At 41.2% G+C, this 71,625-nt stretch overlaps 3 protein-coding genes across 4 annotated transcripts; 2 read left to right on the forward strand and 1 right to left on the reverse strand.

The window, feature by feature from the left end:
• Positions 1-1,376: 1,376 nt before the first annotated feature.
• On the reverse strand, positions 1,377-12,796 carry SBDS (SBDS ribosome maturation factor). The gene is made up of 5 exons (XM_070932114.1): positions 12,616-12,796; positions 9,050-9,179; positions 7,654-7,854; positions 5,668-5,832; positions 1,377-2,882 (listed from the first exon to the last, which is right to left on the reverse strand). Exons 1-5 carry the CDS (start codon positions 12,741-12,743, stop codon positions 2,754-2,756), a joined length of 753 nt encoding a protein of 250 aa, XP_070788215.1. The 5' UTR covers positions 12,744-12,796; the 3' UTR covers positions 1,377-2,753.
• Positions 12,797-13,917: 1,121 nt separating this feature from the next.
• LOC139308532 (S-adenosyl-L-methionine-dependent tRNA 4-demethylwyosine synthase TYW1-like) lies at positions 13,918-44,924 on the forward strand. 2 transcript variants are annotated; one of them, XM_070932115.1, is made up of 16 exons: positions 13,918-14,121; positions 15,581-15,720; positions 16,385-16,519; positions 17,846-17,947; positions 20,333-20,527; positions 21,773-22,048; positions 23,501-23,623; positions 25,257-25,374; positions 28,807-28,859; positions 31,399-31,517; positions 32,586-32,695; positions 34,877-35,054; positions 36,440-36,575; positions 37,056-37,166; positions 39,259-39,426; positions 43,397-44,924. In XM_070932115.1, exons 1-16 carry the CDS (start codon positions 14,118-14,120, stop codon positions 43,616-43,618), a joined length of 2,190 nt encoding a protein of 729 aa, XP_070788216.1. In that variant the 5' UTR covers positions 13,918-14,117; the 3' UTR covers positions 43,619-44,924. The 2 variants fall into 2 exon arrangements, with proteins under 2 accessions (XP_070788216.1, XP_070788217.1); XM_070932116.1 differs by lacking the exon at positions 17,846-17,947.
• An 11,039-nt stretch (positions 44,925-55,963) lies between these two features.
• On the forward strand, positions 55,964-69,464 carry PIMREG (PICALM interacting mitotic regulator). The gene is made up of 4 exons (XM_070946294.1): positions 55,964-56,245; positions 56,898-57,196; positions 63,901-63,996; positions 69,007-69,464. The coding sequence occupies exons 1-4, from the start codon at positions 55,964-55,966 to the stop codon at positions 69,155-69,157; spliced, it is 828 nt and encodes a 275-aa protein (XP_070802395.1). The 3' UTR covers positions 69,158-69,464.
• The last annotated feature ends 2,161 nt before the right edge of the window (positions 69,465-71,625 follow it).

Below are 71,625 nucleotides of genomic sequence, written 5' to 3' on the forward strand. Positions count from 1 at the left end.
GAACACAAATTTAGGACTGTGCTGTTATGTAACTTGTATCTCATCCTACCATGAATGAGGTTTTTTTTTTTTACAAAAATAAATACAGAAATAAGTAAAGGTAATAAGCTTATTTTAATGTCAGTATCTAAATAAAAAGTCTGTGTTTTATGTTTCTTAAAATTCAAAGCAACATAAATCAAAAAAATTTATTCTCTTTCTGTGAGAAATGAAACAGCAGGAATATAAGCCTAGAATGAATAAGGGATAGAAATAGGTTTAGTTTCCCTTACAAGCTAGCCCAAAACAGAAGACTGCCATTGAAGGTGTTCTTCAATTACTTGATTCCAGTTGATGTGTCAACTGGCTGTTCCCGATCACAGCTGGCTCATGTCCTTTTTCTCACAGCAGCCATGCTTTCTTGCAATATTGCGCACATACAAGCTTCAAATGGCTAGACAGAAAACCAGCCATTTGATATTCAACACAGCTGCCATTTCTACTATGGAAGTTTGCAGCGCCTGACCCAGGAGAATAAAGCCAACTTCTAAACAGAACGCATTTGGTACATGCCTTGTGAGCTGTCCCATTGAAATGGCACCTGGCCTATACTTTTTCAATTCATCCTCTGTTCCTAGGTTAGGTGAGAGGAGGGTTATCTTACTGGGAGCATATTAGCAGCTGTCAGGCAATCTTATATCATTTACCCCAATACTCAGAATTACAGCATTGTGGTTATCTGTGGTTATCTTTAGTGTCACTTTAAAAAAATAAGACCGCGGAAGTCAATTTCTGAATTATGGAGGTAATGTGGGAATAGTAACAGTGATGACACTGGAAAAAAGTTGATGCCTGGATGAGTTTTTAAAAAAGGAAAATATTTGTCCCTTTTGCTTAGTTTCTCATATTCTGCTTTAACAAAGTTAAAAGCCAGTTGCAGAACCGAGTTAGGTCCTACCACAACGACTAAAACTGCTTTCATCGATCTGAAGACTCTCTGAATTGGTAGATAGCTTCTCCCAGCATTGATAACCTTGACCATGCTGGCTATTAAATTCTAGGTAATGCAGATACTTGGAAGGGCACTTGGGCTGGAAAAATGGACTAAAATATATGGATAAAGCAGTAAGGCCTCCTGAATTTGAGCCCATACTACTTGATGGGAAGCCAAAAAATTATGAGGTTCTGGAAGAGAACTCAGTTCTTTGCTTCTCATCTTTAAGTAAGATAGGAGAAATACAACTCAAAGATGATCCTGCTACATAATGTCTTTCTTCTCCCTTACCATTTGCTAACATATAGCAGAGTCATCAAGAAACATAACTTTACATATCCGTGCCACAAAAGTGAGGCTACAGGAAATTAGAGTGCTTATTGCTAAAAAAAAAAGTCTGGAAGAAGAGAAAGCAGTAAAGTTTATTCATATAAGGACAAACTTTGTGAGTAGAATACTTTGGAGTTCTTGTTAGTCATATAGTTGAAAAATTAAATCACTGACACAAAAACTACTAAGCTTTGTGGGCTGGAGATTAGGATAATAGCTGGAAGGTGCATAAAAAAAAAAAGGAAAGGCATCGTGCAACCATCCTCAAACCTATGCTTTGGTATCTTCCTTGGCATATTATTGAGAGTTTACAGACTGTAATTGGTTTAAATTATTCATTAGAGAACTCATTTTAAAAATCTAAATTTCCAAACTGAAATTTGACATTCTATAATAGAAATTATTGTGATGTTGTACATCAGTGTTTATAATATATATCTTTAAAGTGTCTGAGGAGGTAAAAAGTGCAGCTTTCCTCAAAGAATCCTCTTATAATTTGCACTATGAATTCCAAGGATTGTAAGAAAGTGACAAATATCAGGCAATGCATGTTTTGTTCTTTTTGACAGCAGTCCTATTAGTTTACTCATAAGAAATCAAACTCACTTTAGAGTTTTGTGTTGACAATGAACTGTTCTTTTGGCTCATGCTTAAAAATATTAAATTAGTATAACAAATCATGCTAAAATATCACTGGAGCCAAACTAGTTCTTTTACTTGGATTTAAAGGTTGCCTAGTTATAACAAATGTTTTCTAAATTAAGTTATTGTATTTTTTTTTCCAAAATAAACTTTCTGAACAACTTTTGGTTTCAGTGTCAAGTCAGTATTTTTACAATTACGCCTGGAGTAAAGAATTGGATCAAACTCAATAAATTCCAAGACTGACTCTGGAAAGACAGCCATTAAACTCTTCTGATGGTCTGTAAACCACCAGAATTGAGCTATTCTATAATTAGGACAATACTATTATTGTGCAGTCACTTCATTCAAAGCAACCAATGGCTGTCTATCTCATAGTTTACAAATCCTGCTGGTAAATCCAGACATTACTGTGCTTGTTTTGAGGGAAACCTGAGTTATTAACTCAGGATGCTAATTCTGCAGTCAATCCCTTCCTTGAAGCCTTTTGCTTTTAAGGAAAGGCATTTTGGCACTTAACATTAAATTGTCACTTTGCAGGTACACTCAAAACAATCAACATAGGAGTAAACTCTGTAAAGTCCCTTCGTTATCAGGTAAGCTAAGGGCTAAGTGGGTTTATTAGGTACCTTTAGTTGATACCAATCATCAAAGTTTGGGGAAGGAGCAGAGGGTAACTTTATAAACCCTCAAATGGAAATAACTACATAAACCCTCAAATGGAAAAGAGCAAAGATCAATCCTCAATGAGGCAACTCTAGGATGCCTTTTAATACAGTCTTTGCGAAGCGACACCACAGGCACCCAATTATTCCAGGCGTTCATCACCTTCTTCCACATCTTTCAGGCTGAGAACTTCAAGGGTTCCTTTGCCTTTGGTTTCACACCGGATCAATTCATCGATCTCCCGGAAGCAGCCTGGATCCACAAGGCACACCTGCAACATTAGCACTGTATTAAGACTGGAAAGGCCATATCTTACATAGAACTGCCCTGCTGAATAAGACCAAGGTGGACCCATCATCTTTCTTCCCAAAGTAACTTACAGGTAGTCCTTGACTTATGACAGCAATTGGGACTGGACTTTCTGTTGCTAAGTGATACGGTCATAAAGCTTGGTTGCATCGCTTGGCAATAATAATCCTTGCCATCCCAATTGTTGTCGTTCCCATGGTCATAAGGAAAGGGAACTTCCTTTAAGTAACCAAGTCACTGGGAAAACTGGCAGGAAGTTGCAAGTCTTAAGTGGCTTGCAAGTAGGTTGGTAGGCAGGTAAGTGGTTGCTCTTGAGTGGGGAAAGTCACGAGGAAAGCTTGGAGATGCTGCACAAAGGTGTGAGGGAAGCGCAGGGAGGGTGTGAGAAGGAGGCGTGGCAGAAATCAGGCAGGGGATGTGGGAGGGGAAGATTTATCCCAATGACTTGTGACTTTCCCTACCAGCTTTCCTATTGACTTTTTTTTTTTTTTTTTTAAATTTGATTTATATGCCACCCTTCTCCGAAGACTCAGGGCGGCTTACAAAGTGCTCAGCAAGACTTTCTGGAAAACCTGGTGTTCTGACTTTGGCTTCCCCAAAAAGCACGAAGCAGAATCCTGGTCCCGACAAAACCCCTTTTATTAATGGAATGTGAATTCCTCTTATTCACATTCAGCAAAGGCCTCGCAACCAGTCTTTCAAAGGTGAATTTATGACCACAGACCTTATCTAGCTTGGAAAGCTGCCATGTAAATATTTTCCAAACGCAGTGCTTTGCAAGGAAAGACTTGGCATGGAGTCTCTGAGATTCACAGACAGATCTTCACACTCTTGCACTGACTGACCGACCGAATTGTTTCCTGCAAAAGCCCACTCCACTTTTGCTCCTCTTTTATTTGCTATGGGAGGGGCCATTCATTGTCCACCTGTGGCCTTACTTCCAAGTCGACCCTTGTTCTTTAACTGTTCCCTCCATCTGGCAACTCTGCGCATGCGCACACTGGGAACAGGCTCCAGCTGTTCGTCTGCTTCACTGACTCTAAAGGCAGCTGATAGCTGGCATATGGCCCTGGCCCCCTCTGCGCCTCTGACACAGAGCCCTCATCAGAGCCTTCCCTAGACTCCAGGATTGGCCCATGTTCCTCCCCAACCTCCTCACTTTCAGAATCTGCTGCCAGTTCCACTGGCCATTGGCAGGCCACAACAGCTGGCAGAGAAGGTCACAAATGGCAATCATACATTCATGGGGTGCTGCAACTGCTTGAAAGGGCAAGCCCAATGCTAAGCAGTCAGATTGCGATCACATGACTGCTGAGGTTCCGGAATGTTCAGACCGGTCCTTAAGGACCGGTCATAACCACCATTTGTTCAGCACTGTCATAACTTCAGAACAGTTGCTGAACAAATGGTCATAAGTCAAGGAATACCTGTAGCTAGATGCTTGCAAGAACGAGGGTATAAAAATGATAGTCATCCCTCTATTTATTCCTATTACCTCCCTGACCATCCCTCTGCTTTTACTCTCACTACTGTAGTTCGGTGATGTTTGGCTCTAATGGGGCAAAGCCATTTAACAATCTCCCTTTTCTATGGGTATGCTAGATCTCTTCTTAAATCTTCTAAATCACTTGTATGGTGATATGGTAGCAAGTTATACAAGTAGCCCTTGTTTAGCAACCATTTGCTGTTACAACACTGATGAAAAAGTAATTTTATGGCCAGTCCTTGCACGTATAAGAGCTGTGGTGGGCAGTGGTTAGAATGCAGTATATACTGCAAGCTACTTATGCTGATTGCTGGCTGCTAGCAGTTCAACTCTCACCAGCTCAAGGTTGACTCAGCCTTCCATCCTTCTGAGGTCAGTAAAATAAGGACCCAGATTGCTGGGGGCAATATGTTGACTCTGTAAACCGCTTAGAGAGGGCTGTAAAGCACTGTGAAGTGGTATATAAGTCTAAGAGCTATTGCTATAACATTTGCAGGTCTGTAAAGCAAAAGGAAGCTGCAGTAAGATCATAAGCACAGTTGCGGTTTTGCTTAGTGATTGCTCCACTCAACAACTAAATGGTTGCTGGTTCTATCTGTGGTCACTAAACAAGAACTACTTGCATATTATATAAATTTCCTTGTTTTGAATTTCTTGCTAGTTTCATGTCACTCCAAATTTTTGCAATGTGATAATTAGACCATCTCTCACTGTTTTCACCATTCCATGGTTAATTTCATAAAGCTGTTCTGCCCCCCACAAAAAAGTGTTATAATCCTGTGGGTATTCTGATTTGCCCCTTTTAGAGGTTTTACCAAGGTATTTTTTAAATGGAATGGAGAAAGAACATTAAATTGGACTGGAATATCTATATATTGCACTTCTACCCAACTACATTAAAAACCCAGATTGCAATTCACTGAAAGTTGCCAAATTCTTTTGAATTAGAAGAAAAGGGAAGTGCAGATGGTGTCACAATGAAATCTTTGCAGCATCCCTGTCTTTTGCTGAGGTCTTAAATGCTCATATACCGAACTGCCTTATGGCTGCATACTTATCCCAATGCATTTTAAAACATCTTCTGCAAGAACTAGTGAGGTTTCCTTCATGAGCAATCATGAAAATAACTGCAGTGTAAAGATCAGTCCTTATTTCTACCCTCCAACACATCAAGTATAAACCTTCTTGTATAAAACCAAAGGGACAGTAATAGTTTTTTCCCCAAACAAAAAGACCAGGGAAAGGACACTGGGATGCTTACAATTTCCAGCTGTTCATCAAAATCCTCACTTTCGATTACTTTGATCAGTGGCTTCAACTTCTCTTTCAATCTCTTGCCTTCTTTCCGAGGGAGGATGAAGCGTAGCCTCATGTGTGCCCGCTCAATCTGCATCGTCTCCTTCAGCTGCTTGATGACTTCCAAAGCCTGCAGAGGAATCCAAACCAAAGCACTGATTTTTACATTGTTATCCTGCTCCCCTTGGGGAAAAAAACCTGGAAAAACATAGTCTCTTCACTTCTGATTTCATACTTTTAGCCATATATGACATTTGTTTGGCTGAGAATTGTTCTCCTGAGCATACTTTTTATATCCAAAACTAACCAGCAGGGCAATCTTCCATTCAGTCAAATGGAGCTGGTGAGAAAACTTTTGCTTTTTCAGAAGTAAGAATTGCATTGCAAGCACGAGAAGTACAGCAGTACTTAATACAGCACCTAAGCATTGCTATAATTCATTCTACATGGGGCTGCCCTTTAAGATCATCCAGAAAGTTAAAGTGGTCCAAAATGCTGTGGTTTGCTTGTTTGCTTAACAACTGTGGTACAGCCACATTAGACGGTTGTTAGTGGAGCTGCACTGGTTACCAGTTTATTTCCAAGTGCAATTCAAACTGCTGGACATTCTCTATAAAGCTCTATAGGCCTGCAGCCTACATCTGCTATTCTTAGATTCTGCCTAGTGAAAGCAGATGACCAGCTGAACATCCCCTCCAATTGTGAGATGGGAAGCATTCTTCCTTTGCACCAACCTGACTTGTGAGGCAAGAGTAGATTCTACTCTTATGTCCTTCTAAAAGCTAGGGAGAACTTGCCTTTTTAAAAAAGAAATATGGAGATCGAATTGTTGGTGGAATCATTGGTGCCAGAATATTACGGTATTTTATAGTACTTGGTCACGTTGTAGAATAATTTTAGATTATGCCTCCAAATGAGAGTCCACTTGGCCTTAATCCCTATTGTGAGACAGGCAAAACAAGTTGGAAATAGATAATGATCTTTCTTGCAATGATTTCAACTTTATGAAACTCTCTTCCCGTTGACACCCACTTACTATCTTGACAGCCATATCTGACAAAGGATAGCAATACAGTTTTGATTTTTAGATGTTGCAGGACTGTTACTGTTTTCTGTGCAGTTTCTCCACTATACCCAAGTGGTTTTACTTTCTCATAAGTAAAGGCTTAGTTTGTATGATGGAAATTTTAATATTTTCCAGAATTAATATCTTCAGGATTTAAAAACGCTGAGTTTGAAAATATGCAGACATACAATGATTGGCACAGTACTGCGTTAAAAAGAGACATTGCAAGAAATTCTACAAAATGGAATGCACAATTAATGTTACCAATCTATGGGTTTAAGCATCCTTCAGGTATCTGCAGAAGAGAAAAAGAAGCAACTTTAAAAAAACAAACAAACATCTTGCCTGTTTATTTGGTGACAAGTCAACTCAAGCCAGATGATCAGGTACCGTGTTTTCCCGAAAATAAGACCCTATTTTATATTTTTTTGAACCCTGAAATAAGCAATTGGCCTTATTGCCATGCGCTCAAAAGCCCGGTTGGGCTTATTATCAGGGGATGTCTTATTTTGGGGGAAACAGGGTATTCCCTATTACTTCAAATTAGTACAGGTAGCCCTCAACGTATGATTGCAATTGGGACTGGATTTCAGGGCATAAGTCATCATGGTCCTAAAATTATGTACCCATCTAACCTGGTGTCAAGTGCTTGAAATGTGATTGCATGACCATGTATTGAGTGTTGGGCACATTTTATGATGGCCAGAAGTATTTTAGAGGCAGTAAAACACCCATTCCAAACATGTCCTAATTTTCAACTATTGTTTGAACTGCCATTAAGTGACTAATCATAAGTTGAGGACTACCTGTAAAGAGAAAAGCTACAGTGTCTCTTCATGCTTAGAATTTGTAGGCACAAAGTGGCCTCCTTCGGAGATTATCTACCTGCTGCTTGGTACTTTTCCCAGGCTTGACTGAATAATGTATATCCTTCATAGCTCTTTCAATAAGGATGACTGTGTAGGGTCTCTTGGTTTCTGGATTGACACATTTGTCTGCAACAATGGTTGCAATGTCACGAAACATCTGCTCCAGCTGAGTGTGGCGTTCTTTATCAGAGACCTGCAATTCCCCTTTGGTTAGGATCTGAAACGAAGAAAAGTTTATTAGGACTCGGCCTTTTCCAAATTCAGAAGATGTTTTATGCATTGTCATCAGAATTCTGATTCAGCTTTCTAGACTGTTTATAAACCTTAGAAGAACGGCTGTCCTAAAGAATCTCTGCAAATTACAAAGTAGAAATACTGAGTTCCTCATATTAAGTTTCACTCTTGGTTATTACATGGAGATGTCTGTATAGTTTTGGGAGCAGTAATACAGACTGTCTTGGGCCAGTCACTTTCTTTCAGCCCTATGAAGGAGGCAATGGCAAACCACTTTTGAAAAGCCTTGTCAAGAAAACGGCAGGGGCTTTTCCAGGCTTGTCATTCTTTCAGGATTTTGTCTTCCCACCCTACTGTACAATCTGAAACCTCCTAATACTCTCCCATCCAAGTACTAAGCAGCATTTGCCCTGTTAATGTTTGGCAATGATCCAAGGCTGAGTAAGCACTGCTATTAACAATAAATGTAAAATGAGCATTGACTGTTAACCATAAGAGCTGCTTTGCAGATGGGAGGCAAACAATTTAATTAATAATAATATCAACAAGGCTATGGAAGACCGAATCTTTAAATCAGAGAATAAGCTGCATAACATTTTAACCTTCTCACAGAACAAGCAATATGGGATGAAGCCATGAAAGAAATGTTTTTTTTTTTTGCTTGAGTTCAATTTTCGAAATATTTAAAAAAGAGTCAGTGTACTATAACATTGGACTAGGACTGAAGAGCCAGTTAAAGCCCATTCTCAGCCATAAAAACTCCCAGGCTGATTTTGGGTGAGATCTTATTATATTTCAGTCCAAATCACTTTAAATAGTGATCTCAAGTACCCTAAACCAGTGGCCCCCAACCTTTTAAAGGGCACCAGGGACTGGTTCTGTAGAGAAAGGTTTTCCACGGACCGGAGGGGGCATTGTTTTATGTGCTGCCTGCATTCCACAGATGGGGCTTCGCTTGTTTCTGTGGCCCAGTTGCTGGCATGCCGCGGCCTAGTGCTGGTCCACAGACCAGGGGTTGGGGACCCCTGCCCTGAACACTGATCCAAGGCTGACCTAAACACATAAAGGGATTATACTTCTACTATCTATTTTTTCTGATATATTGTTTGAATTGCCTTTAAAAAGTTGAAGATAAAATTAGACAAAAAACATTACTTTCGCACAATTTCAATACCTACTGTTTTGCAGATTTCCGTCTGATCATCTGTGCCAAAAGCTTTGACAAGGTCTTCCTTCTTTGCCACTTGACCTTTGGAGACATTCACAAACACTGAATGTGTCTGCAATACTTCATCAAGGTCCTTTTCACTAGAAAATTAATTTTACTTGTTAAGCACATCCTAAATCATGCATACAAACAACCAAAATATTTAGATAAGTCTTGTTTAACCTATATTGATTACTGCTCTTTAAAACTACCTTTGATTCTATTATAATGGCAGGGGAATCAAATTAAACTGCTACATTCCATAAGCAGGATACTGTAGTGAATAATTGCAGAGTTCTATCTGGCAATGACATATTGTCAAGCAACAGTTGTAATCAGCTAAAAATATTAGTTAAAGAAAGCAATACTAGTCCAAAGGCTAAGTCCTATCTGCTATTTACCAGTAAACAGGTAGCCATCCTGAGCTGAGCCATATTAACTCAGTAATTACTTAGTGGGGTTGGGCCTCCATTGAAAGAGATGATTGTAATTTGCAGCTCCTGTTCAAGCAGCAGGTTGAAGATATGGTTTTAGTAGCTTCACCCAAATTTGGTTAAGTGCTGCAGCTTCAACACTACTTAAACCAAGATGCCCTGAAGGCAGTATCTCATGTACTGATCGTTGGGCTATGTGGGAATGAATTCAAAGTTACATGTTGTGAGACTACCTTGTCAGTATACCATTCTGTACTGGTTGCTAGTTTCCATTTTAACCACTGCATTCTAACCACTGAGCTGCAGTGGTGCAGTGGTTAGAATGCAATATTGCAGACTAACCCTGCCGACTGCCGGCAGTTTGATCCTGATTGGCTCAAGGTTGACTCAGCCTTTCATCCTTCATGGTAAGTAAAACGAGGACCCAAATTGTTGGGGGACAATATGGTGACTCTGCAAACTGTTTAGAGAGGGCTATAAAGCACTGTGAATGGGTATATAAGTTTAAATCCAGACCTAATTCAAAATGTTGATTATTTCCTTCAAAGCCATATGTCTTTTCAAAACCAAATCTACCCATTAAGTTTTCCAAAGAGGACCTCTTGAAAATTCTTGCCCTGGAAGAAGTGTAGGGGGACGGGCTAGATGTTACAAGGCAATAAATACATTGCACAGATTTATATTTTTTGGTTTGCAGTGCAAACAGGGGAATAGAAACCTACATTATTTAAACAAAAGTTTACATTATTTTTTACTTGGGAGTGAGTTCTATGTCATAAAATTCTTTATCATAACTGTCAGAAGGATGACAATTTTGAAAAGGGTACATTCACATAACTAAGGCAAATTATTTAAAGAGTTACGTATTGTATAAAACTAGAACAAAACATGGTTAAGACAAAGCACCTTCATCATATTTTGTTCCCTATGTTAATCATTTATTTACTTTGTCCTGCATTCCATGTATCATCCAGCTTTGAAAGAAGCTACTTTGAAATTGTCATTTTTCCCAGTTTCTAGCACATATATGGGGATGTGGGTAAAACATGGGGCAGTTCCAGCTGCTTTGTTCTCTCACACTCATGGTACATGTGACTGTATGGTGAAACAAGATCAGAAAGGAAGTGCAGAAGGCTTAAATTTGCCTATACCTTTTGCAGTGGCTCAGTAGTGTTTTATTCTTTACTTTATTTTTATAACACAATTAAATGAGCAGGATATTTTCACCACTTACTAATAAACAGGAGGCAGTGTATGAACACTTTCTTGTTTGCTGGCAAGTTGTAAAACTCCCAAGAATACATATAATAAATTCTGCCCATTTTCAGCTGAAGGGAGGTTCATGAAACTTCTCTATTGAGCTAATGATATGTAACAACTTGTCTCTCTAGTCTGAGAGCTCAAAATAAGGAAGGTTTATGTGACTGCTTAGTGACTGAAATCTGTTCTGAAAGATGACTCCATTTACTGTAACTGGGGCAGCCCTTGGTCAGTGCCAAAAGAAATAGGATATCAATTTATCTCAAGCCTTAGAAGCATTTTTTTCATGTCACTGATGGGCAGCTATATAAATTGAAATAAAACATTCATTTTATTCTATACTATGTATAGTGTGTATACACACACACACACACACACATATATACATATATACTATGTTTCCCTGAAAATAAGACCCTGTCTTATATTTTTTTGAACCCTGAAATAAGCGCTTGGCCTTATTGCCATGCGCTCAAAAGCCCAATTGGGCTTATTATCAGGGGATGTATAGTACATTCTATACTAAGCCCTTCTGATCTATTTCCTTATTCTTTATCATACTACTCTGTGTTAATGTTGTTCCAGGAACTGCAGTTAGCAGACACTACTTAAATAAATAAGATGAATACGATCAACCCAGGGATCTCTCCGTGATGTCTAAGTGCCTGGAGACGGTATAGGTCTGGATGGGTAGCAACAGGCTCAGACTCAACCCCTCCAAGACTGAGTGGCTGTGGCTGTGGCTACCGGCATCTCGTGATCTAGTATCCCCATCACTTCGGATGGGGAGGGAGTTGCTTACTCCCTTTGAAAGGGTTCGTAATCTTGGCGTCCTCCTTGACTCACGGCTGTCCTTAGTGGATCATCTGACAGCCGTGACAAGGGGGGACTGGTGTGCTGGTTACGCCCTTTCCTAAACAGGGATGCCCTCCGCACAGTCACTCATGCTCTCATCATTTTTCGGTTGGATTACTGCAATGCCCTCTACATGGGGCTGCCCTTGGGGTGCACCCAGAGGCTCCAGCTGGTCCAGAATGTGGCTGCACAGGTTGTTACAGGAGCCTCCCGCTACTCCCGTGTAACACCTCTCCTGCGTGAGCTGCACTGGCTGCCGGTGGCCCTTCGGATCTGCTTCAAGGTGCTGGTACTTACCTATAAAGCCCTTCATGGCATGGGCCCGGGGTACCTGCAGGACCATCTCCCACCGCCCAGTGCGCTCACATAGGACTGCCCTCCTCTGGGTGCCGTCAACCAGACAATGTCGGCTGGCGGCCCCCAGGATGAGGGCGTTCTCTGTGGCCGCACTGACTCTCTGGAATGGGTTACCCACCGGGCTCCGGATGGCCCCTGACCTCCGCAATTTCCGCGCCGAGCTGAAGACATGTCTTTTTCAGCAAATTCCCTGATCTGCCACGAGGTTTTTTAATTGTCTGGGGTTTTTAATTGACTAATTTTAGCACTTAGATTGTTGTGTTGTTTTTATTTTGTGAGCCGCCCCGAGTCCTACGGGAGAAGGGCGGCATATAAATTTGAAAAATAAATAAATAAATACGGAAGTGTAAATACTGTAGTTGATTTATAACAGAAACGTGGTTAGAGTTTAAGCCCTGCAATTTGCACATGCTTAAAAGTAAATATTTTTAGCCAAGCTGCTAATTTAGAGGAGTTGCAAAATTTGGGGTGGGGTGGGGGGGGAGGAAGGAACCAACCCTGGATTTATTGACTGATTATTTATTTAAGCTAGTCTCGCACTGTGTAAACGAGGGAACTCTGGCTTTGTCAAATGTCAGCGGACACGACGGGAGTTTGCTGTTCCTCTCCCTGCGGCCCCAGCCCCACTCACGCGCCGCTCCGCCAGCCCATGACTTTGTTCCGATAACAGGCAATCTCAAAACGCTTCCCCGCCCGCCGGATCCGCACGACGGCCACATTGGTGAGGCGAATCTGGTTGGTCGGCGTGAAGATCGCCATGACACTCCAAGTATCGGCCGCCGCTGGACAGGATAGAAGCCAACAGCTGAGTCTCTGCCGCAAGCTCCGTTGTGACGACACACGTGCCCAAAATCTCGCGAGAACCGACTCTCCAAAAGTCCGTCCTTAACTCAGTCGGGTGGGAAACCAATCCCGAGGAATAATGATTCCTCGTTGAAAAGTGTCCTCTCTGGGCTTACCAAGAGGGACCGCACAAAAAAACCGAGGTTTACAAATCTGACTTCTTTTTTGCGGAGGTTTGATCAAAAAATGCAAGTAGCACAGATTGTTTTTAGTTTTTTTAACAAAAAACAACCCCCCCCCCCAAAAAAAAAAATAGCCAGCACCGTTGCTTGGGAAGAACTGTCTTCAAATCCTTGAACTGATGATCTTGGACTTGTCGCTGTGCACATTTATACAATCGTATTTAAACATAGTTTTGTTTAAATTGTGCCGGATCTGAGTCGGTCACCGGGACTAGAGGTTTACTTTTCTTGCCAGAGGCCCACACTCTGCTATAGAGAAATTCCCTGAGGAGGGGCTCCAGCGTGAGTCCGAAACCTTGGAAAACTAAACCTCTGGTCCGGGTGATCGACCCAGATCGGATCCTGCAACATTATCCTGGGGAAACGTACACTCGCCTTCATTCGAGTTTATATTGTTTCAATGTACTAGTCAGTTGCGGTTTGTTCATACCCCCCAGACCCAGAAGGCTATAGAATAGAATAAAATAGAATAGGAATGGAATAGAATGGAATGGAATAGAATAGAATAGAATAGAATAGAATAGAATAGAATAGAATAGAATAGAATAGAATAGAATAGAAGAGGAAGAGGAAGAGGAAGAGGAAGAGGAAGAGGAAGAGGAAGAGGAAGAGGAGGAATAGAAAGGAATAGGAATAGAATTAGGAACAGAACAGAACAGAACAGAACAGAATAGAATTCTTTAAAACCATCCATGGCTCAATGTCTCCCCTCCCCCCCCCCCCATTCCAACGTGAAGCATTTAGGATCCGTGTTATTTTTAAATGCATGGATTTTCGAATCTCCTCTCAAACTCTCCGATACACTCGATTCTGGAAGCGGAAGATGCTTCTTTATTTCTTGATTTAAAAACACGCACGCTTCGGAGGGAGAGAATTTTGCAGCGATCACCGGTGCTGGAGGAGGGGGGACTTTCTTTTCAGCCACTGAGAGGTTAATGTCCTCTTCCCAGCATGCCGGGGGTGGAAGGGTGCAAAATGGCTGCGCCTGGGAGCTCGTGGGGCGAGTGATGGGGCTGCTTGGGAATAATCCCCCCTCCCCAAGCGATCCCGAGAGAACCAGAAAAACATTGTTCGGTAGGATCGGGAATTGCTGCTTGGAAGGGAAGACATGGGTAAGTCCTCGGAGGCGAAAAAACTTCCTTAATTGTGAAGGGAGCCTTATTGGGCTTAGATGCGGTTTATTCTCCAGAAAGCATGCAAAGGTTTTTGACAAGCGACGGATCCTTAAACCTTTAGCGTATTTTATTCACACGGAAGTCCTGGAGCGCGCTGAAGATTCAGGATCTAAAAAGTCACGAGTTTCTATCATTTCCATAGAAAATGAACACGGTTTACTTGGAAGTCTGGTTGGGCAAGGGCCGCGGTGGAAAGTTTCCTGTGAAAATAAATAGGACGATTTTGCAAGGTTTACTTAAACATTGCGTGAAATTTAAGAAAAAGTACTTGTGACATTTTCGCACAAGTATTCACTCGTGACCTTGTATTCCCCCTGTCAAAATGTATTGACTCTTCCTTAATTAGGAAATATTAATTTATAAAAATTATATTTTTCTTATTCCTGTAATGGCTCTGGATGGCTTACAAAAGTACAGTAAAAATAATAGTACAAGTGTAACTAAAAATATAAAACACAAGAAAACCAAACAGTATGGTCAAACCTAAATACATTATGACAGAGCTCTAGTGGCACTTTATTTCATATTTATTTATTCAATTTATATGGCTGCTTATCTCAAATATATAAAAATATTATAATAAACCAATCAGCACAGCATGGATCCTATCCCCCTAAAAGCTGTTGATGTCAAATATCTAGCAGGGCCCACAATGGATGCTCTACTGATAATTACTTAGGAAACAAAAATGAAAAACTCAAGCGGCAGTATGATTGAAGCCCCAATCTTTTGTATGTGCATTTGACATCAGTACACTTATAAAAATAGTGTGGTTTTGACAAAGCTGCAATCATCGTGCTTCTTTTTGATCTCACTGAGGATATGACTTACAGATGATACCAGATGATGGAAAAATATCTGGGTATAGTAATTGATTGCAAATGGAATATGAGCAAGCAACTTGAGGTTGCTGACAAGGAGGCACATGCAATTTTAGGACTGCATCAACAGAAACTGAATTTCTAAATCATATTAAATAATTGTTCCATTCTTTTCTGCTATGGTCAGATCATTGCTCTAAAATACTGTAAAAGGCTGTGTAAAAGGATACCCAAAGTGGGTATCACACTTTGAGAAGGATTCAGAGAACTTTGAGCAGGTTCAGAGAAAGTCAAGAAAAATGATCAGGAGACTAGAAATTAAGTCCTGTAAAGAAAGGTTGAAGGAATGGCAATTGATGTTTTAGTAACATGTATCTGAGATACTTTAATTTTGGCTCCTGAGTTGAACAACTTGTTGGATTTGATGTCCCTGCCAAGCAGTACAGTTCTAAGATTGTTACAATGATTCTGCCACTTTTAATTTGGTCTGAAGCATGTTTACCAGAGAGCAAATTTCCATTAATCCTGATATCTGGCTTTTATAAACAATAGCATTTTATTCTGTTGTGTTTCAGATACTCCTGCAGAAACCTGGGACAATCTCCATGCTCACTTAACTTTCCTTTGGCTGAACCGATTTTACCTCTATTCATGTGCAGCTTTTGGAATCAGCCTTTGGTTTTGCTTCCAGTTCCTCAACAAAGCCAAAGAGCAGGTAATTTTATTCTCATTGTGTCTAATATTTTTAATTCTGGTAACTTCAGCCTTGATGGAAAGACGATGGAATCTCTGTGGTTGTGGCCTCCTGAGTGCTCAAGCAGTTGAGAGATTAAGAAACATTCAGTAGCAAAAAATCCAGAAAGTATTTGCATCCCAAAGGGGGCAAATTCTTCCCATCAAAAATGTACTACTATCTTCTGCAGGTTTATTCAGAAATTAAACTTTTTGAGGCAAACTACACAAGTATACGGTAGTTGTAGTTTATTGTTTTTTTTCTCTCCAGGGAATGAAATTTATTTATAGAATAGTATATATATGGTAAATTATCTGGTACATAGAATATCTGGAATGACATGATTTTGGCAAACATAGAGCCAGGATTAGGGTAAAATACAAATGTTCTGAGGATGTTCAGTAATGACAAATTGATATGTTATCCTCTCAGTATTATTGGATGATATTTCTTGCCCGGCTATTTAATTTCTCTTGTTCAGGTACAGGATGTATTCCTCTGAAAGAGAAAACTTTCTTAGATAATGCTGTCTTTCTAACTTGTATATCAACTGCATTGAGGGGTAAAGTGACTATTTAATGGCACCAGGAAAAAAAGAGACTAAGTTTATTTCTGGGACTCTGTTGTTTAAATATTTCCTTTGTAGAACAAAAACCGCCTTGCAGAATTAAACCTTCCTAAAATCACAGCTGCTGAAAAAGAACAGCAGGATCCAAGCCTTGACAAAGTCCATGTAGCCGGAGTGAAGGTATTCTATGGTTCCCAGACTGGAACAGCAAAGGTAAATAGTTCATTAATCCAGCAAGAGATGAATTAATTTATCTTGCAACCATATCTTTTTTTCTCCTTTCATTGAATAGAGGTAGTTGACCATTTTCAGGAGAAAAAAAGCACACTCAGAGATGTTTTTGGTTAATTCGTATCTCCAGAGCTTGGCCCTTTTTTATCCTAATTTGAGAGCTGAAAACCTGTTACTTATAAAGAAATAATTTGAATATGAGATTGTTTTGGGGTGCAGTAAAGTGGTAGTAATAGTGGAGAAAAGACAAGAAAGGAAATTTAAGTCCAATGTTTCCTTAAGTGGTGAGTAGTTATACTCAACAACTGGATCAAAATGAAAGGCTTCTTGGCTGCTACAACCAATGCTTGAAGTTGCAAGTATCATGTAGCATTTCCAGTATTAGATTTGCAGTACAGAGATTACAGTTCAAATCCTCATTCAACACTGTCCAAATAATTTTCAGCTAATAACTCCTTTTTCATCCAAGCTCACTGGGATTTTAATTGAGGAATAAAGTACCCTTTTGGGCATATGTAGCAGTTGTCCTGTATCAGACCACAGAACAGTATCCTGAACTATTCAGCAAACCAACATGGTGGTGCACAGAGTTTTCAAGGTCCTGTTGGAGAGCCACATTTCTGTCTCTTTCTAGCAAGAATAAGAGGAAAAGGGCCACAGTATAAGATTGATAAGCAAAGTGTGTGTGGCTGATCATAGATAGCATAGAGAGTAATGGAATTTTAGGGTTGTGGAGAGAGTTGTGTTTTCTTTTCATTGTGGTAAGCCTATTTTTAGAGGATACACTGTAATCTTAGAATTTTTCCATTTGAAAGACATTATTGTTGATTTTTGATAAGGAATTGCGTCCAAAGATTTGAGAGGTTGCGTGTGGCAGGTTGCCCATCTCTGCTTTTGTGAGCTCCCACTCCAAGTCCTTCCGAGTCCAGTTCAGAGTGGAGATTTTTCCTTCCAGTTTAGATACATTAATGTTTATGTATGGGCATCTTCAATCACAAGAGCTGCTGGAGTCCACCCATTTCAGTGCTTTCCCACTGTCAAATACTGGAAGCAGCCTCTAAGGTTTTGGTCTTCTTGGGTTTCTCCTGATGTCTGCAGTTCTTAAATAGTGGTGGGGATTATGTGTTAGACCAAGCTGCTGTTTCAGTGGTAAACCCTGAAATCTCCCTGCTTTGCACCCACAAACCTCTAAAAAAATTGCAAGAGATAAGACTGAAGCAATTTCTCCTTCATAGATCAATCAACAAATCACCTAGTGTGGCTTTCTTGTATGAAACAGATCTTCACTGTTTTTTTCTTTGTCTCTAGCGGTTTGCACTGGTACTTACTGAAGCTGTTGTCTCCATTAATTTGCCAGCAGAAATTATTGATATGCAAGATTATGATCCAGATGATTCTCTCATAGATGAGGTTTGTACTTCATCTCTTCTAGCCAGAATGTCATCTGTGGGTCCTCATGGTTTGATGGCTTCTGCTTTAAGAGCAAGTAAAAACTGTGGCCAGGGGAGCTGTGGGTGGTGCCTTGCTTGGAACTGGATGAACTGAGGATGGTGGTTTATGCCTTTATCATCTTTTTTTTTTTTTTGTCTTCAAGTCAGTTTTGACTCCTGGCAATTGCCTAGACAAATCCATGCAGTTTTCTTGGCAATTTTTTTCAGAAATAGTTTCCATTGCTTTCTTCTTAGGGTTGAAAAAAAAATGACCAATCCAAAGTCATCCCACTGAGTTTGTGCCTAAGGCAGAATTAGAACTCTGAATCTCTTAATTTTTAGCCCAGTGCCTTTAACCAAACTGAGCCTCTCTATTAGATTACTGCAATTTGATCTATGTGAGGCTGCCTTGAAACCACACCAAAATTTCATGTGATCCAGAAGGCATCAGTATACATACTTAATTACCATATTTTCCAGCGTATAAGACGACTTTTTAACACATGAAAATCTTCTCAAAAGTTGGGGGTCGTCTTATACGCTGGGTGTCGTTCTCCTGTAACCAGGCAGACCAGTCCGAAAGGCTCTGACGAGCCAAGCTCTGACGATCCCAGCTGAGTTGCCTGGTAATCAGGCAACTCAGCTTGGATCGCCAGAGCCATGTAAAAGGAGAAAAGTTTTCCCCCTCCAGCTTGCTTACCTTAGCTGCTAGTCGCAACACTTGCCTTGCTTCGCTTGCCTGCAATCCATTCCATCAGCAAGCCTGCAATCAAGCAGGCAGGGAGTTGTGGACTTCAACTCCCAGAATTCCTCAGCCAGCAAAGCAAAGCTGGCTGAGGAATTCTGGGAGTTGAAGTCTACAAGTCTTAAAATTGCCAAGGTTGGAGACCCCTGTTCTATTGGGTAAGTTTTTTCCCCTTTGGGAGCTTTAAAAAAAATAGTTAATTGGGGTTTTTTTTAGTTGTTCTTTTTTAGACCTCGCCATTTAAAGTTTAGGAAGTTTTAAATTTAGCTTTCATATAAAAATAAAAATAAAATAAAATAATATTTGTGCAGCTTTCTGAGATTTAGTGTGTTTCTGTAGTGTTTCACTCTAACTACAGAAACACACAAAATCTCACAAAGCTGTATGTGGAATTTTGTGTGTGTAAAGTGTGAAAGTTGGGTTGTGGGGCTTTTTGTGGCTGTGTGAGGTCCCTGCTTGTTGCAGGGGCCATTTTGGGTCTAGCACAGTTGCTTTTACATTGTGGGTGAGCCAGTTGATGTTTTTTAATTTTTATTTGGTGTGCGTTGGAAGAGGGGTAGTCTTATATGGCGAGTATAGCCCAAACCCTATATTTTAACAGGAAAAGTAGGGGGTCGTCTTATACACCCAGTCATCTTATATGCCGGAAAATACAGTACATTATTGGTATATTATACCTCTGCTTCGGGAGCTGTACCATTACCAGTAGATTTCCAAATGCAATTTAAAGTGCTAGTCACTAAAGCCATATATGACTCTCAGCTTGGGGACTGTTTTTCCATATTAGTTTCTGTCCATACTACCTAGACATCAAGGGAAGCCTGTTAAAAATCCCCATCTCCCAAGAAGTATCGTGGTGGGCAATAGTGACATTTTCTATAGCAGTATCCTACCTTTGATATAACATGGCCCTGAAACAGCAATTACCTCCAGCCTTATGGTCTTCCAGATACAGGAGAAAAAATAGCTGTTTTAGAGGAACTTTTTGATTAACTATATACAGTAGAGCCATTTTCCATAGTTCTATAAATGTAGCCTTTTATCTCTAGCTGTTGTTTTAATTTTATTCTAAACCTATATTCTGTTTTTACTATGTAAATTTTGTAAATTGCCTAAAGTATGGTTGATTTCAGATGGACAGATTAGACAGAGACAGATGACAGAATCAATGTCCTAATGGTTAACAGCAATAACAAAATAACATTTTAATTGTTTGAATATATCCTCAAGTAAGTATCAACTCTTAGTGACCTGATAGACCTTCTCCAGAATGGTCTATCTTCCATCAAAAGAGAATAATATTCCAAATAGTGAAGTTATTTGGGAGAATTTGAAGAGAAAAAGGCTACAAAACGTCTCCTTTGCATGAAAAATGTCATACTAATAATATATTGAACAGTTAATAGTTTCATATCCTTTAGTGGCATGCAGAATCTGAGAAGGAATGAGTGAGAAGAATTCCTTTCATCTGATGTTAGAGCCAAGCTCTTCAAAGATGAGATACTTTGAATGAAATTTTGGCATTTCTTTTTTTTTTTACTATGAATAGTAAAGAACTGTGGTTGATTTAAATGTTATGATAGACAAAAAAAAAAAAACTGTTTTCCTTTAACTGTTCAGATAAGCAGCCAGAATATCTGCGTATTCTTAGTTGCCACTTACACTGACGGCAGACCAACGGAAAATGCTGCATGGTTCTGCAAGTGGCTGGAAGAGGCGGCCAATGACTTCAGAGTTGGCAAGGCATACCTGAAGGGCTTGCGATATGCTGTCTTCGGTTTGGGAAATTCAGTGTATGCTGATCACTTCAACACTGTGAGTATGGCTTTCCCTTTTTTAAAAAAAAACCCAACACATCTGTGCATGTTATTGATACAGTTTTTTCTCAAGTTACGACCACTGTGGAGCTCAAAATTGTAGTTGTCATTGTGGTCATAAGTCAAAACACTATAGGACTATAGTGTCAGTTTTACAACCATTTCTACAATGGTTGTAAAGCAAATCAGGTGATATTTCAGTATCTTCTCCTTTTCAACAAGTGACAAATATAAAAAATTATATGGAGTCAGTGGAAAGCCATGAAATATAATAGTGGAGCATGAACATTATTTTCACTTTAAAGAACATGTGGTGAAATTGCAGGTTAGAAGGATAGCTGGAAAAAAAGTTATGTAGACAGAAGAGTATTTTTTCACTACTTTGTCACTCTGACTATGAGATATCCAGTAGTGACTGTCTTAGATCAGGGGTGTCAAGCTCAATTTCATTGAGGGCCGCATCAGGGTTGTGTTTGACCTCGTGTGGGCCGGGTGTGTGTGGCCAGCTTGATGTCACTCGTGTTGGGGTGCCTGTGGTGGCCCAAGGGCTCTGTCAGCAAAAACGGGCTCCCGAGCTCTGTTTTCAGCTGCAATGGCCTACTGCAACCCTCTGCCGGTGAAAATGGAGCTGGGGGAGGGGCTGTGCGTGGCCCTCAAAAACTCAATTTTCAGCTGGCCTGGCCTCCTGAAACCCTCTGCTAACGAAAATGGAGCTTGGGGGATCTGCGCATAGCCCTTGCAAGCTCCATTTTCGGCTGGGCTGACCTCCTGCAACCCTCTGCCAGGGAAAATGGAGCTCAGGAGGGACACATACGGCCCTCCCGAGCTCCGTTTTCTCTGGCAGAGGCACCACGGCCTGGTCCTTTGCTGTTTTTAGGGCAGCCTGGCGGGTCAGATCTAAGCATCAGGCAGGCTGGATCCGGCCCCTGGGCCTTGAGTTTGACACCCCTGTCTTAGATGTTGGATTAGTGGCATCTTTACATTTGACAGATAGAAAAATGTGTGTATTCTGTTTGATTCTCTAGTTACTTCCTCTAATACTTCTCCCGAGTCTGCTATTTAATATGGTGGCTCTTCTTATGGGTTTAGAGACAAAAGGGGTGATGGAAGTGATACAGGAAGAAGGAAGGAGGTGGGACAGATTCCTCTGAACTTGAAGCTTTCCAAATATGCCCATTATGATTAGCATCTCTTGCCTTTTATGACCCAAACATTGCCTCTCTGCCTCTTTTTTTCCCTACAGGTGAGCAGGAACGTTGACAAGTGGCTATGGATGCTGGGTGCTCGACGCATTCTGTCATGCGCTCGAGGGGACGGCAATGTGGTGAAAAGCCAACATGGAAGCATTGAGGCTGATTTTGAGGTTTGGAAAGTCAAGTTGCTCACGAGGCTTCAAGCTCTTGCCAAAGGGGAACAGAAGGCCTGTAGTGGGAAATGCAAAAAAGGGCCATGTAGATCCAAATCAAAAGTGAGCCAAGAAGCAAAAGAACAAGAGACCTCAAATCATGTGGAGAAAGACGTAAGTGGAGAGGACTGATAGAACTCTATGATTTTGACTCTGTTGCTGCTTTTATGTGATGAACCTCATATCTATCTATATGTATTACAGAACAAACTAGGATCTTTTTTTACCCTTCTTTTGGGCAGCACAATGGTTCCATAAGTCTGAGAATTTTCTCCATCTTTTTTTTTTTTTTTGCTATTCACGTTTCCTCCATTTCCTTTGTGCTCCAGTATTTATCTTCTTCCTTCACTTGTTCCAGTGAACAAGTTTCTTATTTTTTCCTCTTTTTTACTGCGGTAGAATCAAACTTCCCAAAAAACGGATTATTTAGGTGCTGATTCCAATCCTGCTCAATACAGGAATCCTGCTTAAAGAGTCTCTAACACACATGTGTCAAACTTAATCGTCTCATGTGACATATCACAACGTTTTTTTGCCTTTGCGGAGCAGGGGTGGGCTTGGCCTGTGTGTGATGCATCTGGCCCACGGACTGCCAGCTTGACACCCCTGCTCTAACAGATATCTGATGTTCTTCATACTCATTTTACCATCCTTCAGTCTCTCTCCATGCCTTTGTTCCTGTCCCACAATTTCTTTTACTCTCTAATGTTTTTCCTGCCAGTCAAACTGATAGTTTGCTTCACTCAAGAAATTGTTCGGTAGTGGGAACCTTCGTAAATGCTTCATTGTAGCTGGGTTTACTACATACTATACACTTTGCATGCTAAATCAGAGTTGGTTGGGCTCGTATCAGTGGTGAAATCCATTTTTTTGTACTACCGGTTCTATGGGCGTGGCTTGGTGGGCATGGCAGGGGAAGGATACTGCAAAATCTCCATTCCCACCCCACTTCAGGGGAAGGATACTGCAAAATCTCCATTCCCACCCCACTCCAGGGGAAGGATACTGCAAAATCCCCATTCCCTCCCCACTTCTGGGGGAAGGATATTGTGAAATCTCCATTCCCACCCCACTCTGGGGCCAGCCAGAGGTGGTATTTGCTGGTTCTCCGAACTACTCAAAATTTCCGCTATCGGTTCTCCGAACTGCTCAAAATTTCCACTACCAGTTCTCCAGAACCTGTCAGAACCTGCTGAATTTCACCCCTGGCTCCTGTTCATACTAAGACAGAAATCATTGTATAGCAACCATTATGATTGATTCATATAGTTTTCTAATCCAAAAATCAGACAAACCACATTGTACCTTAGAGATCCTTCAAGATTTATTTTAAATTTTCTGAGTTTTATGACCCATGGAACAGGTAGATTTTGAATTTGTCTCCTCCAGGCCTATGTCTTTATGAGGTGTATTATACTGGTTGTTGCTAGACAGACTTCTGACCACTTTCTGGGGAAGGCATCAAAGAGTGTCAGTGCTGGACATAAGGACAACTCAGTTGATAACTCATTAACTAGAGAATGGAAACATGGCTTGTGCTTTCTCTTTCCTTGTTTTGCATGTCAGGAGGAGGATTTCTTTGAAACCACAAGCGAGGAGGAATCTGATATAGAGAATGGTAGAGGTGCAGATCAGGTTGTGGATGTTGAAGATTTGGGCAAAGTGATGGGCCAAATGAAGAAATCTCAGGTAAGGAGAATTTTGCCCTTGATCCAAATACCTTTCTGTTTGCACATGTATTTCTTGACTTTTGACCATTCAGTCCCCCATTCAAAGTTACAACAGCGTTGAATGCATAATGGTTATGACTGGTCCTTGGAACTCCACATGAGCGTGATCTGGGTGCTTGGCAACCAGCTTGCGATTACAACCAGTTACAGTGCCCCATGATCGTGTAATTGTCATTTGCAACTTTTCCTTCTGGCTTCCCCAGAAAGTCAATGGGGAAACCAGCAGGGAAGTTTGGAAGTTGCTGGGCGAAGTCTCCCCCAGTTGTGCACCCTCTCCCAGCTCCTTTGCTCTTGCGCTACACAAGCCATTTGTATCCACCCCAACCTTCGTCAGGCCTCTCTCTCACCCTCCCCAACCCTTCCCATGCTACCCATACAGCCTCTCCATCGCTCTCTCACAGCCTCGTGTTGTGACCTAGGCTCACTTATTAGTCACAATTAGTCCCAAACAAACCTATTTTATTATAACATCTGAGAATTACTTCATTCCCAGCTTAGTCCAAATTAATTGCAAACCAAGTCTTTCAGAATAAGTCCTTCGGGCTTATCACAAATCTTTATCTTCTTTGGCACCCTGCCAAAGACCTTTTTTGGCAAAGCCCCACAAAGTTCAGAAATAAGAGACTCTGACTGGAAACAGATTTAGCAATGTTTCTTTCCTACAAAGAACCCAAGAGCCTTTGCTGCTCTTTTAAGCCTTATGGGAGAGGCCAATCATCTCCTGGCTTTACTCCCGAGTCGTCCCTTTTGCTTTAGCTGCTCTTGCCTTCTGGCAGCTCTGTGCATGCGTACATTAGGAACAGGCTCTTCCTGTTCCTCTGCCTCTCTGCTGTCCGACTCTGGAGGCTCCGGGGTTCGCGCATCACTCCCAGATGGCCCTGGCCCCATCTCTGCCTCTGATGCAGAGCCCTGGTTCGGGCCTTCCCCAGACTCCAGGACTGGCCCATGTTCCTCCCCAGCCTCCTCACTGTCCGACTTCGCTGCCAGCTCCGCAGGCTGCTGGTGGATCACAACATCATGGACCCCTTCATGCCCTCCCCAAATTAGCAACAGTCACTTGCCTTTTGGCCGGTTTGTAACCCAGTTGGGCTTGCAACTTCCTGGTGGCTTTCCCATTGACTTGGTTGTGGGGAGCTGGCAGGAAATTGTCTTGCCTAATGACAATGGGATTTGGTTAACAAAGGCCACTGGGCCTGCAGGAATTTCCATTGCTAAGCAGTAGGGTTATGCTTTACAACTCATCACTTAGCAACTGAACTCACAGTTGCTTTTGTAAATTGAGTACTATTTGTATTTCTAGGGCCAGAACAAAAATATGCTGCTAGATGCCACTTCTACCACTGCCCAACCTGCCCTATTGTTGCGCTGGTGTCTCCTGGCAGCGATAGCAGTAGAAGTCACACTTCCTTCTGCCACTGAAAGTCTCAGTTGCTAGTACAATCCTAATTGTCAGCCAGTCCATTGTAAAAAGGCCATCTTATGAAGCTGGCCAAAGCTGTAGCAGTTTCATAGCATTTTAATGGAAGGATTTCTCTAACTGTAGAACAAATCAGCTTCCTTTTTTTAAAAAAAAAAATGTTGTTCTTGCACAGAAAGAGCATCAGATTGACAGAGAGGTTCCCATTGGAGTTGGAACTCAACATAGCAGAAAGGAGGATGAGAGAAGGGAGATGATCACTCCTGCTCTTCGAGATGCACTCACAAAGCAAGGTGATGGGGTTGCAGTGCAGGGGCAACTATGTTGATTATCATTATACAGTAGTGGCCAAAACTGTGGAAACCTTTTGGGAAAAGTGTATTTTTGAGGTTTGATGGCTAATAACACCACTTTTTTGGGGGGAGTTTCAAGATAATTATGTTCCACTGCTGGAATGGCTTGGGAATAGCCCAGACCTTAACCCAATTGAAAATCTATGGAGTCGACTAAAGAAACTTGTTAGTCAGAAGCAACCCAGCAATAAAACCCAGTTAATAGAAGCAATCATTCAATCTTGGTTTCACATTATAACAGCTGCAGAACTAAAAGACTTGGTTCACTCCATGGGAAGACATTGTAAAGCTGTAATTCATGCTAAAGGTTACCCAACTAAGTATTCACTGACATGGTCATAATTTTTGTATATCTCGATTTTTCTGTGTTTCGCTTTTCTTCTTTATACTGTAACTGCTATTCTAATAGCAAATCCTTCATAAAAGTTATTGCATTATGTTCTTGATTAAATTATCTTTCCATTGATATATAATTTTATAGTACTACTCCAAAAAAAGTGATGTTATTAACTAGTTTTAGAAAATATACTTTTCCCAAAAGGTTTTCACAATTTTGACCACTACTGTAATTAGTGTATTGTAGCTATTATTGGTGTTTTAAATGCAGTCAATCAATTTTATTTACAGCCAAAAGGCCAGAGACAAGTTACATAATCATAATCTAAACTTGGCATTAGATCAAATGGATATAACAAGTAGAATATTTAATAAATATTACATAGTAGACTTAAGACGCCAGCCCAAAGCCTTGTTTTTATGGTCATAGTTAAATATCTGGCTGTTGCCACTGGAATGCTTAGGATTTATTTTTTTTTAATTTGATTTATATTTTCATTTGCAAGCGAAAATTTGCATATTCAGAAGAAGGTCTTCCTGGTTTAGCTTTTCAAATAGCCCAGATAATTTCCTTCCAAAACTTTTATAAAATTCGCAATGCAGTAAAAATATGGTTTAGGGTTCCATTAAGGGACAAAATCTTTTGAGAGATGGGATTTTTAAAAAATCTATCATATAACATATTTGATGACAACCCATTTAATCTGGCTTTCAAAAAGGCTATTTTGTATTCAAATATTTAGGTAGTTGAAACGTATAATTCCCAATGTTGCAGGTAGACACAATTTAAATGTTTTATATTATTGTTAGCCACTCAAGTTGTATGTTGTTGTTTTTTTTAAATTTGATTTATATGCCGCCCTTCTCCAGAGACTCAGGGCGGCTTACAATGTGCTCAGCAATGTTGAAATGGGTGGCCATGTAAGTCTTTTTAAAGGTTAACAGACAGACCCAAATGTAATCAGGGAAAAGGCGCATAACATTTGCAGCCATATTTCATAATGAAATGTCTTTGAATATTAGTAGCTCGGGTTTGTAGTTATGTTGTTGGTTTGAGCTCCGAGCTTGGCGATTTGGTTGCAAACGTTTCGTCCAGATTCGAGGAGACATCTTCAGTGCACTTTGGATTGTGCTTGTCTGGAGGAGCACTGAAATCAGACCAGGACCAGATATTTAAAGGCCAGTGCTCCCCCAGACAAGCACAATCCAAAGCACACTGAAGATGTCTCTTTGAATGGGGACAAAATGTTTGCAACCAAATCACCAAGCTCGGAGCGCAAACCAACAAATTTCATAATATTGTCCAGACTGTCGGGGTCCCAACAGATGCCCTAATTAACTCAGGAGCCTTGAGCCAAGTTTCAAAAGAAATCCAGTTATTTATTAGGAGCAATATGTCAGCAACCTCCCGGGTGAAGTCAACTCTGCCGCACGTAATTTACGGCTCAACTCTGACCCTGTTTCCCCCCTCCTCTCAGTCTGTGTCATAAATCACATTCTCCAACGAGGCACTTTCGTGGGCTGTAGAAACCACGCCTCACATGCTGGCTCTGGTAATCTGAGATCCAACCTTGAAGAAGTTATGCATGGAATATGCTTTAGAACATGGCTGCTGAACTGCTCCGTCAGTCCTCCCCACTTTCCTGCCCATGGCAACTCGAGAGCAGACCAGGAATGCTTTGCGAGTTGACACAGACTTCTTTTCAAGCTAGCGTTTATTTCTTTGTTCAGAAATTGAGCAGCTATAGGAACACATGCTTGGCTATTGCAAGAATTTTGGGAATTGGTGTAGTGGTGTAGTTAGATCTTGTTATAAGGAAAGCTGAGGCTCAGGCTCCCACTTTCTATGAAGCTCATTGAATAGCTTCGACTCTGAGACTATTCTTCAGTGGGGAACCACAACTGGCTGGACAAACCTGCATATAATTAGGGAGCAGACCCCCACACTGAATCGCACTGAGGATGTTACCTAGTCAGGTAATGACTCTGAGCTTGTTTTCTGCAAGCAAACCAAAAGCTCAGACACAATAAAGGCCTCCACTGTTGAGCCCTGAACTATATATATGTCCTATTGGAACTGTTCTTTTTCCTGGTCTATTTTGCAGGGCTGTTGTGTGGATAAAATGGTTGGGAGGACCATGTAGTTTGTTGAGACCCATTTCTACTAGTGAAACTAAATTAAAAACTCATTTTATTGCAGTGTTTCCCAACTTTGTAAATTTTAAGGTGTGCGGACTTCAACTCCCAGAATTCCCCAGCCAGCATCAACACATTTTAAAGTTGCCAAGGTTATTGTAAGAGTAGTCAGTTGGAGACAGACCAATTAAATGGCTAGGTTTATATTCTTTTGTTTGTTTGTTTTGCGTGTTCATTTTTGTCTTCAAGTCAACCTTGACTCTTGACAACTATTTGGACAAGTCCCTGCAGTTTACTTGGCAGCCCGCTTTGAAGTATCCTGTTTCCCCCAAAATAAGATATCCCCTGATAATAAGCCCAATTGGGCTTTTGAGCGCATGGCAATAAGGCCATGTGCTTATTTCAGGGTTCATAAAAATATAAGACAGGGTCTTATTTTCGGGAAAACATGGTAATTGCCCTTTCCTTCTTCTTAGGGCCGAGAGAGACTGACTGATCCAAGGTTACTTAGCTGATTTTGTGCCTAAGGCTGGATTAGAATTCACTCTCCGATTTTCAAACCCAGTGCCTTCACCTCTACATCAAAATGGCTCTCTTATATATCATTCTAAGCCATAATTTACTTTTGACCATAGTTTATTGAATAAGACATGTACTGAGACATAAAACATGGTTTTCACAGTATTGAAAACAATATAATCATTTAAAATAGTCAAAACCAAATAAACCACCTTGTACTTTACATTGTTTTGAGAATCCAGATACTTACAGGAGCTGATTTGGAACAAAAGTGTTTGCTTGTGTTAAAGTGCTTATATTTGATAGCCCATAAGGATCTTTATGACCATTTCTTTCTGCTATATTGTTCAAAGTAAAACAAAAACTTCTTTTTCCGTTCAGGTTATAGATTAATTGGGAGCCATTCTGGAGTGAAGCTTTGCCGTTGGACAAAGGTACTACTTTTCTAATCAATTTTTAAATTTATTTATAAAATTTATTGGCCGCCCATCTTACCATAGGGTAACTGGGCAGCTTACAGTCATAAAAATATATCTATATCTATATCTATATCTATATCTATATCTATATCTATATCTATATCTATATCTATATCTATATCTATACAATTAAAACATAAATAATTAAATATAAAACATAAATAATTAAAACCTAAGAATGGGGGAGGACAGGGGTGGAGTGGGGGGAGGTAGGATCTGTAGTTACTAGATCAACCACCTCTGCTGTGCTGCTCCCCCGCTGGGGCCCCAAGCCAACTATCAGAGCCATGTTTTAGGCCCTTAACAAAAGGATAGGAGGGTTGGGGCCAATCTCACATTGGGGGCAGGGGTGAAATCTAAAATTGTTACTACTGGTTCTGTGGGTGTGGCTTGGTGGTGGGGGTAATGTGACGGTGGGCGTGGCCAACTTTTTTTTTTTTTTTTTTACTTTTAAAAGCATTTTTTCTACAACCTTAAGAGGTTGCAGAAAAAAATGCTTTTAGAAGCTTCTTACTATCAGGCAAGTCAGCTGGGATCGCCAGAGGCTTTTATAGGCATTTTTTTTCTACAGCCTCTTTGGCTGAAGCCTCCTTTTAGAAGCCTCTGATGATCAGGCAAGTCAGCTGGGATCACCAGAGGCTTTTAAAGGCATTTTTTCCCTACAACCTCTTCAGCCGAAGGGGTTGCAGAAAAAAATGCTTTGAAAAGCCTCTGACGATCCCAGCTGAGCTGCGTGATCATCAGAGCCTTTTTTTAAAAGCGTTTTTTAAAAGCATTTTTTCGGCCGAAGAGGTTGTAGCAAAAATGCTTTTAAAAGTAAAAAAACCAGCCTCTGATGATCGCATGGCTCAGCTGGGCATTGGGGGTGGGGGCAAAGATTTTTGCTACCGGTTCTCCGAACCACCCACCGCCATCGCTACCGGATCAGGCGATCCGGTCCGAACCGGGAGCATTTCACCCCTGATTGGGGGGCGGCAAGATGTCCCAAAGGGCTGGATCAACAGCAGAGAAGGTCCTCCTGGATCCCGCCAGCAGGAATAATTGGGCTCACAGGACCACAGCATGCCTCCTCTCCCGGCTTGAGTGGGACGGGCCAATCCCAGGGGGATGAGATGGTGGTTCCTCAAGTAATCTAATCATGATGGTAATAACAATAGTGTCTAATACAAAAACTAATACATAGTATAGGACTATGTATAATAAAAGGTCTTCCCCAATCTCATGATCTCCAGATGAATTTGGAGGACAACTAAAATAAATGAATCTGGCTCATCAGAAGCTCCACTTCCCTGTGGTGGGTTTTACATTCATCACAGTGCAACAGAGGAAAAGCTGAAAATGCTTTAAATAAATGAATGGTAATAAAAAGAAAATGCAGAAATAAATCTGTTAATTATCGCAATGTTCTCTCCTTTATGGTATTAAGATAATTGTAGATTTTTAGTTCAGTTGAATTTATTAGATTTGTTAATGTCTTCCCACTCCTGGGTGACTTCATGATTTTATTTCACCCAGTCATTTCTAATTAAGTGTTATTTGATGTTCATTGCGATGCAATATCTATTGTTATTTTGCATATTTTAATGCGTTTCAGCCCACCCATTGTCTTTTGATCAGGATGGGCCAATAAAAGCTGTAAAATCATCATCATCATCATCATCCAGTCACTCGTATTTGTGACATATTTTTAATTGTTCAGTTGACTGAGTTTCATGTTTAATGAATAAAAGAGATAATAATAATTAAATAATAGCTGCAGAAAGCCACCTTCCTGGGATCTGCTCGCATAATCCGCCGATACATCACATAGTCCTAAACATTTGGGAAGTGTTTGACTAGTGATTTGAGATACGAAATCCAGCATGGTTATTTTGTTTGCTGTGTATACTGTCAAGTTTGTGTATAATAATAATAATATATGTAGGTCTTTGGTTATTCGGGTCTTCTCCCACGTAAAATTGGAAGTGTCTTGGCGACGTTTCGACGAAGTCTCATTCGTCATCTTCAGGCTGGTGTTCTCGGCTTCGTGCTTCCAGGAGCAATGTGAGATCGCAGCTGTCTCTTCCTTTTAACTGCTAGTGGAGGTGTGAGCCTCCACTAGCAGTTAATATTATATATATATAATAATAACAACATTATTATTATTATTATTTGATGAGATGACTTTTGAGGTTAGGAGGAGCTGCACTCAGCTTCAGTGGGTTCCCTTCACTTTATTTAGTGATGGCCCCATATTACAGAATACTTTTTTTATCCAGTAGAGAACATACCGTTTAACATTTAGTGCCAGCAAGAATTTATTATTATTTAAAAATTTGGTTTATATTCTGCCTTTCTTCTCATTCCAAGATGGTATGTAATATATTATAGTTTAAGAATAATTTAGAATAATTGGTTAAAAAATAAGATATGATTGTATAAGGTAAATGCTTGTAATAGCAGCACCTTCTTGAGGCTACCGTTATTCATTTTGTTGTTCACATTTGTCTGACAGTCGATGCTTCGTGGGAGAGGAGGCTGTTACAAGCACACTTTTTACGGCATTGAAAGCCACCGCTGTATGGAGACCACACCGAGCTTGGCTTGTGCTAATAAATGTGTCTTCTGTTGGAGGTAAAGTTCTGGGACTGATTTTTTTTTTTTTAGCAAACATGTTCTGTTAGGATATGGTTTGAGCCTAACAAGTTGTCCAGGCAATATATGTGCTCTGTGACTTTAATATGAATATGTATTGTGTGACTTTAAAGTTTTACTGCTGATTCATTTTAATGCTGAGTCATGCTGTAATTAGATAATCACTGGTTGTGAATGTATTTAAGAAAGGTACTGTAATGGATTCAGTTAATGATAAGCTACCATTGTGTGTGGAGTTGCAACCATTGTGCTATCATTGATTGGATGGATCTGCTACCATTGTGGTTTATGAAGCAGAGTGAGTTTGTTATTCTAACCAACTACTGTTTGTGTGGTAAGAAGAGTTTTTGTATTACTGGACTGATTTAACTGGCAAAGACTTGGATTGATTTAAACACTATGAGATTGTTTTTTCACTATAAAGTAAACTTTTGATAAACCAGTTTGCACATCTCTTATTCATTGCTCTCAGCAACGTTTCTCTGTGCTCTACACTCTGCTGGTTGGTAACACAACAACAATATCCTTAACATGTTCAAATGTTTGTGCCTCCAAGTCAGAGTAGAACTCTGATGGCTGCCTGGACAAGTCCCTGCAGTTTTTTTGGCAAGATTTTGGAAGTGGGTTGCCATTGCCTGCTTCCTAGGGCTGAGGAGCTTGACTGGACCAAGGTCACCCAACGGGCTTCATGCCTAAGGCAGGACTACAAGTCACAATCTCTCGGATTCTAGCCTTGATGCCTTAATTATTCATCAGACTTGCTGTCTGGGATCGATTCTACCAAGGGACAAATGATCAGAAAAGCGCTGCTTTCATTTTGATAGTCCTAAACCAGGGGTGTCAAATTCATGTCGTCACGGTGGCGTCACGTGACGTATCGTGACTTTTTTCCCCTTTGCTAGCATGGGCATGGGCATGGGTATGGGTATGGCCAGCGCGTGATGCATCTGGCCCCAGGGGCTGCGAGTTTGACAGCCTGTCCTAAAATGTCAGATTAATTCTCAGGTACATAGCATTGTTTCTTAACAATACATTTCTATTTTTCAGACACCACACAAATCCTGTTGGCACAGAGTGGCGATGGAAGATGGACCAGCCAGAGATGATCTTGAAGGAGGCCATTGAGAACCATCAGAATTTGATCAAACAGTTTAAAGGTAGTTGAGGATCCTATACATGTGGGTTTTTTTAAGAAATTGGATCTTGAATATAGAAATCTCTTAGTGACTGACACACAAGGGAAGAGAGCCTCTTTTAAATATGCTTCTATTACGTCAGAACTTCAAGTTTTTCATCCTAGGCAGTAATGAAATCCTATTTTTTTTTTTACTACCGGTTCTGTGGGTATGGTGTGGTTTGGTGGGCATTGCAGGAGAAGGATACTGCAAAATCTCCATTCCCACCTCACTCAAGGGGAAGGATACTGCAAACTCCCCATTCCCTCCCCACTCCTGGGGGAAGGATATTGCAAAATCTCCATTCCCAACCCACTCTGGGGCCAGCCAGAGGTGGTATTTGTCAGTTCTCCAAACTACTCAAAATTTCCACTACCGGTTCTCCAGAACCTGTCAGAAGCTGCTGGATTTCACCCCTGATCCTAGGTATACATGATTAAATTGGACCCTAGGCTGTTTTGTTTCTGGAAATTATAGTACATCTTGAGAATTCTTGGACGTCCTCTTCTTCAGTATATGAATTTTAGTTGGGTTAACAAGGTTTGTTTATGGAAGCTGTTCTGGGAAGAGAAGAAATATTTTAGTTTTAAACTAGATTTAGTTATATACAGATAGTCCTCGACTTTAGACTGCAGTGGAGTCCGGAATTTCCATTGTATGTCATGACGGTTGTAAGTTGAGGCAACCACATGTCGGATCCAATTTTACATTGTTTGCAGCAGTGTAAAGCGAGTGCCATGGTCATTAAGCAAATATTGTAACCATTGCTTTCAATGGGCGGTCTTTTAGGAAACCAGACGTAAAAGCCAATTTCTATCAAAAATGTTGTAAATCATGGTGATACGACTGTGGGATGCTGCAAACAGCTATAAATGCGCTGAGCATCTAAAGTGTTTGTCAGAATTAACAGGAAATCTGTAATGCGTTTTAAAATCACGTTATGACATACACCTTTAGATTAATTCTTTTAAATCTTTCTTCTTTAATTCCAATTTATTTATTTTTTAAAAAAATACTATTTCTACTTCAATGAAAAGAAATGTACTTATTTAGTGTAACTAATTGATTTCCTAATACTCCTTTATGTATTCTTGGAGGTGGGCCTCACTTTCATCAACGGAGATTAGAATATTATATGATCATAACATTGTGATATATATACGTAAGCTGGTAAACTAGGAATGAACGTCTTGCAGCCAGAAATTGCTGTTGTAACATATCTTGACTTCCAAGAGCCACAGAAAGTGTAGCTCATGGGAAGAACTAAATGTTTGGGCCGGTTTGGTTCCTTAATCATCTGAAAAGCTTAAGGCATTTAGATTATCCTTTAACTGCCAAACATCACCATAGAGAGGATTAAAAATATTGTTCTACAGGTAGTCCTCGATTTATAACAATTCATTTAGTGATCATTCGAAGTTACAACGGTACTGAAAAAAGTGACTTACGATCGTTTTTCACACGACCATTGCCACATCCCCACGGTCACATGACCAAAATTCAGGCTCTTGACAACTGGTTCATATTTACGACGATTGCAGTGTCCCAGGGTCACATGATCACCTTTTGTGACCTTCTGACAAGCAAAGTTAATACGGAAGCCAAATTCACTTAACAATCATGCTACTAACAACAGCGGCAGTTATTTACTTAACAACAGTGGCAAGAAAGGTCATAACAATGGGGCAAAATTCACTGAACAACTGTTTTACTTAGCTACAGAAATTTTGGGCTCAATTGTGGTTGTAAGTCGAGGACTACATGTGCTTCAGGAACTCTGGAGTCACAAAAGGAGTACAGAGAGGGGGAGATGGGTTGCCTGCAGTCTTCTGGTCCTGAATTGTTCCTCTGCTGCAAACTATTCTCACCAGTCTGGTTGGAAATGACTTTATGGAAATGACTTTATTATTTAGAGCCTCGGTGGCACAGTGGTTAGAGTGCAGTATTGCAGGCTACTTCTGCTGACTGCCGGCTGACTGCAATTTGGCAATTCAAATCCCACCAGGCTCAAGGTTGATTCAGCCTTCCATCCTTCCGAGGTGGGTAAAATGAGGACCCAAATTGTTGGGGGCAATATGCTGACTCTGTACACCGCTTAGAGAGGGCTGTAAAGCACTGTAAAGCGGTATATAAGTGCTAGTGCTATTGCTATTCTGTTTTTAGGAGTCCCTGGCGTGAGAGATGATCGCTTCAGAGAAGGGATGGAGGCCAAGCATTGTGCACTGTCTCTTGTTGGGGAGCCAATCATGTACCCCCAGATCAACCAGTTCCTAAAGCTGCTGCATCATCGCAACATTTCAAGTTTTTTGGTTACAAATGCGCAGTTTCCAGAGGAAATTAGGTGATAATCCTAAGAAATTGTACCTCTTCCTTCCCATTTGTTGGTGCTGCAGAGACTGGATAGCCATTTGTCTGAAATCATATTGGGTTTACAACCTTTTGGACCTCAGGGACCACTAAATTCATAATTTTAAATCCCACGGGCAACTAATATGATCTGCCTAATGACCGGCTGGGTGGGCGTGGCAAGGTGGTCATGTGACTGGGTGGGCGTGGCCAACATGTCAATCACATCGAGGGGTGCCTCGCCAGCATCTACTCGCCCCTCCCCTCCCAGCCACTCCTCCCCACCCAGGCTCCTTAGACCCCAACAGGAAGCAGTTGTTGGAACTATGCAGCCACCACGAGAAAGAGTTGGCAAAACAGCTGGCTCAGTTCAAATTGGATCTGACCGAGAAGGAGGCTCAGCAAAAACACCTCACTGAGGACTATGAGCATAGGCTTTCCAAGCAGAGGGAAGACTTGCGGGAGTGCAAGGCCAGGTACCAGCATATGGAGGCTCAGTGGGCTCAGATGGTCAGCCAGTTCCAAGCCATGATGCAGTCCCACTGGAACAAGGCCCTCTGGCTCTTTGTCACCAGTGGCACTTCCCTCCAGCCTTCACCCAAAGCCCTCCACCAGGAGGCCGAAGTTGGAATTTCTGCCCCCCTCCGAACCACACAAAAAGACCCCAAAGGGGGAGACTCTCTGCAGCAACACAAGCGGTCATTGCACATATCTGGCCAGGGGATGTAGTTTGAGAATCCCTGATTTAGTGCAAGATAAAAATTGCAAATAATTTTTTACGGACCACCAAAATTTTCTTGCGGACCACCAGTGGTCCACGGATCACCAGGTAGTGACCGCTGGACGAGAAGAGACCTCCAAGGTCCCTTTTACCTCTGTCATTCTGTTACTTCAGCCTACAATTTGGATAGTGTGCTGGGAGATTCATTGTGAGAAGTAGGCAGGCCAGAGATTCAGTAAGGGCTGGAGCTTAGATAATAATTGACTTTGAGTGAACTTAAAATTAAATCAATTAAATACAGTTGTATGATTATTTCCTTAATTAATAATTTTGCCCATCTGTCTCTCTGAAAATTGTATATTTAGTTATGTTTGGAGAGACCGAGAAGCACAAGAAAGATTTTGGAGGGTACATGTGTCCTCAAGGTTTACATTTTTAATTTATTCTCTATTATGCTAGATGCCTGAAATTAGATAAGAACAGCTTTGTATAGCCACACTGCCCCGCTTTGGACCTCAATGTCACACATGCTCTTGGAAATAATCTGGAATCCAGAGCAGCTGTCATCGAAGATATATATTGAATTTTAACTTCTTTTTCCTAAAAAACTTTAATAGCAACATTCTATTTCAGAGCTTTCACTGTTGCCTCACACACAGGAATCTCCAGCCTGTCACACAGCTGTATGTCAGTGTGGATGCCAGCACCAAAGATAGTCTGAAGAAGATTGATCGACCTCTCTTTAAAGACTTTTGGCAGCGGTTTCTAGATAGCTTGCAAGCCTTAGCTGAAAAGGTATGGCACTCAAGTTATGTTTGGTTCCCCCTTGACACTGAAATAATTGTGGATCTTTTATAGGATTCATAACATCATCAAAAACTTCATGAATTTCAAATATACATACATTTTGAGTCAAAAGTTCAGATTACAGTGAACATCCTAGCTAAAATAAATCTGTATTCAGATTGATTGGCTTAGTGCTCTTTTCAGTTGAAAACTTGATGCTAAATTCAGCACCAATTATGTGATTTCTGTCTCACACTGTGCATCCAGATGTACAGTCCTACTCATATCCTTTTATTTATATTTACTACCATGTTTCCCCAAAAATAAGACCCTGTCTTATATTTTTTTGAACCCTGAAATAAGCGCTTGGCCTTATTGCCATGTGCTCAAAAGCCCGATTGAGCTTATTATCAGGGGATGTCTTATTTTGGAGGAAACAGCGTATTGCATGTTGTAATTGAAAACTGCTCTCTCCCAACTTCTTTTTAGCATCAGCGCACCGTATACAGGTTAACCCTGGTGAAAGCTTGGAATGTGGAGGAGCTGAAAGCTTATTCAGACTTGGTGTCTCTTGGCAAGCCAGATTTCATAGAGGTTAAGGTGAGCTGTTGATTGTTAGGGTGGGCCTTTCTTCCTCTCACGCTTGACCTTTCGTGTGAGTTCATTGTTTTTCAGGCAAATGTTTTATGTATGATAAATGGCAAGTTTGACTAGGCCTGGTTCCAACTACTTCCTAATAATTTTAGGGCACATTTTGCTTTTCAGTCTATACCCTGCCCCCTTAATCTACATTCTGCATGACTCAGTCTGTAGCCTTTCCCTTGTTCTACCTTCTACATGACTAACTCTGAATTAAAAGAGGCTTTGCCGAGTAGCCTATGAATTCATAGTGGAAAGAACGTTAGTCATCATGATAGAGTTCATGTTCAGAGGCAAAGAGACTACTTGCTGAGGGAAGACAACGTGAAGGCTTTCATGCCCTTCTTGTAAGGTTCTTGGGACTATCTCCTTGGACCTTTCGAGGGTTCCAGCTGAATCTATGGAGACCAGGTAGAAAAAGAACAGGGCCAACCTGCACTTTCATTTTCTGTCCAATTTGAAGTCCTTCCCATGTTGAGCTGAACAATCATTCTTAGGTCAGCATAATATCAAAGATGTGATATTTTGATACAGGTAGTCTTCAACTTAACAACTATAATTGTGCCCCCAATTATGGTCACAAATTGTGAAGGTCTTTAAATGAGTCACCATTTGACTCTGCCCAGTTTTATGACCTTTTATTTTTTGTGGTGGTTGTTAAGTGAACGTGGCAGTCGTAAAGCAAACTCATTGTTCACTATGGGGTGTGTTTGGGTTTTTTTGCTGGAAACCAGAAGTAAATGCCTCTTTACCGCATAAATCGTAGTCACGTGACTGGGAGCCACTGCAAATGCCAATCAATGTGGGCCAGTTGCTGATTCCTAAAATGTAGTCACATGACTGCAGGAGGGCCTGGCCTGCAGAATTTTGACTCTAGATCAGGGGTCTCCAACCTTGGCAACTTTAAGCCTGGTGGACTTCAACTTCCAGCAAACCCCCAGCTTTACTGGCTGGGGAATTCTGGGAGTTGAAGTCTGCTAGGCTTAGAGTTGCCAAGATTGGAGACCCCTGATCTAGATCATAAGTAGCTTTTTTTGGAAACTGTCGTAACTTCAGTCCCATAAATCAAGGATTACCCTCATTGCTGTTTTGCTATGAAAATCCTTCTCTTTGAGTAATTTGTAACGTTACTCAGCGGTGGGTTTCACATTTTGTTACCACCAGTTTGCCGTGTGCGTGCATGCTCGTTTCATGTACGCGCCTTCCGTGCATGCGCTTTGCTCTCACGCGTCCTCCCATGCATGCGCCCGACCTCAAAAATGTGCCTAAATAGGACGGCTCTATTTCTGTTATTGGTTTGCCCGAACCGGCTGAATTCCACCTCTGACATTACTGCACTAGCGTTTCTTAGCTCTACGCCAATATATTCTTTTGGAAAAAAAAATAATCCAAAAATTGAATGTGAGAGAAGTCTAGGGCTCTGTTGTGGCTCCGTTACCTGAGCCTGTGTTATCGGAGGAAGAAGGCTCTGAACATGAAGGAGAGGAGTTGGCCAGGCCTCCCTCTCCAGGACCCTGCTCTCTGGCAATGCCTCAGGTGTCTCCTGAAGGAGAAGAGATTGGCCAGGAGCCAGGTATCTCCTCACAGTCGGACAGTGATGGAGATAAGTCTTGGCTGGATCCACGCCAGCATCGGAGAGACAGGCGCGCGCAGCTGAAGAGGAGGCGTGCCAGAGATTAGGCTGAGTCACTGGACCATACCCCACAGGGGATAAAAGGGGGTGAGGTGGCCATTCAGACTCTGTGACGGACAAAACAAACTACTAGCGAGTCACATTGTATCTTTGAAACAACGTTATCTGCCTTGGATTTAATACGGACTGGACTTGACAATTCTTGAACTGTATGTATCTTGTTTGGGTTTATCTGTCGGAGGAACAACCTCTCCCTCTATGAGTAAAGTTCTTGGCAAGCAGCTACTGGTTGCTGCCAAGCCTCTTATCGAAAGAATTTGTTGTCTGCCAGTTTTATTTAACCCCTGACTATCTGTTTGTGTACGTGTGTGAGATGGGGACAGAACAGGCTGTAATCTTAAATAAATGTTTCTTCAACAGGGCGTGACATACTGTGGGGAAAGTTCAGCCAGCAGCCTCACCATGGCCAACGTCCCTTGGCATGAAGAAGTGAAACGCTTTGTGCAAGAGCTGGCTGACCTCCTCCCAGACTACGAAATTGCCAGCGAACACGAGCACTCCAACTGTCTCCTCATTGCCCACAAGAAGGTAATTCTAAGCCTCTCAGGGTCTTTTCCCGAAACTTCGGTAGGAAGATTGAAATATGCACTATTAGCATTGTAAACTCTACAGGTAGTCCTCGATTTACAACAGTGTTTAGTTCAAAGTTACGGCACTGAAAAAAAGTGACTTAGGACCATTTTTCACAGTTAAAGACCTTTGCAGCATCCCCATGATCATATACATACATACATACATACATACATACATACATACATACATGTATGTATGTATGTATTTCTCTTTAGCCAGGTTCTTCCTATGTAAACCAAGATTTTTATGCAGCCCTAGTTCAGTGAAATCACATCCACTATCCTAGGCTTTTTCAGACAGCAAGCAAGCATTTTGCTGCTTATTGGGAGACTAATATAGATCTATTTCGGACTGATTGATTCCAATATATATATATATATATATATATATATATAAAACAAACTATTATAAAAATACGAGTTCCAGGTATATTAGTAAAGAAAGAAGCAGACATCCTGCGAGCTCCGGAACTTAAAATTTTAAAAATCAAAATTCCAATGTTTGGCAACTGGTTCATATTTGGGACCGTTGCTGTGTCCCAAGATCATGTGATCTCCTTTTGAGATCTTTTGACAAGCAAAGTCAACAGGAAAGCCAGATTCACTTAACAACCGGGTTACTAACTTATCAACTGCAGTGATCCACTTAACGGTGGCAAGAAAGGTCGTAAAATGGGGCAAAATTCACCTAACAAATGTTTCACTTAACAACAGAAATTTTGGGCTTAGTTGTGGTCGTAAGTAAAGGACTACCTTTATTTCTTTAGCGACCATTCAAACTTACAATGCCACTGAAAAAAAAACATGACCAGTCCTTGCCCTTTAGGACCACTGTAGCATTCCCACGGTCATGTGGTTAAAATTAGGGTGCTTGACAACCAGCATGTATTTACAATGTTTGCAGCATCCTTGGCTCGTTTGATCATCATTTGCAATCTTCCTGGCCGGCTTTCAACAACCACAGTCAATGGGGGAAGCCAGGATCACTTAACAACTGCATGGTTCACTTAATGACTTCAACTATTTGTTTAACAACTGTGGCAAGAAAGATCATAAATTCGGGTGTGACTCACTTAACAATCGCCTTGTTTAGCGATGGAAATTCTGACCTCAGCTGTAGTCATAAATCAAGGACTACCTGTAATGTTCTTGAAGGTGCTTTATGACAATTGTAAACCATTAAAAACAAACATTTTTGAAATAAGGGTGCCAATAGTTTTGAGCCACAGGCCTCTTCGGGATTCAGGCCATGTGATTGGCTGCTGTAAAGGGTTGCCATGGCTTTGCCAGTTTGCCAAAGGCTGCCCTGTTTAGTGGGTGCCAATCTCAAAATATCCATTTAACAGAAGGACATTCTGGTGAGATGGTCCCATATTACTTTTTCTAGTCCTGCAGGATACTGTCTATCAATTCAGCTTTTCCATTTTTTGTCTGAGCAAACAACATATTTGTAAGTGCCAGCATTTTTTTTTTGGTCTAAGGTGGCCTGCCAGATCTGTGATTAATTGCTATTTGGAAAATCTAAACCCAAAGTTAAATGAAGCAAAGAGCATAGATCCGTGATGGCAAACCTATGGCACGTGTGCCAGAAGTGACACGCAGAGCCATTTTTCTGGGCACGCGAGCTGTCACCCATCTCACTTGCAGCTGCACATGCATGCGCCCCCCAGCTGGTAATCGGGCCTCGAGTGCGCATTTGTGTAATTCAGGGGACCCAGTTGGTCTTCAGAGCTCTCCTGCGCATGCATGCACATTTGTGCATGCATGCCGAGTACTTGTGCGCAGTGTGCACATGTGCTGATGGTGTTCATGTGTGCATTGCACACATGAAAACCATGTGCATGCACAGATGATGCGATTGCGTGCAAGCATGCGCACATGCGCAGATGGTGGGATTGCGTGCGCAGAGCATGGTGGCGCATGCAAAAGCTGTGTGCATGCGCAGATGGTGTGGTTGCGTGTGCAGTGCACAGTGGGTGTGCGCAAAAACATGCGCAAATGGTGTGGTTGCGCACGCAACGCATGGGGGAGGAGCTGTATGTTAGCGCAGATGGCACATGAAGTGCAAAACGTGCAAAGCACATACCTGTTCGGCATTCGGTGAGTAAAAGGTTCACCATCACTGGCATAGGTAATGATGTCACTGTGACATCTATGGATACTATGTGAGGGAGTCCAGCATTCAAGTCACAACAAGCGTAAATTTAACAACGGGAATTGCAAAAGTGAGGTAAAAGAGCAATCCATGGCATAGGGCCTAGCTATCTTCGAGACCGCCTGCTGCTACCGATGACCTCCCATCGACCCGTGCGCTCCCACAGAGAGGGCCTCCTCAGGGTGCTATCAGCCAGACAGTGTAGGCTGGTGACCCCCAGGGGGAGGGCCTTCTCTGTGGGGGCACCTACCCTCTGGAATCAGTTGCCCCCAGAGATAAGGAGAATCCAGGACCTCAGTGCCTTCCGTCGTGCCCTTAAAACCCATTTTTTCAAGCAAGCTGGGCTGGCTTAAGATGAAATTTTTAATTGTTTTTAAATGTTTTAAACATTTTAAATTGGTAATGAGTTTTAATTGGGCCAAATTTATATATCTTTTAATTGTTTTTTAATATTTGTCCTGCATGTTTTTTAATTTTGGCTGTACACCGCCCTGAGTCCTCAGGGAGAAGGGCGGTATAGAAATTCAATAATAAATAAATAAATAAATAAAAATCAAATTAATAGGCATGTTATGAATACTCAAAATTGGAAATCTAATCCAACCAAGGAAAATGAGGTCATGCTCCTGTTCTCCAAATGAGAAGAGATGCCCAGTCCTTTGGGCCACTTCTGGAAGTTCTTTGAGGACAATCCATGAAAATCAAAAATCTCTGCTTGGTGGAGCAGGCTGTACTAAATAAATTGTAACATCTGAGTGGAGAGCAGGGTTAGGGAACTATAATCGAGATGCAAAATACTGGTCTATGACAGTAAAAAAGGTTAGATTTGATATTAGGATGTCCAAGTGGAGTGAAGAGGGAGAGATTAATGTCTGTGGAGATTCTCAGTCATCCAGGTCATGGCTGTCCCAAACGTGCTTTTTCAAAAGGCAACTGGACTTGTTTTTTCCTTGAAGACGTTTTCACTTCTCATCCAAGAAGCTTCAAGTTCAGCTGAACTGAAGGACCTTCTTGGATGAGAAGTGAAACATCTTCAAGGAAAAAACAAGTCCAGTTGCCTTTTGAAAACGCACCTTTGGGGGAGATTGACTCAGTAGAAGCAGGGGTGAAATCCAGCAGGTTCTGACAGGTTTTGGAGAACCGGTAGCGGAAATTTTGAGCAGTTTGGAGAACTGGCAAATGCCCTAGAGTGGGGTGGGAATGGAGATTTTGCAGTATCCTTCCCCTGCCACCACACCCACCAAACCACGCCCACCAAGCCACACTACGCCCACAGAACCGGTAGTAAAAAATTTTGGATTTCACCACTGAGTAGAAGTCTTAGTACCCATAGCATTGCTTTAAGGCTGTCTATCATAACAAAGTTACCTTCAGTAAACTTGTCTAGATCACACATCAAACTAAAGAAAGATTTGTTTAATTATGGTTTTTCTGAAGAAAAAAAATGGCTGGCTCATAGAGCACACTAATCCAAATAAGAAACCAATATTATTTTTCAGTACAGCTTTCTCCACTCTTTCTGTCTTCCAGATGTGTGGATTTTAGCTCCTAGAATTCTTAGCAATAGTCATGCTAGCTGGGGAATTCTGGGGATTGAAATCCTACATGTGGAGAGTGACCAGCTTAGAGAAAACTGGCTGAGTGTGTTGTTTCAGAGTTTTGACTGAATCAGTATATTATAGTAAACATCTTTAGAGCAAGCCCCTTCTTTAAAAAAAAACAAAAAAATCCATCCCTCTATTATCACAATCATGTCTGCTTTTTCCTTTAGTTCAAGATCGAAGGGAAATGGCACACCTGGATTGATTATGATCGCTTTCAAGAATTGGTCTATGAATATGAACAGAGTGGAGGAATTAAAACATTCACTTCTGCTGACTATGTAGCACTGACTCCTCCTTGGGCAGTGTTTGGAGCTCAGGAAAGAGGCTTTGACCCAACGGATACAAGATTTCAACGAAAAAACAAAACAAAGGACATCTCCGGATGCTGACCACTTTCAAATTGGACCATTTTTAAGCCAGAGCTAGGATACAATCAGAATTTTTGGTTTGTACACTAACATCAGAAAGTGTTGCGTAAAACTTGAGACTTCTATTTCTCTTGGGGATATCCAAAGTGGGTTTTTTTTCTTTTATTCTACCCAGAGGAAAATGGTAAGTTATATGCTTTTTAAAAGGCAGGAAGATGCTATTAATTTATCCTTCTCATATCTCTCAGTGAGAGAGAGATATAGGTAGTCCTTAACTTATGATCATAATTGAGCCAGGAATTACATCTGTCGTAACTTTGAACAGTCGCTAAGCAACTGATTGTTAAGTGAGGACCACCTGTAATTTCACTTTCCACCCCTATGCATCCTCCTTATTTTTCCATTTCTCATTCTAATCCAGAAGTGGACAGTTGTGCCCTTTCAGGTCCACAATTTTTTGCAGTCCACACAGCACCCAGAATGGTCATGGCCAGGGGTGAAATCCAGCAGATTTTGGAGAACCGGTAGCGGAAATTTTGAGTAGTTCGGAGAACCGGCAAATATCACTTCTGGCTGGCCCATGAGTGGGGTGGGAATGGAGATTTTGCAATATCCTTCTCCTGCCACGCCCACCAAGCCATGCCCACAGAACCGGTAGGGAAAAAATTTGAATTTCACTCCTGGTCATGGCCCACATTTTGTAACCTAGTTTTGCCTATTCATGTGGCATGATCATCTGGCGTGCTCCCTTCAAGCCACCACCACACCCAAATAAAAAAAATGGATCCCTTTTCCTAATTAAAGGTTCCCTTGAGATAAGTGAGGTACCTTGAGACATATCTGTGGCCTGCAGAACTATTTTTATTTTCTTCCGTAAAAGTACCTGAAAAGATTGTTGAGTCATGCAGTACTGGAATGTGAAGGGGATTTCCCCTGTTTCTCTGAATATCTGTTGCAACAATCCTTATTTGCGCCACACCTGGCCTGAATTGGCCATCTAAAAATGTTTGAAAAGGCCTGCAGCCACTGTGGCCCAGTGGTGTAGGTGGGGGCAAGCCTATTGAAATACATTTGGTCATTTTGCTCGAAATTTAGCTACAATAAGTTAAACAAAAAGTATCCCATTTCTTGGTGTGTGGATATTCCCCCCCCGCCTCCATCTGGATTGTTTAGTTAAAATTATTTGCATTTTCAAATGCAACTAACATTCTTTTTCTTAATAATTTCTGCCCTAAGTAATATTTCTTGAATTTATACTTTTTGCTACCTGCTTTAAAAAATAGTTCTTAAAATTTTGAAAGCAAGCAGAATAAACTTCTGAATTTCATACTTACCTTTGTGACTCTTAAGTAAAACACTAATCCATTTTATTTTTGGTATTATTTATAGAATGGTGGCAGCACATGCAATAGTTTAGATTGACAGGGGTTCTGCCTGAGGGTACAAAAAGTCTGTCTTTTTACTGATGGGATAAGATATCCTTCCCCAGGTGGTGTCCACCAAGTTGGTTGAAACTACAACTCCCATAATTCCTTGGCAGTCATTGGAGAGCACATTTGGAGGGTACTAGACTGGAAAGTTTGGTATAAGATGTGACAATTCCATTTCTGCAAATATCTTAAGACAGAGGTTTAGCCTCTGAAAGGTATCTTTTTCACCTCCCCTGTTTAGTCAAAAAAGGATTTTATAACCTTGGGGAACCACAGCAATTATTCTGTTAAAAAAAATAAACCAGGATTTTCAGTGGTAGCTGATCTACAACCAAGTACAATCATCTCAAACTTCCAAACCTCCTCATTGTGCTTGAAATCACATGATTATTTTTGCATGACAAAAGAAAAAAAACATATTTTATATTGAAAGCCAAAGTAATTACAGTATGTTAACTATGATGAAAAACGAAGTATATCTGTCGGTGAAACGTCAGAGGCGGCCCGGGAGTTCATGGCTTCCATGGCAGCCATGGACCTGACCCAGTTAGTTCAAGGCCCTACTCACACGGGGGGACACACTCTGGACCTGATTTTTGTCTCTGGTCAGTGGCTGAATGATCTAGAAATAGGGGATATAGTCATCAAGCCCTTGTCATGGTCAGATCATTCACTCCTTCAACTAGACTTTCAAGCCGCTATCCTCCGCTGCAAGGAGACGGAACTGACTAGTGGTTCTGTCCCAGGTGCCTGATGGATCCGGATAGGTTCCTGAAGGAGCTTGGGCCATTCCCTGAGGCTCTGGCTCATGACTCGACTGAAGAACTGGTGGCCGCCTGGGAAAGGGCGGCCACTGGAGCTTTAGATCGCGTCGTGCCTTTGCGGCCTCTGACCCGGTGCCGATCCCAATTGGCTCCCTGGTTCTCTGAGGAGCTGAGGGAGATGAAGCGCCGGAAAAGACACCTGGAGAGCGGTTGGAGGGCCAGCTGTTCCGTAGCTGACCGAACACTGGTGAGAATCTCATATTAAGATCTACCTAGTGGCGATAAGAGCAGCAAAAACTAATTATTTTTCTGCTCTTATTGCGTCTGCAGATAACTGCCCAGCCGCCCTGTTTAGAGTGACCCACTCCCTACTTCATTTGGGAGCACGGGAAGACCCCTTGCAGGGTAGGGCTGAGGACTTTGTGCAATATCTGCATGACAAAATCGCTCAGATTCGGGAAGGCTTGGACTCTGACTGGGTAGGTTCAGATGGGGTGATGGAGGTAGGTCTTGAGAATATTATCTGGGAGGAATTTGACCCTGTGACTCCCGAGGATGTGGACAGGATTCTGGGTAGGCTTAGCGCTACCACATGTTTATTGGACCCGTGTCCCTCCTGGTTGGTGCTGGCCTCCCAGGCGGTCACACGAGGCTGGCTCCAGGAGATTATTAACGCTTCTCTGAGTGAGGGTTTCTTCTCCTCCGCCTTGAAAGAGGCGGTGGTGAGACCCCTCCTCAAGAAGCCTTCCCTGGACCCGGCTGTATTAGCGAACTATTGTCCAGTCTCCAACCTTAGTTTGTGGCGAAGGTTGTTGAGAGTGTGGTGGCGCGACAACTTCCCCAGTACCTGGATGAAGCTGTTTATCTAGATAGGCCTGTGTACAGCACAGAAACGGCATTGGTGGCATTGGTTGATGATCTCTGGAGGGCTCGGGACAAGGGTTGTTCCTCTCTCCTGGTCCTATTAGGTCTCTCAGTGGCTTTTGATACCATCGACCATGGTATCATGCTGCGCCGGTTGGAGGTGTTAGGAGTGGGGGGCACCATGTTGCGGTGGTTCTCCTCCTTCCTCTCTGACCGTACGCAGTTTGTGTTGGCAGGGGGGCAGAGGTCGACCTTGAGGTGCCTTGTTTGTGGGGTGCCGCAAGGGTTGGTCCTCTCGCCCCTCCTGTTCAACATTTATGTGAAGCCGCTGGGTGAGATCATCCATGGTTTTGGGGTGAAGTTCCATCAGTACGCTGATGATACTCAGCTGTACATCTCTACCCCGGACCACCCCAATGATGCCCTTTGCGTGATGTCCCGGTGTCTGGAGGCCGTGCGGATCTGGATGGGGAGAAACAGACTCAGACTCAACCCCTCCAAGACCGAGTGGCTGTGGTTTCCTGTGTCCCGTTATAGCCAGCTGGTTCCATCGCTGACTATTGGGGGTGAGATCTTAGCCCCCTCAGAGAGGGTTCGTAACTTGGGTGTCCTCCTGGATGTGCAGCTATCTCTAGAAGATCTAGAAGATCATGTGATGGCTGTGGCCAGGGGGGCTTTTTATCAGGTTCGCCTGATTCACCAGTTGAGTCTCTTTCTGGATCGGGACTCCTTGCGCACAGTCACTCATGCCCTCGTCACTTCCCGTCTGGACTGCTGTAATGCTCTCAACATGGGGCTCCCCTTGAAGAACACCTGGAGGCTCCAACTAGTCCAGAATGCGGCCGCGTGGGTGATTAGGGGAGTGACACGGCACTCCCATGTAACACCACTCCTGCGCAAGCTGTACTGGCTTCTGGTGGTCTTCTGGGTGCGATTCAAGGTGTTGGTTACCATCTTTAGAGCGCTCCATGGCTTAGGACCTGGGTACTTACGAGATCACCTTCTGCTACCGATAGCCTCCCACAGGCCAGTGCGCTCCCACAAAGAGGGACTCCTCAGGGTACCGTCGGTCAAACAATGTCGACTGGCGACACCCAGGGGGAGAGCCTTCTTTGTGGGGGCACTCACCCTCTGAAATGAACTGCCCCCGGAGATACGGATGATCCCTGACTTATGCACCTTTCGCAGTGCCCTCAAGATGTTATTGTTCCAACAAGCTGGGTTGGCCTAATCATTAATTTTAATGGGTTGTTTATGTTTTAATGACGTTGGGGCCAAACTATTTAATGTGTTTTTAAATTGTTTTTAAATTTTATATGGGTATTTGTTTTTATCTTTGGCTGTGCACCACCCTGAGTCCTTCGGGAGAAGGGCGGTATAAAAATTAGATTAATAAATAAATAAATAAAATAAATATTTACAGTAAGAGTTCAAGCTCTGGGGTTCCAAGAACACTATCAGTGACTTTTATTTATTTATTTTTATTTATTTATTAATTTTATTTCTATACCGCCCTTCTCCCGAAGGACTCAGGGCGGTGTACAGCCTGATTAAAAGCAGAAAGACAATAATTAAAATTATTAAATAATTGGCTCAATTATAAAACCCCCAAATTTAAAATCCCACATTTAAAACCAATTAAAATCTACATTGATAGCCCGGCCTGGCGGAACAACAAGGTTTTGTGGGCACAGCGAAATACATGGAGATCGGAGATCTTACGCATTTCCGGGGGCAGTTCATTCCACAGGGCAGGGGCTCCCACAGAGAAGGCCCTCCCCCTGGGTGTCACCAGCCGACATAATTTGGCCGATGGCACCCTGAGGAGACCCTCTCTGTGGGAGCGGACTGGCTGGTGGGAGGCTACTGGTGGCAGAAGACGGTCTCGAAAAGGAAAGGAAAGTTACAATTGATTTTTGAGGACTATTTAATTTGTAGGCAATAGTAAAAATAGAATGAAAGGAAAATGGTTGGACTGCATGTGTTTTAGATTTGAAGTTTAAAATTTGTCAGTGCAGAGGGAGTGCATGTAACTTCTCCGTGATCCCTTAAACCAGAGGTGTCAAACTCAATTTCATGGAGGGCTGCATCAGGGTTGTGTTTGACCTCGGAGGGCTGGTGTGTGTGGTCAGGGTGGGCACGGCCAGCTCGATGTCACCTTGTGTTGGCACCTGTGGTAGCTCCAGCACTTTGCCAGTGAAAACGGAGCTTGAGAGGGTCACATGCGGCCTGCTCTGACCTGTGCTTCCCCAAACCACGAAGCCGAGTCCTCGTCCCGACAAAAAAGCCTTTAATTTAATTTACAGTGAATTCCTCTCAGCAAAGTCTTTCTTCTCCCCGAGTCTTTCAAGATAGTTCACAATTACCGACCTTTATCAGGCTTGGAGAGTGGCCGGGCCGATATCTTTCAGACGCCGCAATACTTGGCAAGAATGCAGTAATGAACTGTTTCCTGCAAACTCCACTCTCCTTTTCGCTCCTCTTTTATTCCCTCTGGGAGGGGTCATTCATCGTCCACCTGTGGCCTTACTCCCAAGTCGACCCTTGTTCTTTAGCTGTTCCCTTCATCTGGCAACTCTGCGCCTGCGCACACTAGGAACAGGCTCCAGCTGTTCGTCTGCCTCACTGATGTCTGACTCCAAAGGCAGCTGATAAGTGGCATATGGTCCTGGCCCCCTCTCTGCCTCCGATGCAGAGCCCTCATCAGAGCCTTCCCCAGACTCCAGGACTGGCCCATGTTCCTCCCCAACCTCCTCACTGTCCGAATCTGCTGCCAGATCCACTGGCCGCTGGTGGGCCACAACACGGCCCTCCCGAGCTCTGCTTTCGCTGGCAGAGGCACCATGGGCCGGTCCTTCACTGTTTCTGAGGCGGCCCTGCGGGCCAGATCTAAGCACCCTGTGGGCTGGATCTGGCTTGCAGGCCTTGAGTTTGACACCCCTGTCTTAAACCAAAAATATCTTTTCCTGAGATTGCAGTGTGCAGGGCAGCCATTGAATCCATAGGACTAGTTTGGTCTAGTAATTAAGGCATTAGACTAGAAACCAGGAGACTTGGACTAAGCTCTAGCACTGCCTAAGGCCTGAAAATCGGCTGTGTGACTTTGGGCCAGTCCCTCTCTCTCAGCCTAAGCCATCTCACATGAAATGTCATATACTGAACAGTTATTTTCTACAATAAGGTTTAATGCTGTTTTGATAGTTAACTTTGGAATCACCACAGTTCAGGTTTCTTTTGGCATCATGGAAGAGGAGTTATGTTTTTGGCAATAATATTTAATGATTATGGGTGTTATGAACCAATACTTGGGAAGGTCACCAGATGAGGGTACCTGCACTAAATGCTCACAGATAAGCCTTTGACTCTTTTGATTAACTTTGATGTCATATGGAAGAATTTAAGCCCAATCCAGTATAATTGATCCTCCCTTATAATTGCCTCCCTTATAACAGCTGGCCAAAGAAGGAAATATAAGGAAATTTTACAAAGAAGGAAATAGAAGGAAATTTTAGCAGCACTTTTACTTTATGCTTTTTCCTCATTTGGTTTTTGTGATTATACTATTCAGCCCAGTTTGAACATGTCATTTTAAAGAATTCTCATGAAATATTTTATCTGGTAGTTCTTAACATAGTTTAAGATAAGATGATAAGCTTTTTTGTCACTTTTTTCTATGAACACACTGACACATTAAAAATGAAATTCTGATGCTCGCTGTCAATATATATATATGTACCTACACACACACACCATATGTCAATCACAATATAACATCCTATTTTGTGCCTACCTAATTCCTTCTTTAGCTATTATATTTAATTGTAAGGTATAGTCAAGGATCGTAAACTTTTTAAAATGCATTTATTAAATTTCTGCATTTCTCGTCTCTCCTAAGTGACTCAGCAGTTTATAACATCATAATAACTTTGCAAAAACTTCAGTACCAAAGTCAAACTAGTGTGTTGGTGCTGCTATATTTCCATATTGTCTTTGAATATTCCCATAAGAAGAAATACTGTGAACTTCTTATTCTACATTAAACATTGCTGAAGTCATTGGCCTGCATTTCATTAAAAAGACAGCTGCCTCTTAGAGATGCTTCATTAGGAGGCCTTTACTGCCTCAGAGCCTGTTACATATCATATTCAGCAAGGCAAAAAAGCTCAAAACAAGAACAGTACTGTATTGGTTTAATATAATAAACAAGTGTTCTCAATGTTGGCAACTTTAAGATCTGTGGACTTCAGCTCCCAGAATTCTCCCGCCAACTTGCACATCAAATCAATGAAATTTATATCAGTTACTGCCTTGGTTCCATCCATCATTTCTTAGGGCACAGTCCAAGCATACAATTGCCTGGAGTCAAATAATTTAGCAAACCAACACAACTTTGGGAAGCTATTTTTGAATCCTGGGCACTAAAAGTTGACACTAAAAGTCTTGCAGAGCCTGAGCTTCTGTTGTTTTCAGAATTTCCATCTTACACAATTAAAGTCCCTCCTATCAGGGCTATTCCTGAACACATTTAATCTGCCCCTCCATCCATTAAGGTGGCTGGGATTCACGGATTACCCTAAAGCCCTCATTCTGCTTTCCTTTAGAAATTCAGGGAAAAAACGCTTCGCTTTTTTTACAGCACTTCGTGGCAAGGAGTTTCAAGAGGCTGAATTTGTTTTTTTAATATATATATTTATTAAATAATATAATATATATATATATATATATATATATATATATATATATATATATATATATATATATATATATATATATATACACACACACACACACACATAACTTTTCTTTTCGCAGGCCTTTATGTGTATTTCTCTTTAGCCAGGTTCTTCCTACTTAAACCAAAATTTTTATGCAGTCCTAGTTCAGTGATATACCAATCCACTAGTTTCTAGGCTTTTTTTCTTCAGGCAGCCAGCAAGCACCCTGTTGCCCATTGGGAGACTAAGGAGTAATATATATATATTTTAAAGCAACGATCTACCTAAGCTGTTTAGAACAGGGGTTTCCAATCTTGGCAACTTTAAGACTTGTGGACTTCAACTCCCAGAATTCCTCAGCCAGCAAACCTTTGGACTTCAAGTCCCAGAATTCCTCAGCCAGCAAACCTTTGGACTTCAACTCCCAGAATTCCTCAGCCAGCAAACCTTTGGACTTCAAGTCCCAGAATTCCTCAGCCAGCAAACCTTTGGACTTCAACTCCCAGAATTCCTCAGCCAGCAAACCTTTGGACTTCAAGTCCCAGAATTCCTCAGCCAGCAAACCTTTGGACTTCAACTCCCAGAATTCCTCAGCCAGCAAACCTTTGCTGGCTGAGGAATTCTGGGAGTTGAAGTCCACAAGTCTTAAAGTTGCCAAGATTGGAGACCCCTGGTTTAGAATCTAATGAACCGGGCAGCAGCAATGCACGTGTCTGTAAAATAAAGACCAACTTGTAAAAACTTTTAAACTGTATCCTGCTTAATTTCTGCAACTCCCAAGTCTCCAATAAAGTGTGCTCCTTCCTTGGGCGCACAAACAAACATTTGAAAACAATGCAGCTGGAGATGGGTGGGATAAGATTCCCAGCGGGCGCGGAGCAACGTTCCCCCCTCTACATTCAATTCCTTCTTCCTCCCACTCTTTTCCGTGCAATGGGCGGGGGGGGGGAGGAGGAGCGCTAGGCGCCAGCCAATCCGGTGGCCGAGGAAAGAGCCGGCGCCTTATTTGAAATCTTGCAGGAGAAGAAAGCTGGCCGAAGAAGGCAAGGGTGGCATAACTAAATAGCAAGCGGTAAAGGTGAGTTGGAGCGAAGGGAAGAAAGGCGAGATTGGCCTTTTCCCTGTCCTATTAGCTCCATTATAATTGTAGTGGTGATTAGATTGGTTTGTGGTGTTGGAGAAGCCTCCTTCCAACTGCAAAGAGATCAAATCAAAGTCAACCCTAAAGGAAATCAGCCCTGACTCTGTTCTTTGGAAGGACAAATCCTGAAGCTGAGACTCAGATACTTTGGCTGCTAAATGAGAAGAGAGGATTCATGGAAAAGACCCTGATGTTAGGAAAGATTGGAGGCAAAAGGAGAAGGGGACTGCAGAGGATGAGGCGGTTAGATAGTGTTATGGATGCAATGAACATGAATTGGGGTAAACTCCGGGAGGAAGTGAAGGATGGGAGTTGGGGGATGGCTTGCTATGGTCCATGGGGCTGGGAAGAGTTGGACACAATTTAGTGACTGAGCAATAAGAAATGATTAGTCAAGTCCCTGATGATATTTTTCTTAGCTGATGGATGCAGGGTCTGTTTGCTTTGCACTGCATTTGTTTAATGCTTCACAGTGAAGCTGCCAATACATAATGCCAGGAAGGGGCGTAAGGGTCTCTGTGTGTTTATGAGTCCCAGAGCACACCCAATGCTGATTTGGGCCTGCTGATTTGGTCAGAGAGAGAGTGGTTTATCAGCTGGTTTCTGTCTCTAAGGAAAAACTAGAATCTGAAGTCTCCCTGTTACTAGTCCAGCGCTTAACCAAAATTTCATTTATTTATTTATTTATTTATTTATTTATTTATTTATTTATTTATTTAATTTTATTTATATACCGCCCTTCTCCAACAGGACTCAGGGCGGTAAACAGCCACGGTAAAACACAACATATAAAATTTAAAAGCAGTTTAAAAGACATTAAATAATTTTGGCCATCAATTTAAAACAACACAGTTAAAACCAATTACAAATTAAAACCACAAGGATGGGATCAAGCCAGCCTGGCTAGATGAAATAGATGAGTTTTCAGGGCCCGACGAAAAGTCTGGAGGTCTGGTATTGTGCGTATCTCTGGGGGTAGATCGTTCCAGAGGGTAGGTGCCGCCACAGAGAAGGCTCTCCCCCTGGGGGTCGCCAGCCGTCGTTGTCTGGCCGACGACACCCTGAAGAGGCCCTCTCTGTGCGAGCGAACTGGCCGGTGGGAGGCTATTGGCGGCAGAAGGTGGTCTCGTAGATACCCTGGCCCTAAGCCATGGAGCGCTTTAAAGGTGGTCACCAACACCTTGAAGCGCACCCGGAAGACCACAGGAAGCCAGTGCAGCTCGCGCAGGAGAGGTGTCACATGGGAGCACCCCATCGCTCCCATAATCCCCCGCGCGGCTGCATTCTGGACCAACTGGAGCCTCCGGGTGCACCCCAAGGGGAGCCCCATGTAAAGAGCATTGCAGTAGTCCAGGCGGGAAGTGACGAATGCCTGAGTGACCGTGCGTAGGGAGTCCGATCTAGAAAGGGACGCAACTGGCGTATCAGGCGGACCTGATGCTGCTTCTCATGGCCACAACAATTTTATTTGATTTATTTATGCGATGTATTGACTGCTTAAGTTCCCAAGGGACTGATGCATTACATCTCCTGCTTTGCATTTTTCTCCATCAACACCCTGAGCCTTTTTACACACACTCTTCTGCTGACTTGTGGCAACCTCTTCAATTTGGCATTTAAAGGGAGGAAACCACAATCAAATATACATTTCTGGAATCTTGAATAATCAGGAAATACCTTAGACAAATAGCATATTTGCCACAAATTCTGCACTGGATGGTGATGAATGGATAATCTTGACCAGGTATTCCCCAGTTGATAATTAACTTTTGTTAATAGGAAAAAATATTTGTAGCTCAGCATTGAACTTTGGAGTTTTTTGTGCTGAGGGTTTTTTTTTTGTGTGTGTGGATGTTTCATTACCTAACTAAGTTACCTAGTTGGATCAATCAATCAGAATAGAGCTGGAAAGGACTTTGGAGGTCTCCTAGTCCAACCCCCTGCTCAAACAGGAGACCTTACACCATTTCAGAAAGATGGCTGTCCAGTAGTCTTTTCTTAAAAACCTTCAGTGATGAAGCACCTACAACTTTTGAAGGCAAGCTGTTCCACTAGTTAATTGTCCTCATTGTTAGGAAGTTTCTCCTTAATTTCAGGTTGTTTCTCTCCTTGATTAGTTTCCATCCATTGTTTCTTGTCTTGCTTTCTGGTGATTTGGAAAATAAATTGACTCCTTCCTCTTTGTGGCAACCTCTCAAATACCGGAATACTGCTATCATGTCCTCCCTAGTCCTTCTTTTCTCTATACTAGCCATACCCAATTCCTGCAACCATTCTTCATATGTTTCCAGGCCCTTAATCATATTTGTTGCTCTTCTTTGCACTTTTTCCAAAGTCTCAATAGCTTTTTTGTAACGTGATGACCAAAACTGGGTGCAGTATTCCAGGTGTGGTCTTACTAAGGCTTTATAAAGCGGTATTAATACGGCACTTCACATGATTTTGATTCTATGCCTCTTATGCAACCAGAATTATAAATGATAATGACATGTCTCTTGACAATCAACTATGATTATCATATTGGACTTTGGATAAACCTGAGATCATAAAGTCAGAATGTTTTCAAACTGAAGAATTTAGAACTGGCGCATTGAAAAACTGCTGCTTGTCTTAATGATACTTATCTCAAATGTTTTGCCCAAATCAGTGCTTTAAGCCTCACGATTCGCCCTCTGATCAACAGACGACAAATTTTGCAAGTGATAGCGCTTCACGTATTTCAAAGGTGCTGAGTTTCTTTTTTTTAATGTCCTTTAACTAAAAAAAGAGAGAAGTGGGATCTTAGCCTCTTGCAAAAGCAATCTCAGCCTTTAGCATTAACTTTATTTATAAAAATCTCCATCAAGAGTCAGTTTGGTGAAGGTGCTGGGTTAGAAACTAGGAATCTGTGAGTTCCAAGCCTCCCTTAGGCATGAAAGTTACTGAGTGACTTTGGGCCAGTCCCTCTCTCTTGGCCCAAGTCACCTCACAGGGTTTTTGTGGGGGAAAATGGAGGAAGAAGGAATATTAGATATGTTTACTTTCTTGAGATCACACGCATGTACACACACACAAAAGATGAGGTAAAATATATTAATAAACCCTAGAGAATTTTTAGGAAAAATAAATCTTGGATGGTTATTGAGATGTAGGGGAATACATTGGAGGATAGTAGATAAAGAGGATTGTGGAAAGAAATCTCAATTTCTTTCTACTTAATGAGTGACTACTGACTGGCCACTCTAAGACAACCGTTTTGCAGGCATGCCTCTGGCAAGTTAAATATCCCTGCTATCCAGTCAAGATGTTATCACAGTTCTTATAGGGGATCGCCCAGCATCTATTAAATAACGCTAATGACACTAGCAACAGGAAGTATTTCTCTCCCCATGTTGTGAACTTATGGACTAGAAACTTGAGTAGGCTTTTTCCCCCCCTTTTAAGGCTTTTGAAGAATCCAGCCCTGGGGAAGGATGGCATCTGTGTTCCAAACTGTGGGATCAAGCATCGGCTGGCGGAGCCATCAGATCTTGTCTGACTTTGAGGAGAGTCCCGTACCAGATCGATTCAGGAAAAAGTCTTCTGTGAACATGAATAGTGTGCGGATGTCCCTCCGGAAAAGAATGCCTTTAAAAGAAGTAAAAATGAATTTTGATGAGAATCCAACTTGGGAGAGCCTGGAGGTTAAGGAGAAAAGCTCAAACCTCCGGATGCTTACCAGAACGGCCAAAAATGTATTTGGAACAATGTCACAGGTATGGATATAGTTCAATTCATGAGAAACTAATGAATTAAGCAGTTATGATATCTACGGCCTAGAAAGCTGATTGAACTTTGTTCTGAAATGTTCAGACATTATTAATGTTCACATATTTTTGCTCATCAAGGAATCTTTTGATGGGAAACTTTTTTTTAAAACAAAATCAAAATAGAAGTACAACTGGCAGGGAGCTCTGAATGGGAAGGCATTATGCCTTTCTGAATTAAATGTCACAGCTGGTGCAGATACTCTTCCTAATCTATTCCCCCAGGCCAAGGATATCCACAGGGAGCGAGTCAAAAAAGTCAAGATGGCGGCCATAATCATGCAACCAAAGCTCTGTCCTGGGGAGTAAACCTCAGACTGACTCCCCAGTGAGTGTCCATAGAATGATTAAAATTTTATTGTATTTATTTATAAAACTTATACACTGCCCATCTGACCTAAGTGATTTTGATAAAATAATGATAATAGATAATACATATAATATATATAATGATAATAGAAAGGGAAATGGTTTTTATGACCTGTGGATACGTTTTGCACATTTTTGAAACTTTTTCAGATTTTATCAAACTGCTAGGTTGCAATCTGGAGAATATCCCCATTATATCTCAATGTCAATAAAAACTGCCTTTGTGTTTCAGAAAGTGCAAAGGAGCTGCCAAGGTCCCTCTCGTGCTATAGCAGCTTCGTTGGCCAAGGACCCCAGAGGAAAGAGCAGAAGTTCCACAAAACCTTCAAACATCTCTCCTCGGACCCCTCGCCAAAACAAAAAGCTGGCTTCCATCTCAACCCCAACATCCAGCACGAAGATTGTATCCCCATCCAGCAAGAAATCTGGGTCCTGTCGGCGTAAGAAAAGCCTCCTGCCTCTCCGGAGATCCATGAGGGCTGCAGCCTTGAGAAGCCCATATGGTTCTCCAGTTTCTCTTGCTGTGAGAAGGTAAGTAGGACAACTTGCTTGTTGCAATATTTTTCAGGATCAGACTCAATAAATTTAGTAAGAGTTAAAGGTTTAAATATATCTCCTTTTATTTACAATAGGCATTCTATATTCACTGAATATTCATAGGTAGAAGCAAGTAAATGGGGGCAAACAGCTCCTTATATATACAGTAGGAGGAGCTAGATGTGGGAGTGGTGAATCATGAATACATTAAGAAGTGAAGAATAAGTTAACCCCTGATACCCCATTCATATATTATTTACATATTATAGAATAAGGCATTTACATCTGACAAATCCCCCTCTAAATGCCGATTCGTTATACAACACCAATTACATTCAGATTCAGGACAGTACAAAACATACAATTTAGAAGTTAAGTATTTATGCTGCTTGGCAGGTAAAGGCTTTGTCAATATGTCAGCTAATTGTTCTGAAGTTTCACAATGCACAGCTTTAATAAATCCATCCTGAGATAACTGTCTTACATGTTTAAATTTTATATCTATGTGTCTGGACCTTTGTCCAATGGCGTCAGATCTGGATATTTCAATAGCCGCTTTATTATCTTCACGCATAATAAAAGGTAAAGCAGGTTTTTTCCAAACATCTGAAATCAAATCATTAAACCATACAAGGTTATTTGCAGCTTTAGATAAACAAACATATTCTGCTTCTGTCGTTGAAGTGGCCACTAATTCTTGTTTACCAGTGTACCAGTAAACTGGACAGTCATTTAATAGGAATATATAACCAGATGTACTTTTTCTACATGATGTGTCTCCAGCCCAGTCTGCATCTGCATAACATGTAAGCTTTGGTTCTTTATTATCGTTAGGTTCCAACATTAAACAAAAGTCTAGTGTACTTTTCAGATATCTTAATATTCTTTTAACAGCTTCCCAGTGGTACATTGTTGGCTTGCTGACATGTCTGGATAATAAATTGAGGGGTAAAGCGATATCTGGTCTTGTCCAATTAGATATATAAAGAAGTGAACCTATGACTGATCTATAAAATGTGTTATCTTTGAATTCAGGGGATGACTCATCAGTATTTCTTAGAAAGTCAGTTTGCATAGGAGTATCACAAGGTTTGGCATTACTTAGATTGCATTTATTTAAAAGCTCTATGATCTTATCTCTCTGAGTAAGTTTGAATCCTCTTTTTGTTTTATTAATTTGAACACCAAGATATTTGTTTACTTTGCCTAAAGATTTCAATGAGAAATGTTCATTTAGCTTAGTTACAAAGGTTTCTCTTCTCTCTTTATGTTTTCCTATGTATAAAATGTCATCCACATAGATCAATACAAATTCCATGTAATCATCACCCTTTTTAACGAAAAAACAGTTATCAGCAGTGGTGGCATTGAAGTCCATGGTTTTAAGTACTTTTACTAAGCAATCATACCATCGTTTACCAGATTGTTTTAACCCGTATAAACTCTTGTTTAACAACCAAGTCTCATTTCTGTTTGTGTATTGACTGTGGGGTGCTCTTACATATATTTCCTTATCTAGTTTTGCGTGTAGGTACGCTGTCTGTATGTCATATTGGAATACATCGAGATTAAGTGCTGATGCTACCACTAGAGCTGTTTTGACACTCTCGGTTCTTACTGTGGGGGAATACGTGTCAGTGTAATCCTCCGGATATTTCTGTGCATAACCTTGTGCAACTAGTCTAGCTTTGTATAGGGTATTGCCTCCCTCTAAGTTCTTAATTTTATATATCCACCTGGTACCAATAATTGTCTTATCCTTTGGTGCTATTGCAGGTGTAAATACATTTAGTCCTTGTAAGCTTTCCATTTCTTTTTTCATTGCTAATTCCCATTTTTCTTTTTCTTCACGAGGGAGTTTTAACACTTCCTCATATGTATTAGGTGTCTTTGACTCATCATCCATATGCATTATATAGTCTTTATATTTATTTGGCATCTGATTTCTGGTGTTTCTAATTGTTTTTTCAGGTTTACTATTGTTATCATGCAAATATCTTGCTTCCTTTTTAGTTAGTGTGTCTGTCTTTATTTTTTGTTGGCTATTTGTCCATGTTTTAGTTTTGTTTTTATATTTGTTGATGTTTTGCTTTTCTATGGTCCCTTTCTCTTGAGATTTTGTATCTTTATTGTCACTTGGAAATATTTCATTAAGATGTATTTTAGACCAGTTGGCCTGTTCATGGAATACAGCTGTTCTGGAGACTATAAATTTGTTATTACTATCAATGAATCTGTATCCTTTAGTACCTGTCTCATATCCCATAAATCTGAGTCTTCTGGACACGTTTTCTCCTTTTCTTCTCAGTTGCTTAGGTATGTGTACGTCTGCAGTGACCCCAAATATGTGCATGTGTGCCAATTTTGGTTTTCTATTATACATTACTTCATATGGTGTTTTATTTATAATGCTGGACCAGGTTCTATTCTGTGTGTAATTGGAATAATGTATGGCTTCTGACCAGAATTGTTTGCTTAAGCCAGCATCTTCCAATGTGCATCTAATCATGGTTTGTAATGTTGAGTTCTTCCTCTCTGCAATCCCGTTCTGGAACGCAGAAAATGGACTAGACGTGTAATGTAACATTCCTCTATCCTTTAACCATTGGGAGAATTCTTTAGACATGATTCACATCCCCTATCTGTCATAATTTGTTTTATTCTGATATTGTGTTGTGTTTCTATGCGTTTATAAAATTCTTTAAATTTTTGGAAGGTTTCGTCTTTGTGTTTTAATGTATAGACAAATCCATAACGGCTATAATCGTCTACTATGGTTAAGAAGTAACGTTTTCTATAAGTGATTGATGGAGTTAGTGGACCAACTAAGTCCATGTGTACTAAATCAAAAATTTGGTTGGTTGATCTGGTGGATTTTCTTGGTCTGGGGCTAGTCTTTAGTTTTGTAGATTTACATACTGAGCATTCCAAATAGTTTTCACAATTTTTTATTTTGACACCTTCTGCGTGTTCAGTCATTTTTTGTACTACAGGAAAACTGGCATGTCCTAACTTCCTATGTAAGATGTGAGCACACTCATCATGAATTGGCTTACCTATTTTTGGTTTTTTTTCATTGTGTACATCTTTGTGATCATGAGATATTTTACATTCATCATTGTCACTGTTGCTAATGTTTCCATCATCTACTTCAATACAATCTTCCATATTTGAATCAATGTTGTGTAACCATTTTTCCTTTGTTATCAGATAAGGTAGGCCTCCTTTAATTATTACAGTGCCTATATCTATTTTATTTTTCTCTAAAGTCGCCTTTCCTTTAGAAAAAACTATGTTAATATCAGAATCTCTACTTAGTTTTATGGCACTTAGTATGTTATGAGGTATTTCAGGTATTAGCAATACCCCCTCTATTTTTCCTAGACCTGGCAGTATTACATTCCCTCTGCCTAATACTTGAACCTTTTCTTGGTTAGCTACCTTTATTACAAATTTATCTTCTACAAATGAAGACAATATATCTTTGTTATTAGTGGTGTGATTAGTTGCTCCAGAATCAATAAGCCAATTACTATTTTCATTCTGCTGTGTGTTAGTGTTGTCTTGTTTATTTAATCCATTCAATGAACCAGATTTTCTATCCTTTGAATTATCTCTGCCCCCTCTATTGTCTTTGTAATTTGGTGGGCTTCTGTATCTATGTCTATCCATGGAAGACTGTCTATAATTGTATTTGTTTCTATATTCTGACCTATGTCTTTCTTTTGAAATTTTGGGGCAATCCCTTCTATTGTGTTCCCTGGATCCACAGTTATGACATTTAAATGTTTCATTATATTTTTCTTGGAAAGCTACTTTCCTATATGTTTTGTGTTCTATGTGATTGTTAGAACGATTCCTTCTTGAATTGTCTTCTGCTATTAATTTATTGGATAGACTTTCTATGGATTTCTAGATTGATTGTGTCTAAATGTGACATATAATTGTCCCATGATGGATCAAGTGAGTTGATAATAACACTTTTCATTGTTTGATCTGAAATTACCTCCCCCCTTAAATGCAGCTCAGCTCTTATTTTGTTTAAAGATATTAAATGCTCACTTATGGAAACCCCTGGTTTTATCCTAGATGAAAAAAAATCTTTAGACATCCTTGTGGTGGTAGCTACACTGTCACTGTAAAACAAATTGAACATGCATTGAATAATTTCTGACACAGTCATATTTTGCTTAATGCTATGATACATTGCAGGAGACACGCTAGATATTAATAAGAAAAATGCTCTATGGTGTAAGCAGTCTATTTTTAGAGTCCAAGGTCTTTTTGGGGGACTAGTGATAAAAAACAGTAAGTTTTCCTTCATAAAGACAACCTGGAGCTGCTGATACCATTCTTGCAAATTAATGCCATCTACCCTTAGCTTTGGGAAGTCACTGGGTAAATTTCCGACATTATTAGGTCCATTACTTACAACCTGAGGTAGTCCGTGGTCTCGCAAATGCAGAAAATTACAAAACGGCGTGGGGATGCTCGCAACGAGCCTGCACGGTCTTCTCGCCAGTTCATGTCTTCCCGGACCGTCTGCGTAGTCTTGCGCATGCGCGTTGTTCATTTCTTCCACGGAGTCGTCGTGAGAGGTTCTCCTCGTTGTGGCTCGCTCGTTCTGCTCCTCCTCAGACGAATTGGTCTCTGGCTCGATTTTGGGAGTCTTGACGATGGCGGCTGCTCTTCTTCTTCCTTTGACGGCGTTGGTGCTTGCTTCGGTCTGTGGCGTGGGGCGGTATCGGCAGGGCTCTCTGGGTTCGGGCGTCGTCGCTCTCGTAGTCAGAATGGGAGCGGGCAGGTCTTGAGGCATTGGCTTGCCCGCTCGCTTCTTCGTTAGTTTTTTTGTTATTTTTAGTTTTGGTCCAAAAGCAGCAAAAAGCGTTTTCATTGCTGATTTTATTTGATTGTTTGTTGAATCCTCTTCACTTTCCGATTCTGATTCTTCAGAGGTGTTAGAGTCTTCTTTTTCATTTTCGTTGTCTGATGTTTTTCGCGCCAGAAATTTTGAATTGAGCTTTCTGATTGGCTCTGCTTCGCTCACCCTGGAGGTCTGTTGAAACCAAGATGGCTGCCATTCAAAATTTCACGCGGGATCACCGGTTTTCTTCTTCACAACAATATTTTCTGTAGTCATATCACTCACTATTTTGGTGTCTTTTGATTTTTCATTAGTGATGTGCTTCTCTCTCGCTGCTCCGCTGTTCTTCAGCATATCTTGGAGGTTCGCGATGAGGCTTTCATCATTCTTCTGGCTTTTCAATAGTTTTAATATTTTTGACCTGAGTTCGTTATTCTCTATTTCGATTTCCTCTTCATCATCATTTTCATCTATTATTTCTTCGTCTTCAGTGGTGTATTCTTCAGATTCTCTCGAAATCGCATTTGTGGATTCGTTGATTATTTCTTGTTCTGTTTCTATTTCTTTGCTATATGCCCTGGTGTTGGGCCTATCTTTCTTAGACATTTTTAATTTTTATTGAGTCAATTAACCATCCTCTGCTACCAGCTTGTTGCAATATTTTTCAGGATCAGACTCAATAAATTTAGTAAGAGTTAAAGGTTTAAATATATCTCCTTTTATTTACAATAGGCATTCTATATTCACTGAATATTCATAGGTAGAAGCAAGTAAATGGGGGCAAACAGCTCCTTATATATACAGTAGGAGGAGCTAGATGTGGGAGTGGTGAATCATGAATACATTAAGAAGTGAAGAATAAGTTAACCCCTGATACCCCGTTCATATATTATTTACATATTATAGAATAAGGCATTTACATCTGACATTGCTAATATAAGTGACTTGCCATTTTCTCTTCCTGAGATGTTTTTTGACTTCCCAGTAGTGATGGTATTCAGCCGGTTCTATCCGGTTCAGGTAAACAGTTAGCGGCAGCAGCGGGAGGCTCCACGCATCCACCCGGACGTAATCACGTCCTGTTTTTGATGCTCTGCACATGCGCAGAAATTCCTGCGCATGCGCACAGGTGGTGTGTGTGAGCAAAGTAAGTGGCCAAGCATGCGCTCACATTTGCGAACCGGTAGTGAAGGTAAGTGAATGCCACCCCTGCTCCCCAGGGCAGTCTAACTTGATATTATCATTAACTAAGTCTATCCCTGATGAAACTTTTCTGAGCTCAGCCAAAAGTTAGATGCCGTCACCTTGTATGACTTTTGCTAGTTATCCAGTGATGAAAGAGAAAAGAAAGGGATGTATTCCCAATTTGCTACTAGCAAATCCCAGGTCCAGAGTAAACACATTTTTGCTACTCTGGCTTCTCAATGTAGATATTCCAAAATACACTATTTTTGTTCCATTTAACCACAAAGATTCATCTTGCCTGTGGAAATGCATCTTCTCCTTTGTTCATAGTCCCTTTTCCCACCCTCCGGCACTCAAGACAACTGACAAGTACACGCAAAAGAATCTATTCCGGTTTGAAATCCAGTTTTAAAATGTAAATAAACAACAGCTTTAACTTTAAAAAAAATATAGCTGAATCCCCCCCAGAAATCCAATGGCTATGCCTGTATTTTGTGGTAATGTAGTCTGCAAATGAATCGTGAGAATATGTTTGGCACTATTGTCCTGTTCTGAAAAGAGTAGGGGTGAACTGGAGACAGAGAAAAGTGCTCTTCATTGGTGGCCCAATTCACTCTTCACTTTTGCTGGTCTCTTTTTGTCCTGGCAGGCAGCTGGACTGTGATTTGGAGCTGGTCTCAACGGGCATTAGCCAACTGAAGCGTCTCTCTCATGCTTTCAATGACATCATTGTTCAAGAGGAGAGGTGAGTTCTAGAAATGGCCCTCCCATTCTCATCCCGCTGTCCTTAACGGTGCCGGCAATCAGGCAGTTGTTGGGGCTTCAGAGAACTTTGTGCATGGATAAGAATGTCTTTGTTGTGCCACCTCAAAACAGCAGGAAACTTTGTTGTCCATTCCGAAACACACATATTGGACTCTAGGGAACAAATGAGAGCTTTGGACAGGTTGCCAACATCCTTGTTCTGACTTTGCAGGGGATCTCTTGTAACGCAGCCTCAGAAATCAATGTGATCAAACTTGCTGAAAAGTCACATTCCAGTTTCTTCTCACTTTGAAATAGGAAAGAGTTGAAAACTAGTATAAACCCTAACATATAGGTAGTCCTCGACTTACAGCTGTTTGTTTAGTGACCATTCAAAGTTACAACGGCACTGAAAAAAGTGACTTATGGTCATTTTTCACATTTATGATTGTTTTGTGTGCCAAATTTCAATTCAGGTCCCAGATTTTGGATGCATTCTGTAAATTAGCTTATTTGAGGTACCTTGGTTCAAAAGGTTTTGCCCTAGGGTGCACCATTTTATCCAGTTAAAGGTTACAGGAATCAGAGTTTTTATAATATGTAGATGCCCTGGATTCAAATGCCTTTGCTAAATATCCCCAAGTAATACTTTCTTATTCTGCTTCTGAATATTGGTTGCAAACAAAGAGCCATAATTAAAGTTGTTGCATCTGAGCTGAAAAAATCTGGGTGACTCATAGATTAGAGCACAGAAGATACTAATTCTTAGCTGGCATTCACTGCTTTTCCAGATTTTTTTAGACTAAGTATGACAGTCCTACTTACGATGTATTTTGCAAAACACTCCAATTTTCTGTTTAGAATACCTAACTTCTTTTGGCTATAACAGTTTTGCTTGAACAACACACCACAAGTATTTATTGGACGTATGCATTATTTTAATGACCTATTTGGAATATTTACAAGCTTCATGGCCGAACTGGAGTTTTTGAGGTCTGTTTTTTAAAGTTGCTTCTCCAGAAGAGCAGCTGCACTCCAAATAACCTTTGCAGTGTATGTACACACACACACACACATATCCATATCCACCATTGTACTTCATTCATACCATGTTCATTTTGGCCGCCTGCAAAAACCTGGCATGCAGGACACAATCCATTTCTGCAGGCAATCTAGTGAAAGCAAACTTTCTTTATTGCCATCGCTCAAGCTTCCTCTTGTAAAAAGTGATTGTGTTTCCAAACTGCTACTTATTCCCAAAGGATCAAAGCCAACTCTACAGGTAGTCCTCAACTTACAACAGTTCATTTAGTAACTGTTCAAAGTTACAATGGCACTGAAAAAAGTGACTTATGACTGTTTTTCACACTTAGGACCATTGCAGCATCCCCATGGTCACAGGATCAAAACTCAGGTGCTTGGCATGTGGTTCACACTTATCACAGTTGGGATCATGTGAGCAGCCTTTGAGACCTTCTGACCAGCAAAGTCAATGGGGAAGCCAGATTCACTTAACAACCGTGTTATTAACTTAAGAACTACAGTGATTCACTTAGCAACTGTGGCAAGAAAGGTTATGAAATGGGGCAAAATTAAAATGTCTCACTTAGCAACAGAAATGTTGGGCTCAAGTGTGGTCGTAAGCCGAGGACTACCTGTATTTCTCTTTATTCCAAGTAGAATTAATATAATTCAGAATCTCATCCAGTCTGCAGATCAACCCAAACTGTGTCTTCCTTTGGTCCTACAAAGCACTCATCAGCAACTGAAAATTTCCAGACCAAATCTGCCTCTTTCATGAACTATTTGGATACCAATTGCTGAGTCTGTAGTATAAGAAGTGTATAGGTAATCCTCAACTTACAACCACAATTGAGACCAGAATTTCCATTGCTAAGTACAGTTAAGTGAGTTGCACCCGATTTTATGACCTTGTTTGCCATAGTTGTTAAGGGAATCGCTGCAGTTAAGGGAATCATACAGTCATTAAGCAAATCTGGCTTCCTCCATTTTACTTTACTTGTCTGAACCCGGCTGGGAAAGTTGCAAATGGCGATCACATGACTGATGGATGTTGAAACTGTCATAAATCCAGAATTTTGATCACACGACCATAGAGATGCAGCAATGGTCATAAGTGGGAGGACCGGATATAAGTCACTGTTTTCAGGACATTTGTAACTTTGAATGTTCGCTAAATGAATGAATGGTTATAAATCAGTTGTAAGTCGAGGACTACTAAGAGGAATGTGGTTGGAGGAGTGAATCTTGTTTGAAATGTATTTAACGGAAGTAATTATGAGACAGTGTTTTCCCAGTCTTGTGTTTTCAAGGACAGCTATATGTTAACAGGGACATAACTGTCAGCTCGGTGGTCCCTCTGAAATAGTCTGAATGTCATTATCATTTCAGTTTATAAACCCTTTATTCCTAATGTTCTTCCCATCTACTAGTGATATGACAGTTGCTCTGATTTGTAACTGAAGATAAAAACCATCAAGGTAAAACTTGTCTTGTTTTTTTTTTTGTCTGATCTGCTTGGAGTTCATTAACATGCACAGAGATTGCCTGCATGGAACAACCCATCTCTTTAACAGGTTAATTAATATGCATGCAAAAGTTGTCTTTTCTCTTGTTTTCTGTGATAGCAGCACTACAGGAGAAACAAAATGTGTGCATTGACCAAATTCCTTTGGATTGTGCTGAAAAACTTTACACATTTACTCATAAAGGGTCTTGACTCATTTAGGGATGCTGGTTAACTTCTTTTGCCCACCATTGCATTGCCCACCAAATTGCAAAACGTTGTCCATTTTTCCCATATGTTCCTACTTCTAACTGTTGGCATTTTCTAGGATCTTGGGCAAAGAGAAGGCAATAAAAAAATATTTCCATCTCCCATTCCTTGATCATCTTATTAGTCATATTTCTATGCCTCCCACTCTCCGAGGACTCTGGGCTTACACCAATAGACAGTATACTAAATAGCATATTGCCCCCAACAATCTGGGTCCTCATTTTACCCACCTCAGAAGGATGCAAGGCTAAGTCAACCTTGAGCCGGTGAGATTTGATCCGCTGATCTGCTGAACTAGCAGTCAGCTGAAGTAGCTGCAGTACTATACCCTAACCACTGCACCACCTCGGCTCTTCTTAAATTTTCCTTATGAACTTTGGGCTTTCTTGAAATTTGGACAAGCTTCCCTGCCATTAATGATGTCTACAGGGCAGTCAGCCTCAACCTGGTGCCAGCTAGATATTGTATCTGGACTTGACTTACATAATTCTCTAATCAACATAGCTGGAAATTGCCTCCTGGGAGCACCAGATTGGAGAATACCCTTGTAGGTTGATTTTTCATCATATTAAACCATATTTGGTTTGATCTTCCTATAGGAACTGTACCTCCGTGGTGTTATTTGCAAGAATATTATTAAATTATGGAGAAAATTCAGAATTCTTGCCTAGTGTCTTATGAAATTTCAATGCATGTTTAAAATATGTATACTTTGCAAATACTTAGTTTTGGAGTTTTTAGACACCTTTTAGAGATTTTATGGATGCCCTGATGATGTTAACAACACCAGGTTTGTTAACTAAGCTGCCACTGCTGGTTCTGCACAATATACAGCTAAAGATATATCAGATGCTGGATTAACATGGGTGAACTGAGTATTGGAGGACCTTTAGTTAGGTTGACTGTTAGAGTGCAGCTTGAAAACGATCTCAGCAATCAGTCGTTTTTTTTTCTGACACCCCTGATTTTATCTACTAACTCCACAGTGTCTTGACTAACTCAAAATGAAGAGCATGATATCAATGGTAGTTCTATGCTACCTCTCGGTATAGCACTCTTTTCTATATGTTGTTTTTTAAAAATGTTATGTCTACTCTGAGTGGAGTTAAGTTAAAGTAAATAATATGGTTGAACTTGCAAACAATAGGATAGAGTTTGGTATTTGATGCTAAAAACTGCGATCAGAAATATATAACCAGATCAGTAAATAAATCTTAGTTCATGCCATTTCTGATAATTTGCACTGTTAAAATCTTTATGCAATTGTAAGGAATTACTGAGTTAATAACTTAAGTGCACTTAAATATTTGTCCAAACACAGAAAGTTGTGTGAACATTTTTCACACAATGGCCTCAACATTTGTTCATTGTTATTAATCCTCTCAAGCTGAACACAAGCTATGATTGCATAGCAGCAAAACCACTGGCTGAAGGGCAGAGGCAGAATGGGATCAACTCACATAAAATGTCTGTGGTTTTAGTCTCTTATCCAGGTATTTTTCTAGAAAGGATGAGACAGGTCTATATTTCATTGTTCAATAGAAGCAATTTATGGATGAGATCCAAACTCAAATCTCTAGAAACATTAGAATTCGGATCATAATAATTCTACAGCAGTGTTTTTCCAAACTTGGCAAGCAACATGTTGGCTGGGGAATTCTGGGAATGACGTCCACATATTTTAAAGTTGTCCTGTTCAAAAAATGCTGTTCTAGAGCAGGGGTGTCAAACTCGATTTCATTGAGGGCCACATCAAGGTTGTGTTTGACCTTGGGGGGCCAAGGTGGGCATGGCCAGTTCGACATCACTTGTGTCGGTGGCGCCTGTGGTGGCCTGAGCACTCTGCCAGTGAAAATGGGCTCCTGACTTCCGTTTTCAGCTGCAACCCTCTGCCCGCGGCCCTCCCGGGTTCCGTTTTTACTGGCAGAGGCACCATGGGCTGTTTCCAGGGCAGCCCCGCAGGCCAGATCTAAGCACCCCATGGCCCTTGAGTTTGACACTCCTGTTCTAGAGCATTATCCTTATCAATTTGTTTTTCTAATGCCTTTTTACAAATGCTTCCTTCAGGCTATCAAAATTTAGATTGTCAACTTCGTGGGGCCATTGACTTATCCACCATGGGGTTTTTCTGAGGAAGGACAGGCAATGTATGTCCTTTGATGGTCTCTTCACCAACATTCCTTGGTGGTAACGGTTGTTTCTTCTTGTTTGCAGAGAACAGGCAATCCTAAACTATTATGAAATCATGGCACAGAATATTCGGGCGGTGCAATTGCAGTCTGGAAGCCTGGCTCAGTGTTTTCGGAGGCAGGCAAGGAGAGTACGGTGGACCTGCAGCAGCTGGGCTGATAATCACTTCAAATAGTATTAATCTGGAAACATTTGAAGGATGGACTTTTGAATGCGTTTTAATAAGCTTTTAAACTCCATATTGAATTGACTCCATATAAGCTTGTATTGTTAAACTGCTAACTTATAAGAAACCTCTTGTAGACTAAATCAGGGGTGTCAAACTCAAGGCCCGTGGCCCACATCCGGCCTGTGAGGTGCTTACATCTGGCCTGCGGGGCTACCCTGGAAACAGCGAAGGACCCACGGTGCCTCTGCCAGCAAAAATAGGCTCCCAATCTCTGTTTTCGGCTGGGACGGCCTCCTGCAACCCTCTGCCAGCGAAAACTGAGCTTGGGCCCTCCCAAGCTGTGTTTTAGCTGGCAGAGGATTGCAGGAGGCCGTCCCAGCCGAAAACAGAGATTGGGAGCCTATTTTCTCTGGCAGAGCATTCGGGCCACCACAGGCGCCCCTAACATGAGTGACGTCAAGCTGGCCACGCCCCCTCCGGCCCCACAAGGTCAAACACAACCCTGGTGCAGCCCTGAATGAAATTGAATTTGACACCCCTGAACTATGTATTCAAGTTTCTACACTGAAGTTAACTCTATTTATAACCTTAAGCCAAACTAAGGTTGCATTCTGGACTTGGTTCATTATTGCAGTCTTAACAACTTTATATACTTTTTAATCCATACCTTCTTTCAGCATCTTATTCTCATTATGCTTTGTTTAATGAGCTGTTGGAACTGTGTACTCTGAAAGAAAGGAAAAGTACAACATGTAGTATGGAATTCAACTTTCTCAGAATATTTGATCTAATTAAAATAAAACACTAACATTTGATTTCTTATAGCCAAAGAGATGTCTAGAAGATTATTGTTAATGTACTGCAATATCTTTGGGCACTGGAGGTATTCAGAAACCTCCAGATTCAGGATCAACTCCATACAGATAGTCCTTGACTTAGGACAATTGATCTCCAAATTACCATTGCTAAGCAACACAGTTGTTAAGTGTGTTTTGTCCCATTTTATGACCTTTCTGGCCACAGTTATTAAATTAGTAACATGGTCATTAAATGAAACTGGCTTCCCCCTTGAACTTTGCTTGTCAGAAGTTCGCAAAAGCTGGTCACATGACCCTGCAATACTGCAATCATAAATACATGCCAGTTGCCAAGTATCCAAATTCTGGTCACATGACCATGGGGATACTTCAACCGTCGTGGGAAAAATGGTCAGAAGTCACCCTTTTCAATGTCGTTCACTTCAAACAGTCACTAAAGAAATGGTTGTAAGTTGAGGACTACCTGTGCACAATTTCTGTAGCCAGTTGTGGGCACCAGATTTTAAGAAGCCATCAGAGGAAAAGAAACAGATTAGGATTGACTATACTTTAGGAGGAACATCAGGACACCAAGCCAAGAATAAAGAATCATATGCTGTCCATTTTTAGTATGTGGAAGGAAGTTACAAAGAAGGAACAACTTGTTTGTTTTCCTTCCTCCCCAGTGGTAGGAATTTCCTAGTGGAAAATTCCTCTCCTGAAGTTACTCTTTGCAATTAGACCTCAATCACTTCTTCGCACTAATAAATTGCAATTCTTCCATATTAAAGATTTTTTTTAAAGGAAGTTTAAAAATTAATGCAAACAAAGTAAAAAGGTAGAAATCAAAGAAAACTAAAAGTTCAAGGAAAGTTTTAAAAAAAGTTACAAAGAAGTGGCTTCTAACGTGCTTTACAACATTTCAGTTATGAATTTATCTATGCTTATGATGTGACTTTTCTATATGCTTTTCTGTCTAATCATCAAAAGATAGGAATCATAAGTTCCTTTTTTGCCTCACAAGGAGCAAAAAACGGGCTTCAAGTCAGCAATAAATGTAAATCAATTTGGCTGTCTCAGCAAGTTCCATCATCTTCATTAACAATTCTTCTATTGTACATATTGCCAAATCTTTCCACAATCTCACTGCAGTTATCAAAACAAAGATCCATAACTTGTTTCCAACTGGTTGTAAACCAGGCCCACAAGTAAAACACCGGTCTTATCTTTATATTTAAAATACACTCTGAATCAGTGTATAGGTAGTTCTCAATTTATGACTAGATTTGGGACCACAATTTCTGTTACTATGCAAAGCACTTATTATGTGAGATGTGCCTGATTTTAGATATGCCTGATTTAAACTTGACATTTGCCATGTTGTTAAGTGAAATACTGCAGTTAGGTAAATCGTGTGATTGTTAAACAAATCTGACTTCCCCTGTTGACTTTGCTGGGAAGGTCACAATTACATCCCAGATGCTGGAAAGCCAGCCAGGAAGGACACATATGGCAATCACATCATTCCAGGATGCTGCAACCAGTGTAAATACATGCTAGTTGCCAAGCAGCCAAATGCTGGCCACGGGACTGCAGGGATGTTGCGATGGTCCATTAAGTGTGAGGACCACTTGTAAGTTGCTTTTTTTCAGTGGTGGTCTAACTTTGAATGGTCGC

Source organism: Pituophis catenifer, unplaced genomic scaffold (genome assembly GCF_029215685.1).
Source record: "Pituophis catenifer annectens isolate HBS135680 unplaced genomic scaffold, rPitCat1.0.hap2 SCAF_1, whole genome shotgun sequence".
Classification (NCBI taxonomy): domain Eukaryota; kingdom Metazoa; phylum Chordata; class Lepidosauria; order Squamata; family Colubridae; genus Pituophis; species Pituophis catenifer.

Bases quoted from the DNA above. Each gene is read 5' to 3' on its own strand.
- SBDS (XM_070932114.1), bottom strand. From the start codon at position 12,743: ATGGCGATCTTCACGCCGACCAACCAGATTCGCCTCACCAATGTGGCC. The intron at 7,855-9,049 runs GTAGGTATTGAA...TCTTCGTTTCAG, and splicing joins AGACGGAAATCTGCAAAACA to ATCCTAACCAAAGGGGAATT. The intron at 5,833-7,653 runs GTAGATAATCTC...ATTCCTCTGCAG, and splicing joins GGAAAAGTACCAAGCAGCAG to GCTTTGGAAGTCATCAAGCA.
- PIMREG (XM_070946294.1), top strand. From the start codon at position 55,964: ATGGCATCTGTGTTCCAAACTGTGGGATCAAGCATCGGCTGGCGGAGC. The intron at 56,246-56,897 runs GTATGGATATAG...TTTGTGTTTCAG, and splicing joins TATTTGGAACAATGTCACAG to AAAGTGCAAAGGAGCTGCCA. The intron at 63,997-69,006 runs GTGAGTTCTAGA...TCTTGTTTGCAG, and splicing joins ATCATTGTTCAAGAGGAGAG to AGAACAGGCAATCCTAAACT.
- LOC139308532 (XM_070932115.1), top strand. The intron at 20,528-21,772 runs GTGAGTATGGCT...TTTTCCCTACAG, and splicing joins ATGCTGATCACTTCAACACT to GTGAGCAGGAACGTTGACAA. The intron at 22,049-23,500 runs GTAAGTGGAGAG...TTTGCATGTCAG, and splicing joins CAAATCATGTGGAGAAAGAC to GAGGAGGATTTCTTTGAAAC.